The sequence below is a fragment of the Hyla sarda genome, chromosome 10 (genome assembly GCF_029499605.1).
Source record: "Hyla sarda isolate aHylSar1 chromosome 10, aHylSar1.hap1, whole genome shotgun sequence".
Taxonomy (NCBI): domain Eukaryota; kingdom Metazoa; phylum Chordata; class Amphibia; order Anura; family Hylidae; genus Hyla; species Hyla sarda.
Window position 1 is genome coordinate 512,456 of NC_079198.1, and position 66,414 is coordinate 578,869.

At 49.2% G+C, this 66,414-nt stretch overlaps 3 protein-coding genes across 4 annotated transcripts; 2 read left to right on the top strand and 1 right to left on the bottom strand.

Annotated features, from left to right (window-relative positions):
* Positions 1–18,050: 18,050 nt before the first annotated feature.
* Positions 18,051–42,518, top strand: ATP4A (ATPase H+/K+ transporting subunit alpha). 2 transcript variants are annotated; one of them, XM_056544101.1, is made up of 23 exons: positions 18,051–18,182; positions 25,974–26,108; positions 26,903–26,962; positions 27,043–27,246; positions 28,965–29,078; positions 29,191–29,325; positions 29,487–29,604; positions 29,773–30,041; positions 30,155–30,353; positions 30,435–30,544; positions 30,651–30,785; positions 34,151–34,343; positions 34,546–34,721; positions 35,133–35,269; positions 35,661–35,811; positions 36,651–36,819; positions 36,907–37,061; positions 38,207–38,330; positions 39,007–39,152; positions 39,439–39,572; positions 40,319–40,420; positions 40,540–40,631; positions 42,067–42,518. In XM_056544101.1, the coding sequence occupies exons 1-23, from the start codon at positions 18,171–18,173 to the stop codon at positions 42,093–42,095; spliced, it is 3,099 nt and encodes a 1,032-aa protein (XP_056400076.1). In that variant the 5' UTR covers positions 18,051–18,170; the 3' UTR covers positions 42,096–42,518. The 2 variants fall into 2 exon arrangements, with proteins under 2 accessions (XP_056400076.1, XP_056400075.1); XM_056544100.1 differs by lacking the exon at positions 18,051–18,182 and having other exon boundaries at positions 25,856–26,108.
* Positions 42,519–48,442: 5,924 nt separating this feature from the next.
* TMEM147 (transmembrane protein 147) lies at positions 48,443–56,672 on the bottom strand. The gene is made up of 7 exons (XM_056544110.1): positions 56,513–56,672; positions 56,363–56,432; positions 51,458–51,523; positions 49,415–49,551; positions 49,248–49,332; positions 48,944–49,065; positions 48,443–48,698 (listed from the first exon to the last, which is right to left on the bottom strand). Exons 1-7 carry the CDS (start codon positions 56,587–56,589, stop codon positions 48,578–48,580), a joined length of 678 nt encoding a protein of 225 aa, XP_056400085.1. The 5' UTR covers positions 56,590–56,672; the 3' UTR covers positions 48,443–48,577.
* Positions 56,588–58,091, top strand: LOC130294240 (cell surface glycoprotein 1-like). The gene is made up of 3 exons (XM_056543821.1): positions 56,588–56,671; positions 57,374–57,706; positions 57,753–58,091. The coding sequence occupies exons 1-3, from the start codon at positions 56,588–56,590 to the stop codon at positions 58,089–58,091; spliced, it is 756 nt and encodes a 251-aa protein (XP_056399796.1).
* The last annotated feature ends 8,323 nt before the right edge of the window (positions 58,092–66,414 follow it).

A 66,414-nucleotide genomic window follows, 5' to 3' on the forward strand; every position in this document is an offset into this window, starting at 1 on the left:
AGAGGGGAACAGAGAGGGGCACAGAGGGGAACAGAGAGGGGCACAGAGGGGAACAGAGAGGGGCACAGAGGGGAACAGAGAGGGGCACAGAGGGGAACAGAGAGGGGCACAGAGGGGAACAGAGAGGGGCACAGAGGGGAACAGAGAGGGGAACAGAGGGGAACAGAGAGGGGCACAGAGGGGGGCACAGAGAGGGGCACAGAGAGGGGAACAGAGAGGGGAACAGAGAGGAACAGAGAGGGGGACAGAGGGGAACAGAGAGGGGCACAGAGGGGAACAGAGAGGGGCACAGAGGGGGGCACAGAGAGGGGAACAGAGGGGGGCACAGAGAGGGGCACAGAGAGGGGAACAGAGAGGAACAGAGAGGGGGACAGAGGGGGGCACAGAGAGGGGAACAGAGAGGAACAGAGAGGGGCACAGAGAGGGGGACAGAGAGGAACAGAGAGGGGGACAGAGGGGGGGCACAGAGAGGGGAACAGAGAGGGGCACAGAGAGGGGCACAGAGAGGGGAACAGAGAGGGGCACAGAGAGGGGCACAGAGAGGGGCACAGAGAGGGGCACAGAGAGGGGCACAGAGAGGGGAACAGAGAGGGGAACAGAGAGGGGAACAGAGAGGGGAACAGAGAGGGGCACAGAGAGGGGCACAGAGAGGGGCACAGAGAGGGGCACAGAGAGGGGCACAGAGAGGGGAACAGAGAGGGGCACAGAGAGGGGAACAGAGAGGGGGACAGAGGGGGGCACAGAGAGGGGGACAGAGAGGGGGACAGAGGGGGGGACAGAGAGGGGGACAGAGAGGGGGACAGAGGGGGGCACAGAGAGGGGGACAGAGGGGGGCACAGAGAGGGGAACAGAGAGGGGAACAGAGAGGGGCACAGAGGGGAACAGAGTGGGGGACAGAGGGGGGCACAGAGGGGAACAGAGAGGGGCACAGAGAGGGGAACAGAGGGGAACAGAGAGGGGCACAGAGGGGAACAGAGAGGGGCACAGAGAGGGGCACAGAGAGGGGCACAGAGAGGGGCACAGAGAGGGGCACAGAGAGGGGCACAGAGGGGGGAACAGAGAGGGGCACAGAGGGGGGAACAGAGAGGGGCACAGAGGGGAACAGAGGGGGGCACAGAGGGGGGCACAGAGAGGGGAACAAAGAGGGGAACAGAGAGGGGCACAGAGAGGGGAACAGAGAGGAACAGAGAGGGGGACAGAGGGGGGCACAGAGGGGGGCACAGAGAGGGGCACAGAGGGGGGCACAGAGGGGGGCACAGAGAGGGGCACAGAGAGGGGCACAGAGAGGGGCACAGAGAGGGGCACAGAGAGGGGAACAGAGAGGGGGACAGAGAGGAACAGAGAGGGGGACAGAGGGGAACAGAGAGGGGCACAGAGGGGGGCACAGAGAGGGGAACAGAGAGGGGAACAGAGAGGGGCACAGAGAGGGGAACAGAGAGGGGAACAGAGAGGGGAACAGAGAGGGGGCACAGAGAGGGGCACAGAGAGGGGAACAGAGAGGGGAACAGAGAGGAACAGAGAGGGGCACAGAGAGGGGAACAGAGAGGAACAGAGAGGGGGACAGAGGGGGGGCACAGAGAGGGGAACAGAGAGGGGCACAGAGAGGGGCACAGAGAGGGGAACAGAGAGGGGAACAGAGAGGGGAACAGAGAGGGGAACAGAGAGGGGCACAGAGAGGGGCACAGAGAGGGGCACAGAGAGGGGCACAGAGAGGGGCACAGAGAGGGGCACAGAGAGGGGAACAGAGAGGGGGACAGAGGGGGGCACAGAGAGGGGGACAGAGGGGGGCACAGAGAGGGGAACAGAGAGGGGCACAGAGAGGGGCACAGAGAGGGGCACAGAGAGGAACAGAGTGGGGGACAGAGGGGGGCACAGAGGGGAACAGAGAGTGGAACAGAGAGGGGCACAGAGGGGAACAGAGAGGGGAACAGAGAGGGGCACAGAGAGGGGCACAGAGAGGGGCACAGAGGGGGGAACAGAGAGGGGCACAGAGAGGGGAACAGAGGGGGGAACAGAGGGGGGAACAGAGAGGGGCACAGAGGGGGGCACAGAGGGGGGCACAGAGGGGGGCACAGAGGGGGGCACAGAGAGGGGCACAGAGAGGGGAACAGAGAGGAACAGAGAGGAACAGAGAGGGGGACAGAGGGGGGCACAGAGAGGGGGACAGAGAGGGGGACAGAGGGGAACAGAGGGGAACAGAGAGGGGCACAGAGAGGGGCACAGAGGGGGGAACAGAGGGGCACAGAGGGGAACAGAGAGGGGCACAGAGGGGGGAACAGAGGGGGGAACAGAGAGGAACAGAGAGGGGCACAGAGAGGGGAACAGAGAGGGGGACAGAGAGGGGGACAGAGAGGGGGACAGAGAGGGGGACAGAGAGGGGGACAGAGAGGGGGACAGAGAGGGGGACAGAGAGGGGGACAGAGAGGGGGACAGAGAGGGGAACAGAGAGGGGAACAGAGAGGAACAGAGGGGGGCACAGAGAGGGGAACAGAGAGGGGCACAGAGAGGGGCACAGAGAGGGGCACAGAGAGGGGGACAGAGGGGGGGACAGAGAGGGGAACAGAGAGGAACAGAGAGGGGGACAGAGGGGGGCACAGAGGGGGACAGAGGGGGGGACAGAGGGGGCCACAGAGGGGAACAGAGAGGGGCACAGAGGGGAACAGAGGGGAACAGAGAGGGGCACAGAGGGGAACAGAGAGGGGCACAGAGGGGGGCACAGAGGGGGGCACAGAGGGGGCACAGAGAGGAACAGAGAGGGGGACAGAGGGGGGCACAGAGGGGGACAGAGGGGGGGACAGAGGGGGCCACAGAGGGGAACAGAGAGGGGCACAGAGGGGAACAGAGGGGAACAGAGAGGGGCACAGAGGGGAACAGAGAGGGGCACAGAGGGGAACAGAGAGGGGCACAGAGGGGAACAGAGAGGGGCACAGAGGGGAACAGAGAGGGGGGCACAGAGGGGGGCACAGAGAGGGGCACAGAGAGGGGCACAGAGAGGGGCACAGAGAGGGGAACAGAGAGGGGAACAGAGAGGGGAACAGAGAGGGGGACAAAGGGGGGCACAGAGGGGGGCACAGAGAGGAACAGAGAGGGGGACAGAGGGGGGCACAGAGGGGAACAGAGAGGGGCACAGAGGGGAACAGAGAGGGGAACAGAGAGGGGCACAGAGAGGGGCACAGAGAGGGGCACAGAGAGGGGAACAGAGAGGAACAGAGAGGGGCACAGAGAGGGGCACAGAGAGGGGAACAGAGAGGGGAACAGAGAGGGGAACAGAGAGGGGGACAGAGAGGGGGACAGAGAGGGGGACAGAGAGGGGGACAGAGAGGGGGACAGAGAGGGGGACAGAGAGGGGGACAGAGAGGGGGACAGAGAGGGGGACAGAGAGGGGGACAGAGGGGGGCACAGAGGGGGGCACAGAGGGGGGCACAGAGGGGGGCACAGAGGGGGGCACAGAGGGGGGCACAGAGGGGGGCACAGAGGGGGGCACAGAGGGGGGCACAGAGGGGAACAGAGAGGGGCACAGAGGGGAACAGAGAGGGGCACAGAGGGGAACAGAGAGGGGCACAGAGGGGAACAGAGAGGGGCACAGAGGGGAACAGAGAGGGGCACAGAGGGGAACAGAGAGGGGAACAGAGGGGAACAGAGAGGGGCACAGAGGGGGGCACAGAGAGGGGCACAGAGAGGGGAACAGAGAGGGGAACAGAGAGGAACAGAGAGGGGGACAGAGGGGAACAGAGAGGGGCACAGAGGGGGGCACAGAGAGGGGAACAGAGGGGGGCACAGAGAGGGGCACAGAGAGGGGAACAGAGAGGAACAGAGAGGGGGACAGAGGGGGGCACAGAGAGGGGAACAGAGAGGAACAGAGAGGGGCACAGAGAGGGGAACAGAGAGGAACAGAGAGGGGGACAGAGGGGGGGCACAGAGAGGGGAACAGAGAGGGGCACAGAGAGGGGCACAGAGAGGGGAACAGAGAGGGGAACAGAGAGGGGAACAGAGAGGGGAACAGAGAGGGGAACAGAGAGGGGCACAGAGAGGGGCACAGAGAGGGGCACAGAGAGGGGCACAGAGAGGGGAACAGAGAGGGGAACAGAGAGGGGCACAGAGAGGGGCACAGAGAGGGGCACAGAGAGGGGCACAGAGAGGGGCACAGAGAGGGGAACAGAGAGGGGAACAGAGAGGGGCACAGAGAGGGGCACAGAGAGGGGGACAGAGGGGGGCACAGAGAGGGGGACAGAGGGGGGGACAGAGGGGGGGACAGAGAGGGGGACAGAGAGGGGGACAGAGAGGGGGACAGAGGGGGGCACAGAGAGGGGGACAGAGGGGGGCACAGAGAGGGGAACAGAGAGGGGAACAGAGAGGGGCACAGAGAGGGGCACAGAGGGGAACAGAGTGGGGGACAGAGGGGGGCACAGAGGGGAACAGAGAGGGGCACAGAGAGGGGAACAGAGGGGAACAGAGAGGGGCACAGAGGGGAACAGAGAGGGGCACAGAGAGGGGCACAGAGAGGGGCACAGAGGGGGGAACAGAGAGGGGCACAGAGGGGGGAACAGAGGGGGGAACAGAGAGGGGCACAGAGGGGAACAGAGGGGGGCACAGAGGGGGGCACAGAGAGGGGAACAGAGAGGGGAACAGAGAGGGGCACAGAGAGGGGAACAGAGAGGAACAGAGAGGGGGACAGAGGGGGGCACAGAGGGGGGCACAGAGAGGGGCACAGAGGGGGGCACAGAGGGGGGCACAGAGAGGGGCACAGAGAGGGGCACAGAGAGGGGCACAGAGAGGGGGACAGAGAGGGGGACAGAGAGGAACAGAGAGGGGGACAGAGGGGAACAGAGAGGGGCACAGAGGGGGGCACAGAGAGGGGAACAGAGAGGGGCACAGAGAGGGGAACAGAGAGGGGAACAGAGAGGGGAACAGAGAGGGGAACAGAGAGGGGAACAGAGAGGGGGCACAGAGAGGGGGCACAGAGAGGGGAACAGAGAGGAACAGAGAGGAACAGAGAGGGGCACAGAGAGGGGAACAGAGAGGGGAACAGAGAGGGGGACAGAGGGGGGGCACAGAGAGGGGAACAGAGAGGGGCACAGAGAGGGGCACAGAGAGGGGAACAGAGAGGGGAACAGAGAGGGGAACAGAGAGGGGCACAGAGAGGGGCACAGAGAGGGGCACAGAGAGGGGCACAGAGAGGGGCACAGAGAGGGGCACAGAGAGGGGCACAGAGAGGGGGACAGAGGGGGGCACAGAGAGGGGCACAGAGAGGGGCACAGAGGGGGGAACAGAGAGGGGCACAGAGAGGGGAACAGAGGGGGGAACAGAGGGGAACAGAGAGGGGCACAGAGGGGGGCACAGAGGGGGGCACAGAGGGGGGCACAGAGGGGGGCACAGAGAGAGGAACAGAGAGGGGCACAGAGAGGGGGACAGAGGGGGGCACAGAGAGGGGGACAGAGAGGGGGACAGAGGGGAACAGAGAGGGGCACAGAGAGGGGCACAGAGGGGGGAACAGAGGGGCACAGAGGGGAACAGAGAGGGGCACAGAGGGGGGAACAGAGGGGGGAACAGAGAGGAACAGAGAGGGGCACAGAGAGGGGAACAGAGAGGGGGACAGAGAGGGGGACAGAGAGGGGGACAGAGAGGGGGACAGAGAGGGGGACAGAGAGGGGGACAGAGAGGGGGACAGAGAGGGGGACAGAGAGGGGGACAGAGAGGGGGACAGAGAGGGGGACAGAGAGGGGAACAGAGAGGGGAACAGAGAGGAACAGAGGGGGGCACAGAGAGGGGAACAGAGAGGGGCACAGAGAGGGGCACAGAGAGGGGCACAGAGAGGGGGACAGAGGGGGGGACAGAGAGGGGCACAGAGAGGGGCACAGAGAGGAGGACAGAGAGGGGGACAGAGAGGGGGACAGAGAGGGGGACAGAGAGGGGGACAGAGAGGGGGACAGAGAGGGGGACAGAGAGGAACAGAGAGGGGAACAGAGAGGGGAACAGAGAGGGGAACAGAGAGGGGAACAGGGGGGAACAGAGAGGGGAACAGAGAGGGGAACAGAGAGGGGCACTGAGGGGGGCACAGAGGGGGGCACAGAGGGGGGCACAGAGAGGGGCACAGAGAGGGGCACAGAGAGGGGCACAGAGGGGAACAGAGAGGGGAACAAAGGGGAACAGAGAGGGGCACAGAGAGGGGCACAGAGAGGGGCACAGAGAGGGGAACAGAGAGTGGAACAGAGGGGAACAGAGAGGGGCCCAGAGGGGGGAACAGAGAGGGGCCCAGAGGGGGGAACAGAGAGGGGCCCAGAGGGGGGAACAGAGAGGGGAACAGAGAGGGGAACATGGGGGAACAGAGAGGGGAACAGAGAGGGGAACAGAGAGGGGAACAGAGGGGGCACAGAGGGGGGCACAGAGGGGGCACAGAGGGGGGCACAGAGGGGAACAGAGAGGGGAACAGAGAGGGGCCCAGAGGGGGGAACAGAGAGGGGCCCAGAGGGGGGAACAGAGAGGGGCCCAGAGGGGGGAACAGAGAGGGGCCCAGAGGGGGGAACAGAGAGGGGCCCAGAGGGGGGAACAGAGAGGGGCCCAGAGGGGGGCACAGAGGGGGGAACAGAGAGGGGCACAGAGAGGGGCACAGAGGGGAACAGAGAGGGGCACAGAGGGGGGCACAGAGGGGGGAACAGAGAGGGGAACAGAGAGGGGAACAGAGAGGGGAACAGAGAGGGGAACAGAGAGGGGAACAGAGAGGGGAACAGAGAGGGGAACAGAGAGGGGAACAGAGAGGGGAACAGAGGGGGGAACAGAGGGGGGAACAGAGGGGGGAACAGAGGGGGGAACAGAGGGGGGAACAGAGGGGGGAACAGAGGGGGGGAACAGAGGGGGGGGAACAGAGAGGGGCACAGAGGGGGGAACAGAGAGGAGCACAGAGGGGAACACAGAGGGGAACAGAGAGGGGAACAGAGAGGGGCACAGAGGGGAACAGAGGGGAACACAGAGGGGAACAGGGGGGAACAGAGAGGGGAACAGAGAGGGGCACTGAGGGGGGCACAGAGGGGGGCACAGAGGGGGGCACAGAGAGGGGCACAGAGGGGAACAGAGAGGGGAACAAAGGGGAACAGAGAGGGGCACAGAGAGGGGCACAGAGAGGGGCACAGAGAGGGGCACAGAGAGGGGAACAGAGAGTGGAACAGAGGGGAACAGAGAGGGGCACATAGGGGAACAGAGAGGGGAACAGAGAGGGGCCCAGAGGGGGGAACAGAGAGGGGCCCAGAGGGGGGAACAGAGAGGGGCCCAGAGGGGGGAACAGAGAGGGGCCCAGAGGGGGGAACAGAGAGGGGAACAGAGAGGGGAACATGGGGGAACAGAGAGGGGAACAGAGAGGGGAACAGAGAGGGGAACAGAGAGGGGAACAGAGGGGGGCACAGAGAGGGGCACAGAGAGGGGCACAGAGAGGGGCACAGAGGGGGCACAGAGGGGGGCACAGAGGGGAACAGAGAGGGGAACAGAGAGGGGAACAGAGGGGGGAACAGAGGGGGGCCCAGAGGGGGGAACAGAGAGGGGCCCAGAGGGGGGAACAGAGAGGGGCCCAGAGGGGGGAACAGAGAGGGGCCCAGAGGGGGGAACAGAGAGGGGCCCAGAGGGGGGAACAGAGAGGGGCCCAGAGGGGGGAACAGAGAGGGGCCCAGAGGGGGGAACAGAGAGGGGCCCAGAGGGGGGAACCGAGAGGGGCCCAGAGAGGGGCACAGAGGGGGGAACAGAGAGGGGCACATAGAGGGGCACAGAGAGGAACAGAGAGGGGCACAGAGGGGGGAACAGAGGGGGGAACAGAGAGGGGAACAGAGAGGGGAACAGAGAGGGGAACAGAGAGGGGAACAGAGAGGGGAACAGAGAGGGGAACAGAGGGGGGAACAGAGGGGGGAACAGAGGGGGGGAACAGAGGGGGGGAACAGAGAGGGGCACAGAGGGGGGAACAGAGAGGAGCACAGAGGGGAACACAGAGGGGAACAGAGAGGGGAACAGAGAGGGGCACAGAGGGGAACAGAGAGGGGCACAGAGGGGAACACAGAGGGGAACAGAGAGGGGCACAGAGAGGAACAGAGAGGGGCACAGAGGGGAACACAGAGGGGCACAGAGAGAGGCACAGAGAAGACAACAAAGGGGAACATAGGGGAACAGAGAAGGGCACAGAGGGGAACACAGAGGGGAACAGAAAGGGGCACAGAGGGGGGAACAGAGAGGGGAACAGAGAGGGGAACAGAGAGAGGCACAGAGGGGAACAGAGAAGAGAACAGAGAGGAACAGAGAGGGGAACAGAGAGTGGAACACAGAGGGGCACAGAGGGGGGCAGAAACATGTCCAGACCTTGAATATGAGGAACAGAAGAGGACTTTGTCAAACTGTAGCCAAAAAACCCAAAACGGAGGCTAACATTTCTGACGAGTTGTTTACAACGTTATGGTCTATTCCCACGTACAGTATTTTGCGCAGATTTGATGCGCAGGATTTTCTGCTGTAGATTTCAATGTAAACTGAACACAGCTTGAAATCCTGCGCATCAAATCTGCGCAGAATACTGTACGTGTGAATAAACCCTTAGAGGGTTACTCTGGTATCAGAAAAGATATGTAACAGAAACCAATAATAAATAATATATCTTCCCCATTGTGTTATCACTGATTGTACTGGCTTCAGCATGTTTTTGTATGATTCCCCCAGACAGGAAGTTGTGTAGTCCTCTCATTGTCAGTGTGGTGTTGTTTCACCAGCTTCCCAGCTCCTCCCTATTTCCCGAGACAACCCAACATCCTCTGCTGTCTCTGAAGAGCAGACATGGAATGATTACAGCAGGTGCTGCAACCTCACTGACTGTGTGATAGTCTACTGTGAAGAGCGATGTTCTGCAGCAGCTCTGGGTGGGGAAGTGGCAGGAGTGTGGTCCAAAAAACTAATTATTTTTGGTGGTTTCAGACCTGGAGCAGACAGGTAAGGAATGTTATATGTTTCTGTTTTTTTTCTCCTGATGGTGGAGAACCCCTTTAGGGCCACAGGTATCAGTGAAAACCCCCAGGTGTGTCTCTTCTTGCCTGAAATCTGGTTCTGACTTTCTACCACAGCTACTTCTGTCTGCAGATGTTGTGCTGGTCTTTACCCGGTGGGGGTGCAGGCCACCAATGCATAGGTCAGGCCCATGGGCTCGTTTGCTAATGGGGATCCAGGACAACTGCCCCAGATCCCCAGGTGAGCGAGGACCTGCTGCACAGTGTGAGCCGCAGTACCTGCTGCCGACACTAAGAGGAGACCATGATCTCCGCCCCCCCACGCAGTGACATCATAGGTGGCAACACTTTGGAGGACAAGGGACGTGGACCGGCTCTACTGCGGCCGAGATGCTACGTGGGACATAAGGAGAGTATCATTTTTCTTCTTCCTGGCATCTTGGGGGGGGGGGGGGGGGGGGGCTATAGGCTACCTACATAGCTATCTACCTGCTATCAACCTGCATGACAAGCTACCTACCTGTCTGCATATTTACCTACTTACCTACATAGCTACCTATTTAACCCCCTCTTAACCTAGCTACCTGGCTTCCTACCAACATAACTATCTATCTGGCTACATACCTACCTAGATACCTACCTACCTACTAACGTACCTGGCAACCTACCTACATAGCGATCTATCTACTTGGCTACCTACCTACTAATCTACAAAGCTAGCTTCCTACCTGGATACCTACCAACATATTTATCTACTTAGGGTGGGGAATGATCTACCTAAGTATGTATTTACCTACCTGTCTATATACCCGCCTATGGGGGAACTAACTGCTGTGGGATATACCTGCCTACTGGGGGGTATATACCACTTAATGGGGGACCTACCCATTTTTACTGTGCAGAAATCAAAGAGGGCAATGCCAGTGATGGAGGGGTGTCGGGAACAGTACAAATTGACTATGTACAAATAGGGGGGTTCCAGTTATTTTGTCCAATCCCTGTAACAGTCTGCTATGGGCCAAAAGGCTCCTTAGGTTTCTATCACTGTAAGTGCCAAAAGTGACCACAGGGGAGCAGGGCTGGGATGTGACAACACTAAACATCAGGGCCAAAATAATGGATACCAGGGACCGGACAATAAACCCCTAAACACCAGGGACTGGACAATAAACCACCAGACAACGGGGACCGGACAATAAACCTCTAGACAAAAGGGACCGGACAATAAACCACTAAACACCAGGGACCAGACAATAAAACACTGGACACCAGGGACCAGACAATTAACCTCTAGACACCAGGGACCAGACAATAAACCAGGGACCGGACAATAAACCTCTAGACACCAGGGACCGAACAATAAACCTCTAGACACCAGGGACCTGACAATAAACCTCTAGACACCAGGGACCGGACAATAAACCTCTAGACACCAGGGACCTGACAATAAACCTCTGGACACCAGGGACCGGACAATAAACCCCTAAACACCAGGGACTGGACAATAAACCACCAGACAACGGGGACCGGACAATAAACCTCTAGACAACAGGGACTGGACAATAAACCACTAAACACCAGGGACCAGACAATAAAACACTGGACACCAGGGACCGGACAATAAACCTCTAGACACCAGGGACCGGACAATAAACCTCTAGACAAAAGGGACCGGACAATAAACCACTAAACACCAGGGACCAGACAATAAAACACTGGACACCAGGGACCAGACAATTAACCTCTAGACACCAGGGACCAGACAATAAACCAGGGACCGGACAATAAACCTCTAGACACCAGGGACCGAACAATAAACCTCTAGACACCAGGGACCTGACAATAAACCTCTAGACACCAGGGACCGGACAATAAACCTCTAGACACCAGGGACCTGACAATAAACCTCTGGACACCAGGGACCGGACAATAAACCCCTAAACACCAGGGACTGGACAATAAACCACCAGACAACGGGGACCGGACAATAAACCTCTAGACAACAGGGACTGGACAATAAACCACTAAACACCAGGGACCAGACAATAAAACACTGGACACCAGGGACCGGACAATAAACCTCTAGACACCAGGGACCGGACAATAAACCTCTAGACACCAGGGACCGGACAATAAACCTCCAGACACCAGGGACCGGACAATAAACCTGTAGACACCAGGGACCGGACAATAAACCTGTAGACACCAGGGACCGGACAATAAACCTGTAGACACCAGGGACCGGACAATAAACCTGTAGACACCAGGGACCGGACAATAAACCTCCAGACATCAGGGACCGGACAATAAACCTCCAGACATCAGGGACCGGACAATAAACCTCCAGACACCAGGGACCGGACAATAAACCTGTAGACACCAGGGACCGGACAATAAACCTGTAGACACCAGGGACCGGACAATAAACCTGTAGACACCAGGGACCGGACAATAAACCTGTAGACACCAGGGACCGGACAATAAACCTGTAGACACCAGGGACCGGACAATAAACCTGTAGACACCAGGGACCGGACAATAAACCTCCAGACATCAGGGACCGGACAATAAACCTGTAGACAACAGGGACCGGACAATAAACCTCCAGACATCAGGGACCGGACAATAAACCTGTAGACACCAGGGACCGGACAATAAACCTCCAGACATCAGGGACCGGACAATAAACCTGTAGACACCAGGGACTGGACAATAAACCTCCAGACATCAGGGACCGGACAATAAACCTGTAGACACCAGGGACCGGACAATAAACCTCCAGACATCAGGGACCGGACAATAAACCTGTAGACACCAGGGACCGGACGATAAACCTCCAGACACCAGGGACCGGACGATAAACCTGTAGACACCAGGGACCGGACAATAAACCTGTAGACACCAGGGACCGGACAATAAACCTGTAGACACCAGGGACCGGACAATAAACCTGTAGACACCAGGGACCAGACAATAAACCTCTAGACCCCAGTGACCGGACAATAAACCTCTAGACACCAGGGACCGGACAATAAACCTCTAGACACCAGGGACCGGACAATAAACCTCTAGACACCAGGGACCGGACAATAAACCTGTAGACACCAGGGACCGGACAATAAACCTGTAGACACCAGGGACCGGACAATAAACCTGTAGACACCAGGGACCGGATAATAAACCTGTAGACACCAGGGACCGGACAATAAACCTGTAGACACCAGGGACCGGACAATAAACCTGTAGACACCAGGGACCGGATAATAAACCTGTAGACACCAGGGACCGGACAATAAACCTCCAGACATCAGGGACCGGACAATAAACCTGTAGACACCAGGGACCGGACAATAAACCTCCAGATATCAGGGACCGGACAATAAACCTGTAGACACCAGGGACCGGACAATAAACCTCCAGACATCAGGGACCGGACAATAAACCTGTAGACACCAGGGACTGGACAATAAACCTCCAGACATCAGGGACCGGACAATAAACCTGTAGACACCAGGGACCGGACAATAAACCTCCAGACATCAGGGACCGGACAATAAACCTGTAGACACCAGGGACCGGACGATAAACCTCCAGACACCAGGGACCGGACGATAAACCTCCAGACACCAGGGACCGGACAATAAACCTCTAGACACCAGGGACCGCACAATAAACCTCTAGACACCAGGGACCGGACAATAAACCTGTAGACACCAGGGACCGGACAATAAACCTGTAGACACCAGGGACCGGACAATAAACCTGTAGACACCAGGGACCGGACAATAAACCTCCAGACATCAGGGACCGGACAATAAACCTGTAGACACCAGGGACCGGACAATAAACCTCCAGACATCAGGGACCGGACAATAAACCTGTAGACACCAGGGACCGGACAATAAACCTCCAGACATCAGGGACCGGACAATAAACCTGTAGACACCAGGGACCGGACAATAAACCTCCAGACATCAGGGACCGGACAATAAACCTGTAGACACCAGGGACCGGACGATAAACCTCCAGACACCAGGGACCGGACGATAAACCTGTAGACACCAGGGACCGGACAATAAACCTGTAGACACCAGGGACCGGACAATAAACCTGTAGACACCAGGGACCGGACAATAAACCTGTAGACACCAGGGACCGGACAATAAACCTGTAGACACCAGGGACCGGACAATAAACCTCCAGACATCAGGGACCGGACAATAAACCTGTAGACACCAGGGACCGGACAATAAACCTCCAGACATCAGGGACCGGACAATAAACCTGTAGACACCAGGGACCGGACAATAAACCTCCAGACATCAGGGACCGCACAATAAACCTGTAGACACCAGGGACTGGACAATAAACCTCCAGACATCAGGGACCGGACAATAAACCTGTAGACACCAGGGACCGGACAATAAACCTCCAGACATCAGGGACCGGACAATAAACCTGTAGACACCAGGGACCGGACGATAAACCTCCAGACACCAGGGACCGGACAATAAACCTCTAGACACCAGGGACCGGACAATAAACCTCTAGACACCAGGGACCGGACAATAAACCTGTAGACACCAGGGACCGGACAATAAACCTGTAGACACCAGGGACCGGACAATAAACCTGTAGACACCAGGGACCGGACAATAAACCTGTAGACACCAGGGACCGGACAATAAACCTCCAGACATCAGGGACCGGACAATAAACCTGTAGACACCAGGGACCGGACAATAAACCTCCAGACATCAGGGACCGGACAATAAACCTGTAGACACCAGGGACCGGACAATAAACCTCCAGACATCAGGGACCGGACAATAAACCTGTAGACACCAGGGACTGGACAATAAACCTCCAGACATCAGGGACCGGACAATAAACCTGTAGACACCAGGGACCGGACAATAAACCTCCAGACATCAGGGACCGGACAATAAACCTGTAGACACCAGGGACCGGACGATAAACCTCCAGACACCAGGGACCGGACGATAAACCTCCAGACACCAGGGACCGGACAATAAACCTCTAGACACCAGGGACCGCACAATAAACCTCTAGACACCAGGGACCGGACAATAAACCTGTAGACACCAGGGACCGGACAATAAACCTGTAGACACCAGGGACCGGACAATAAACCTGTAGACACCAGGGACCGGACAATAAACCTGTAGACACCAGGGACCGGACAATAAACCTCCAGACATCAGGGACCGGACAATAAACCTGTAGACACCAGGGACCGGACAATAAACCTCCAGACATCAGGGACCGGACAATAAACCTGTAGACACCAGGGACCGGACAATAAACCTCCAGACATCAGGGACCGGACAATAAACCTGTAGACACCAGGGACCGGACAATAAACCTCCAGACATCAGGGACCGGACAATAAACCTGTAGACACCAGGGACCGGACAATAAACCTCCAGACATCAGGGACCGGACAATAAACCTGTAGACACCAGGGACCGGACGATAAACCTCCAGACACCAGGGACCGGACGATAAACCTCCAGACACCAGGGACCGGACGATAAACCTCCAGACATCAGGGACCGGACAATAAACCTGTAGACACCAGGGACCGGACAATAAACCTCCAGACATCAGGGACCGGACAATAAACCTGTAGACACCAGGGACCGGACGATAAACCTCCAGACACCAGGGACCGGACGATAAACCTCCAGACACCAGGGACCGGACGATAAACCTTCAGACATCAGGGACCGGACAATAAACCTGTAGACACCAGGGACCGGACAATAAACCTCCAGACATCAGGGACCGGACAATAAACCTGTAGACACCAGGGACCGGACGATAAACCTCCAGACACCAGGGACCGGACGATAAACCTCCAGACACCAGGGACCGGACGATAAACCTCCAGACATCAGGGACCGGACAATAAACCTGTAGACACCAGGGACCGGACAATAAACCTCCAGACATCAGGGACCGGACAATAAACCTGTAGACACCAGGGACCAGACAGTAAACCTCTATATTACTAAACAAAATTCACCAGGGATTTCATGGCAAAAAATATGTACAATAACTTTATGGGGTAACCCCCCCAAAGGGGTGCACCCTAAACTAGAAATCCCCTATATAAACTCTAAAACTTCAATGTTTTATTGGTATCACTTAAAATCGTGAGTATGATCATTACTTTAAAACCACAGCATATGTTGCAATTGTGAAGTCGCTATAACCCTGTATACATGTGGTCACTGTGACCGTACAGTGGATTCAACTTCAGGGTATATGCTGACATATATTGTATCGCACATAGAGGCTGCTAATTAAAATTGTCATCCGTTAGCCATCCAACCCCGACGTTTCGTCAGTCTGCACTGACTTTATCAAGGGAGTGTGGCCAATGATTCAGTCAGCGCAGACTGATGAAACGTCGGGGTTGGATGGCTAACGGATGACAATTTTAATTAGCAGCCTCTATGTGCGATACAATATATGTCAGCATATACCCTGAAGTTGAATCCACTGTACGGTCACAGTGACCACATGTATACAGGGTTATAGCGACTTCACAATTGCAACATATGCTGTGGTTTTAAAGTAATGATCATACTCACGATTTTAAGTGATACCAATAAAACATTGAAGTTTTAGAGTTTATATAGGGGATTTCTAGTTTAGGGTGCACCCCTTTGGGGGGTTACCCCTAAAGTTGTTGTTCAAATAAACCTCTAGACACCAGGGACCGGACAATAAACCTCTAGACACCAGGGACTGGACAATAAACCTCCAGATATCAGGGACCGGACAATAAACCTCCAGACATCAGGGACCAGACAATAAACCTCTAGACACCAGGGACCGGACAATAAACCTCCAGACATCAGGGACCAGACAATAAACCTCTAGACACCAGGGACCAGACAATAAACCTCTAGACACCAGGGACCGGACAATTAACCTCTAGACACCAGGGACCAGACAAACCAGGGAGGGGGCATTAAACCTCTAGACACCAGGGACCAGACAACAAACCAGGGACCGGTCAATAAACCTCTAGACATCAGGGACCAGACATTAAACCAGGGACCGGGAATTAAACCTTATAGACACTAGCGACTGGGTGGAATTAGACTTGAGTGGTCCCTGCAGCGCCTCTACAGGGTAATTGAAGAATTACACAGTGTCCATTGATATCATTAGGATGTTGGTGTAATACAGTACAAGTCGCTCTCCCCATATATAACAATAGGATTATAGCCCGGAGGCCCTGTACACGCAGCGCCCGCGTCCCGTATGACTGCGTCACCACCTCTGTTCGCCCTCAGCTCCTCTGACGTTCTCCCTCAGTGACGTGAGGACGGATTGTAAACATTGTGCGATACACACAGAACATGCCGCAAATCCCAGATTAACAACTCACTGGTAGAAGAAAACTTGTATCTAAGCCTCATATGTGTGATACAATGTCTGAGAACCACATAGCAGTGTGATACCGTCTACTGATCCAATGTATCTAATCCTATCATGTGTGATACTGTCTACAGAGCCAATGTATATAATCCTATCATGTGTGATACTGTCTACTGATCCAATGTATCTAATCCTATCATGTGTGATACTGTCTACAGAGCCAATGTATCTAATCCTATCATGTGTGATACTGTCTGCAGAGCCAATGTATCTAATACTATCATGTGTGATACTGTCTGCAGAGCCAATGTATCTAATCCTATCATGTGTGATACTGTCTACAGAGCCAATGTATCTAATCCTATCATGTGTGATACTGTCTACAGAGCCAATGTATCTAATCCTATCATGTGTGATACTGTCTACTGAGCCAATGTATCTAATCCTATCATGTGTGATACTGTCTACTGAGCCTCTGTATCTAATCCTATCATGTGTGATACTGTCTACAGAGCCAATGTATATAATCCTATCATGTGTGATACTGTCTACTGATCCAATGTATCTAATCCTATCATGTGTGATACTGTCTACAGAGCCAATGTATCTAATCCTATCATGTGTGATACTGTCTGCAGAGCCAATGTATCTAATACTATCATGTGTGATACTGTCTGCAGAGCCAATGTATCTAATCCTATCATGTGTGATACTGTCTACAGAGCCAATGTATCTAATCCTATCATGTGTGATACTGTCTACAGAGCCAATGTATCTAATCCTATCATGTGTGATACTGTCTACTGAGCCAATGTATCTAATCCTATCATGTGTGATACTGTCTACTGATCCAATGTATCTAATCCTATCATGTGTGATACTGTCTACAGAGCCAATGTATCTAATCCTATCATATGTGATACGGTCTGCTGAGCAAGTGTATCTAATCCTATCATGTGTGATACTGTCTGCTGAGCTGCTGTATCTAATCCTATCATGTGTGATACTGTCTGCTGAGCCAATGTATCTAATCCTATCATGTGTGATACTGTCTGCTGAGCCAGTGTATCTAATCTTATCATGTGTGATACTGTCTACTGAGCCTCTGTATCTAATCCTATCATGTATGATACTATCCATTGAGCTTGTGTATCTAACCCTATGTGTGATACAGTCCGTTTAGCTGGTGTAGCTAATCCTGTTGTATGTGATACAGTCCGTTCAGCTGGTGTACCAAATCCTGTGATGTGTGATACTGTTCGTTCAGCTAGTGCATCTAATCCTATCATGTGTGATACTGTCTGTTGAGCTGTGTATCTAATCCTATGATGTGTGATACTTGATCTGTTTAGCCAGTGTATCTAATCCTGTGATGTGCGATACTGTCCAGTGAGCTGGTGTACCCCTATGATGTGTGATACTCTTGATCTGTTTAGCCAGTGTATCTAATCCTATGATGTGTGATACTTGATCTGTTTAGCCAGTGTATCTAATCCTATGAAGTGTGATACAGCCTTATTGAGTGTTTGCCCTTCCCTGCTGGGCCCCGGCTCACTGAAGGACGGTAGAAGGTTCCGTAATCTCTGTGTCCTTCTATTATCACCGCCCTGAGATTGGCTTTTACCTCCAGACGTAAAGGTGCGGGGGGGAGGGGGGCATCCATGGACTTCGTGGCCCCGGGAGGGCTCAGCCCCGGCCTTTATAAGGCGACCGCGCGTCCTCGCCAAGATTTGTTGGCAACAACCATCAGTCCCAGAACAGTCCCCGAAACACCGAACCGGCAAGATGGGGAAGAAGGTAAGAACATATACTGGGGACAGAGGTGCTGGTGAGGTATCACATGTCATGGGCTTAGATACACCAGCTCTGCACACTATATCACGTAGGATATACTTAGATACAGCAACTCATCCAACAGTATCACACAGAAAATGATTAGATACACTGGCTTAGCAGACTGTATTACACATGATAGGCTGAGATACATTGACAGACTGTATTACACATGATAGGCTGAGATACACCTGCCAATCACACATTAACACAAGTGTATTAGATACAGTGGCTCAGTAAAAAGTATCATACATGATAGGATTAGATACAGCAACTCAGTAAAAAGTATCACATGATAGGATTAGATACAGCAGCTTAGTAAAAAGTATCATACATGATAGGATTAGATACAGCATCTTAGTAAAAAGTATCATACATGATAGGATTAGATACAGCATCTTAGTAAAAAGTATCATACATGATAGGATTAGATACAGCAACTCAGTAAAAAAGTATCACATGATAGGATTAGATACCGCAGCTGAGTAAAAAGTATCACACATGATAGGATTGGATACAGCAGCTCAGTAAAAAGTATCACACGTGATAGGATTAGATACAGCAGCTCAGTAAAAAAGTATCACATGATAGGATTAGATACAGCAGCTGAGTAAAAAGTATCACACATGATAGGATTAGATACAGCATCTCAGTAAACAGTATCATACATGATAGGATTAGATACAGCAGCTCAGTAAAAAGTACCACATAATAGGATTAGATACAGCAGCTCAGCAATTAGTTACATTGTCTCATACAGTATCATGTGATAAAATGAGATACGGAGACCGTATCACACATGTTATATTTAGTAGATATAATATCCCATGATAGGATTACAGTTTAGAAGGCAGTGAGAGTAGTAGGGTTAGATACGCTTCACAGGCTTAGATACACTCACTCAGTAGATATCATACAGGACAGGCTTAGATACACATCATAATATCATACATGCCAGGCTTAGATACACAGCATAATATCATACAGGACAGGCTTAGATACACAGCATAATATCATACATGCCAGGCTTAGATACACCGCATAATATCATACAGGACAGGCTTAGATACACAGCATAATATCACACAGGACTGGCTTAGATACACAGCACAATATCACACAGGACAGGCTTGGAAACACAGAATAATATTATACATGCCAGGCTTAGATACACAGCTGCAGTGTGTAAAATGATGAGTTACAGGTGGGCGACAAAACTGATGGGGGAGGGTGTATGAAATGGGAATATATTAGGGGTTAGATACAAGTGTATCACAGAGATCCTAAGATCCAAAGATAATGAACAAGAAGGTTCCAGAATAATATTCACTGTTATCATCCGCACAGACGATATATGAGTATATATGTATACACGGGCTGTCCTGTATACTAGGATTATTATACCGCACTGTGTCCTGTATACTAGGATTATTATACTGCACAGTGTCCTGTATACTAGGATTATTATACTGCACAGTGTCCTGTATACTAGGATTATTATACTGCACAGTGTCCTGTATACTAGGATTATTATACTGCACAGTGTCCTGTATACTAGGATTATTATACCGCACACTGTCCTGTATACTAGGATTATTATACTGCACAGTGTCCTGTATACTAGGATTATTATACTGCACAGTGTCCTGTATACTAGGATTATTATACTGCACAGTGTCCTGTATACTAGGATTATTATACTGCACAGTGTCCTGTATACTAGGATTATTATACTGCACAGTGTCCTGTATACTAGGATTATTATACTGCACAGTGTCCTGTATACTAGGATTATTATACTGCACAGTGTCCTGTATACTAGGATTATTATACTGCACAGTGTCCTGTATACTAGGATTATTATACTGCACAGTGTCCTGTATACTAGGATTATTATACTGCACAGTGTCCTGTATACTAGGATTATTATACTGCACAGTGTCCTGTATACTAGGATTATTATACTGCACAGTGTCCTGTATACTAGGATTATTATACTGCACAGTGTCCTGTATACTAGGATTATTATACTGCACAGTGTCCTGTATACTAGGATTATTATACTGCACAGTGTCCTGTATACTAGGATTATTATACCGCACAGTGTCCTGTATACTAGGATTATTATACCGCACACTGTCCTGTATACTAGGATTATTATACCGCACACTGTCCTGTATACTAGGATTATTATACCGCACACTGTCCTGTATACTAGGATTATTATACCGCACACTGTCCTGTATACTAGGATTATTATACCGCACAGTGTCCTGTATACTAGGATTATTATACCGCACAGTGTCCTGTATACTAGGATTATTATACCGCACACTGTCCTGTATACTAGGATTATTATACCGCACACTGTCCTGTATACTAGGATTATTATACCGCACACTGTCCTGTATACTAGGATTATTATACCTCACACTGTCCTGTATACTAGGATTATTATACCGCACTGTGTCCTGTATACTAGGATTATTATACCGCACAGTGTCCTGTATACTAGGATTATTATACTGCACAGTGTCCTGTATACTAGGATTATTATACTGCACAGTGTCCTGTATACTAGGATTATTATACTGCACAGTGTCCTGTATACTAGGATTATTATACTGCACAGTGTCCTGTATACTAGGATTATTATACCGCACACTGTCCTGTATACTAGGATTATTATACCGCACACTGTCCTGTATACTAGGATTATTATACCGCACACTGTCCTGTATACTAGGATTATTATACCGCACACTGTCCTGTATACTAGGATTATTATACCGCACAGTGTCCTGTATACTAGGATTATTATACCGCACAGTGTCCTGTATACTAGGATTATTATACCGCACACTGTCCTGTATACTAGGATTATTATACCGCACACTGTCCTGTATACTAGGATTATTATACCGCACACTGTCCTGTATACTAGGATTATTATACCTCACACTGTCCTGTATACTAGGATTATTATACCGCACTGTGTCCTGTATACTAGGATTATTATACTGCACAGTGTCCTGTATACTAGGATTATTATACTGCACAGTGTCCTGTATACTAGGATTATTATACTGCACAGTGTCCTGTATACTAGGATTATTATACTGCACAGTGTCCTGTATACTAGGATTATTATACTGCACAGTGTCCTGTATACTAGGATTATTATACTGCACAGTGTCCTGTATACTAGGATTATTATACTGCACAGTGTCCTGTATACTAGGATTATTATACCGCACAGTGTCCTGTATACTAGGATTATTATACCGCACACTGTCCTGTATACTAGGATTATTATACCGCACACTGTCCTGTATACTAGGATTATTATACCGCACACTGTCCTGTATACTAGGATTATTATACCGCACACTGTCCTGTATACTAGGATTATTATACTGCACAGTGTCCTGTATACTAGGATTATTATACCGCACAGTGTCCTGTATACTAGGATTATTATACCGCACACTGTCCTGTATACTAGGATTATTATACCGCACACTGTCCTGTATACTAGGATTATTATACCGCACACTGTCCTGTATACTAGGATTATTATACCTCACACTGTCCTGTATACTAGGATTATTATACCGCACTGTGTCCTGTATACTAGGATTATTATACTGCACAGAGTCCTGTATACTAGGATTATTATACCGCACAGTGTCCTGTATACTAGGATTATTATACTGCACAGTGTCCTGTATACTAGGATTATTATACCGCACACTGTCCTGTATACTAGGATTATTATACCGCACACTGTCCTGTATACTAGGATTATTATACCGCACACTGTCCTGTATACTAGGATTATTATACCGCACACTGTCCTGTATACTAGGATTATTATACCGCACTGAGCCCTGTCACTCTGCAGGACTAATAATTTTATGTACAATTGTCCGCTGCTGATATTATATCGCACTCTTATCGTGTCCGCCTGGAATTCGTTTTACTCCGTATAACAGAGATTACATAGAGAGATGTTTACCCAGTGCATTATATAAAAGATAAGGGATTGTAAGAGGTTATTACCAAAAAAGTCAAGATAAAAGAGCACAGAAAGTTCTGAGATATCAGCGGAAAACACCACGAAAATCACTATACTAATATAACTACCATCACAATACCTGATCTTATCACAGCCATAGCAGAAAAGGATAAAATGGTTATATCAAGAGCAAAATGAATCCACATATGAGGAATAACTACTATAATACTGCCTCCTATATACAAGAATATAACTACTATAATACTGCTCCTTTATACAAGAATATATCTACTATAATACTGCTCCTATATATACAAGAATATAACTACTATAATACCACTACTATATACAAGAATATAACTACTATAATACTGTCTCCTATATACAAGAATATAACTACTATAATACTGTCTCCTATATACAAGAATATAACTACTATAATACTGCCCCTATATACAAGAATATAACTACTATAATACTGCCCCTATATACAAGAATATAACTACTATAATACTGCCTCCTATATACAAGAATATAACTACTATAATACTGCTCCTATATACAAGAATATAACTACTACAATACTGCTCCTATATACAAGAATATAACTACTACAATACTGCTCCCTATATACAAGAATATAACTACTATATTACTGCTCCTATATACAAGAATATAACTACTATAATACTGCCCCTATATACAAGAATATAACTACTATAATACTGCCCCTATATACAAGAATATAACTACTATAATACTGCCTCCTATATACAAGAATATAACTACTATAATACTGCTCCTATATACAAGAATATAACTACTACAATACTGCTCCCTATATACAAGAATATAACTACTATATTACTGCTCCTATATACAAGAATATAACTACTATAATACTGCTCCTTTATACAAGAATATAACTACTATAATACTGTCTCCTATATACAAGAATATAAGTACTATAATACTGCTCCTATATACAAGAATATAACTACTATAATACTGCTCCTTTATACAAGAATATAACTACTATAATACTGTCTCCTATATACAAGAATATAAGTACTATAATACTGCTCCTATATACAAGAATATAACTACTATAATACTGCTCCTTTATACAAGAATATAACTACTATAATACTGCTCCTATATACAAGAATATATCTACTACAATACTGCCTCCTATATACAAGAATATAACTACTATAATACTGCTCCTATATACAAGAATATAACTGCTATAATACTGCTCCCTATATACAAGAATATAACTACTATAATACTGCCTCCTATATACAAGAATATAACTACTATAATACTGCCTCCTATATACAAGAATATAACTACTATAATACTGCTCCTATATACAAGAATATAACTACTATAATACTGCCTCCTATGTACAAGAATATAACTACTATAATACTGCTCCTATATACAAGAATATAACAACTATAATACTGCTCCTATATACAAGAATATAACAACTATAATACTGCTCCTATATACAAGAATATAACTACTATAATACTGCTCCTATATACAAAAATATAACTACTATAATACTGCCTCCTATGTACAAGAATATAACTACTATAATACTGCTCCTATATACAAAAATATAACTACTATAATACTGTCTCCTATATACAAGTATATAACTACTATAATACTGCCCCTATATACAAGTATATAACTACTATAATACTGCCTCCTATGTACAAGAATATAACTACTATAATACTGCTCCTATATACAAAAATATAACTACTATAATACTGTCTCCTATATACAAGTATATAACTACTATAATACTGCCCCTATATACAAGTATATAACTACTATAATACTGCCCCTATATACAAGAATATAACTACTATAATACTGCTCCTATATACAAGAATATAACTACTATAATACTGCACCTATATACAAGAATATAACTACTATAATACTGCTCCTATATACAAGAATATAACTACTATAATACTGCTCCTATATACAAGAATACAACTACTATAATACTGCCTCCTATATACAAGAATATAACTACTATAATACTGCTCCTATATACAAGAATATAACTACTATAATACTGCTCCTATATACAAGAATATAACTACTATAATACTGCCTCCTATATACAAGAATATAACTACTATAATACTGCTCATATATACAAGACTATATCTACTATAATACTGCTCCTATATACAAGAATATAACTACTATAATACTGCTCCTATATACAAGAATATAACTACTATAATACTGCCTCCTATATACAAGAATATAACTACTATAATACTGCTCCTATATACAAGAATATAACTACTATAATACTGCCTCCTATATACAAGAATATAACTACTATAATACTGCCCCTATATACAAGAATATAACTACTATAATACTGCCTCCTATATACAAGAATATAACTACTATAATACTGCCCCTATATACAAGAATATAACTACTATAATACTGCTCCTATATACAAGAATATAACTACTATAATACTGCCTCCTATATACAAGAATATAACTACTATAATACTGTCTCCTATATACAAGAATATAACTACTATAATACTGCTCCTATATACAAGAATATAACTACTATAATACTGCCTCCTATATACAAGAATATAACTACTATAATACTGTCTCCTATATACAAGAATATAACTACTATAATACTGCTCCTATATACAAGAATATAACTACTATAATACTGCTCCTATATACAAAATATAACTACTATAATACTGTCTCCTATATACAAGTATATAACTACTATAATACTGCCCCTATATACAAGTATATAACTACTATAATACTGCCCCTATATACAAGTATATAACTACTATAATACTGCCCCTATATACAAGAATATAACTACTATAATACTGCTCCTATATACAAGAATATAACTACTATAATACTGCTCCTATATACAAGAATATAACTACTATAATACTGCTCCTATATACAAGAATATAACTACTATAATACTGCCTCCTATATACAAGAATATAACTACTATAATACTGTCTCCTATATACAAGAATATAACTACTATAATACTGCTCCTATATACAAGAATATAACTACTATAATACTGCCTCCTATATACAAGAATATAACTACTATAATACTGCTCCTATATACAAGAATATAACTACTATAATACTGCCCCTATATACAAGAATATAACTACTATAATACTGCTCCTATATACAAGAATATAACTACTATAATACTGCTCCTATATACAAGAATATAACTACTATAATACTGCCCCTATATACAGGAATATAACTACTATAATACTGCTCCTATATACAAGAATATAACTACTATAATACTGCCTCCTATATACAAGAATATAACTACTATAATACTGCCCCTATATACAGGAATATAACTACTATAATACTGCTCCTATATACAAGAATATAACTACTATAATACTGCCACTCCCAGGTCACATGTCTTGGGTCCTGTGGATCAGTGTTTGTTCTCTGTGGTTGACCTTGTGGTGATACTATAGGACAGGATATTTATCATGTGTTAGAGACAAATACAGTCCTAGAGGAGATGTAGGAGACTGTATGGCGGCACGCTCCTCACTGGGGGGCAGCACACTGTACCAGTAGATGGCTGTTCCTTTGGATAATGGATAATAATCTGCAGAATGATACCGATTCCTTGTCTCTTCCCATACAGGAGAATTATGATATGTACTCGGTGGAGGCCGGGATGGGGCAGCAGGGGGAGATGGACGTGAAAATCAAGAAGAAGGAAGGAAAAGGAGTAAAGAAAAAGGAGAAGCTGGAAAGCATGAAGAAGGAAATGGACATTGTAAGGACTCCTGGGGGTTGTATTAAAAGCTTTCTCATGACCTCTCTGCTGGCAGGATATCTGCTGTCCTTCCTATACTGTTGTCCTTGGTGGGATTTAAACCCAGGACCTTAGATGTTGTCCTTGGTGGGATTTGAACCCAGGACCTCAGATATTGTCCTTGGTGAGATTTAAGCCCAGGACCTCAGATGTTGTCCTTGGTGGGATTTGAACCCAGGACCTCACATGTTGTCTTTGATGGGATTTGAACCCAGGACCTCAGATGTTGTCCTTGGTGGGATTTGAACCCAGGACCTCAGATGTTGTCCTTGGTGGGATTTGAACCCAGGACCTCAGATGTTGTCCTTGTTAGGATTTGAACCCAGAACCTCAGATGTTGTCCTCATATTTTCCCATAGATTAGTGCTTGCCAACCAGTGTGCCTCCAGCTGTTGCAAAACTACAACTCCCAGCATGCTCGGACAGCCAATGGCTGTCCGGGCATGCTGGGAGTTGTAGTTTTGCAACAGCTGGAGGCGCCATGGTTGGAAAACGGCTTCACCTTTTCGGTAAAATGCCCCTTTAAGTAAAAGTGATAAATTTTGAAGTTATTAGAACCTTCTATAAGGAGGAAGATACCAAAACCGCCAAGTCTACGGCAAAACCATGAGGCCATATCTGCCATTAGACACAACAGTTATCAGCCATGTCAGACTAGGAAGTCCCCCGACCCAAGGACAGGGTGGATGCAATGTTTCGGCAGACATGTCTTCAGGTATATGGACCTTCTCACCATCTGTGTCTTCTTCTTCTAGAATGACCATGAGCTGACCATCGAGGAGCTGGAGCTGAAGTACCAGACAAGCATCTCTAGGGTAAGTCAGACCCCAGCATTGCGGAAATATAATCGTATACCGTAAAGTGCAGATAGACTCACCAAATTATGAACCCACAGGGTATGAAGACCAGTTACGCTGGGGAGATCCTAATCCGGGATGGACCCAATGAGCTGAAGCCCCCTAAGGGAACGCCGGAGTATGTGAAGTTCGCCCGTCAGCTGGCGGGAGGGCTGCAGTGCCTGATGTGGGTGGCCGCCGTCATCTGCCTCATCGCCTTCGGGATCCAGTGTTCGCAGGGGGACCTGACCAGCGCCGATAATGTGAGTCCAGCCAGGTTCTATTGGTGCCCCCCCCCCCTTTGTGGTATACCACCATATGGTATACACAAAGTCCTACCGTATGTCAGAGGTGGAGCTAGCCGTAGACCAACGTCACCCATGGGCCCTGTGGGGTGGCACATGTTCACCGATGCCATTCGGAAGTGCTGTACATTTCCAAATACCCCTTCATACAGTTGTCTAAATAACACCACTATACAGTGCCAGCCTCACTATACAATGCAAAATAATACAACCAATGGTGCTAGGTAACTGTGTCACACAATACCTCCATGCCATGCTGAAACAATACCGCCATACAGTGACCAAATTATACAACTATACAGTGACCAAATAATACAGCTATACAGTGACCAAATTATACAGCTATACAAAGACCAAATAATACTGCCATAAAGTAACCAAATAATACTGTATACCGTAAAGTGCAAATGGACTCACCAAATAATACTGACATACAGTGACCAAATAATACAGCTATACAGTGACCAAATAATACAACTATACAGGGATCTAATAATACAGAGATTAATCAGCTTCCCTTGGATAGTCTCAGTGATGTTTCTGACCAATAGATCAGGTCACCTCAGATAGTCTCGGTGGTATTTTTGACCAATAGATCAGGTCCTCTTGGATAGTCTCTGTGATGTTTCTGACCAATCAGGTCCCCTTGGATAGGCTCAGTGATGTTTCTGACCAATAGATCAGGTCCCCTTGGATATTCTCAGTGATGTTTCTGACCAACAGATCAGGTCACCTCAGATAGTCTCGGTGGTATTTCTGACCAATAGATAAGGTCCCCTTGGATGGTCTCTGTGATTTTTCTGACCAATGGATCAGGTCCCCTTGGATAGTCTCAGTGATGTTTCTGACAATAGATCAGGTCCCCTTGGATAGTCTCGGTTATGTTTCTGACCAATGGATCAGGTCCCCTTGGATATTCTTGGTGATGTTTCTGACCAATGGATCAGGTCCCCTTGGATAGTCTCGGTGATGTTTCTGACCAATGGATCAGGTCCCCTTGGATAGTCTCGGTGATGTTTCTGACCAATAGATCAGGTCCCCTTGGATATTCTCAGTGATGTTTCTGACCAACAGATCAGGTCACCTCAGATAGTCTCGGTGGTATTTCTGACCAATAGATAAGGTCCCCTTGGATGGTCTCTGTGATTTTTCTGACCAATGGATCAGGTCCCCTTGGATAGTCTCAGTGATGTTTCTGACAATAGATCAGGTCCCCTTGGATAGTCTCGGTTATGTTTCTGACCAATGGATCAGGTCCCCTTGGATATTGTTGGTGATGTTTCTGACCAATGGATCAGGTCCCCTTGGATAGTCTCGGTGATGTTTCTGACCAATGGATCAGGTCCCCTTGGATAGTCTCGGTGATGTTTCTGACCAATAGATCAGAACCCTTGGAAAGTCTCGGTGATGTTTCTGACCAATGGACCAGGACCCCTTGGATAGTCTCGGTGATGTCCGTGCAGATTTGAGCCCCAGAAGATCCTCTGCTGTAGGAGACATTGTAGGGTGGAGGAGGCAGAGGGTCCCATCAACCTTTACTAGAGTAGGAAGAACTATGGTGTCCACCATTACTTTATTGTCTGGACAAGTTGTGGACAGGGTAGTGGACGTGGTGGTACTTCATGCGAGAAACAAGTTCCATTGCCATTTATTAATCTGCCAAATGTCTTTCTCAGTTGTATTTGGCCGTCACCCTCATAGCTGTCGTGGTTGTCACCGGTTGCTTTGGCTATTACCAAGAATTCAAGAGCACCAACATCATTGCCAGCTTCAAGAACCTCGTGCCACAGGTATCACATGTGACATGAGATATGGCATCCAGTGGTTTCCACCGGTTGCGTCATTCATAGTATAATGGAGAATATTTACACTCCATGTTGACATCCATATTTTCGGTTTCAGCAAGCCACCGTCATACGAGACGGGGAAAAGTTTCAGGTCAATGCCAACCAGCTGGTGGTGGGTGACCTGGTGGAGATTAAAGGTGGTGACCGTGTGCCGGCGGACATCAGAATTATCACCGCACAGGGGTGTAAGGTAAGGACCCCAGTCTCCTAGTTATGTAGACTCTACCGAACCAGTGTATGACCAATGAAGAGTCCAGGCTGTCTGACTAATCATCAATGACTGACTGAAGTGTAGTAGCTTGGACATAGAATGTCATGTGACTCCTGCTCATGGCCGCCATCATGTTTTAGGTGGATAACTCTTCCCTAACTGGTGAATCGGAACCCCAGACCCGATCTCCGGAATATACTCACGAGAGTCCCCTGGAAACAAGAAACATCGCCTTCTTCTCTACCATGTGTCTGGAAGGTAAGCCACCCTACAGAATATCTAGTCACTGACCACGTCTTAGAGTAGAGTCTACCGTCATGGGGGTCTTCTTCTGTAGATGGGGGAGGGGCACTGTAGTTTTGAAGGATAGTGGACATGTTATCCTAATCCTGTACAGACCAATAACCTCTCATATCTGCCCCACAGGAACTGCCACAGGAATAATCATCAACACCGGAGACCGCACCATCATTGGGCGCATTGCCAGCTTGGCTTCAGGCGTGGGGAACGAGAAAACACCAATCGCCATTGAAATTGAGCACTTTGTGGACATCATCGCTGGTCTGGCCATCTTCTTCGGGGCTACATTCTTTGTGGTTGCCATGGTGATCGGCTATCCCTTCCTCCGGGCCATGGTCTTCTTCATGGCTATAGTGGTAGCCTATGTTCCTGAGGGTCTTCTGGCCACTGTTACGGTGAGAAACGTTGACGATAACTCTAAAGATCGGTGTAGCCAGTGGACCCTGAGACCATGAATAGACCTGTTCTAGAATCTTCTAGGATTCTAATATGTCTTATCTTTCGGCAGGTTTGTCTCTCTCTCACCGCCAAACGTCTGGCCCGAAAAAATTGTGTAGTCAAAAACCTTGAAGCTGTAGAGACCCTGGGATCTACCTCAGTCATCTGTTCAGACAAGACCGGAACCTTAACCCAGAACCGGATGACCGTGTCTCACTTGTGGTTTGACAACCAGATCCATTCAGCCGACACCACTGAGGACCAGTCAGGTGACTCTTATGCCCCGCCCCCCCTGTCCCCATCATCATTGAATGATTGCTTCATAGTCACTTAAATGTTCACAATTTTAGGACAAAGCTTTGACCAGACATCGGACACTTGGAGGGCTCTGAGTAGAGTGGTCAGTCTCTGTAATCGAGCGGCCTTCAAGGGCGGACAGGACGGAGTACCAGTACCCAAGGTGAGGACCAGTAAGATATAGATGCTTCATAGAACAAAACGTAAAGTAGACCCCCCACCTGAAAGAGGAGACCAGTCTGATCCTAACCAGATGTCTCACCCTACAGCGCATCGTCATCGGAGACGCCTCGGAGACGGCTTTACTGAAGTTCTCTGAGTTGACAGTCGGGAACGTCATTGAGTACAGAGAACGCTTCAAGAAAGTGACAGAAGTTCCCTTCAACTCAACCAACAAGTTTCAGGTGAGAAGAGTGGACTCTGATGAGTCAAATGAGAAGGACTAAATTTTAAATAGAAGAAGTAAGAGTAACTATAGCAGTACTTGTAGTGGTAGGAGCAGTAGTTGAAGTACTTGTAGTATTAGGCGTAGTAGCCATAGTACTTGTAGTATTAGGCTTAGTGGATGTAGTACTTGTAGTGGTAGAAGCAGTAGATGAAGTACTTGTAGTGGTAGGAGTAGTAGCCATAGTACTTGTAGTGGTAAGAACAGTAGAAGTAGTACTTGTAGTGGAAGGAGCAGTAGTTGTAGTACTTTTAGTGGTAGAAGTAGTAGATCAAGTACTTGTAGTGGTAGGAGTAGTAGTAGTACTTGTGGTAGGAGTAGTAGATGTTGTACTTGTAGTGGAAGGAGCAGTAGTTGTAGTACTTGTAGTGGTAGGAGCAGTAGTCATAGTACTTGTGGTAGGAGTAGTAGATGTAATACATTTGGTAGGAGTAGTAGATGTAGTACTTTTGGTAGGAGTAGTAGATGTAGTACTTTTAGTAGGAGTAGTAGATGTAGTACTTTTGGTAGGAGTAGTAGATGTTGTACTTGTAGTGGAAGGAGCAGTAGTCTTAGTACTTGTAGTGGTAGGAGTAGTAGATGTAGTACTTGTAGTGGTAGGAGTACTAGTCGTAGTACTTGTGGTAGGAGTAGTAGATGTAATACTTTTGGTAGGAGTAGTAGATGTAGTACTTTTGGTAGGAGTAGTAGATGTAGTACTTGTAGTGGAAGGAGCAGTAGTTGTAGTAGTACTTGTAGTGGTAGAAGTAGTAGATCAAGTACTTGTAGTGGTAGGAGTAGTAGTCGTAGTACTTCTGGTAGGAGTAGTAGATGTACTTGTAGTGGTAGGAGTAGTAGTTGTAGTACTTGTAGTGGTAGGAGTAGTAGATGTAGTACTTGTAGTGGTAGGAGCAGTAGTCATAGTACTTACAGTGGTAGGAGTAGTAGATGTAGTACTTGTAGTGGTAGGAGTAGTAGTCGTAGTACTTGTGGTAGGAGTAGTAGATGTAATACTTTTGGTAGGAGTAGTAGATGTAGTACTTTTGGTAGGAGTAGTAGATGTAGTACTTGTAGTGGAAGGAGCAGTAGTTGTAGTACTTGTAGTGGTAGAAGTAGTAGATCAAGTACTTGTAGTGGTAGGAGTAGTAATCATAGTACTTGTGGTAGGAGTAGTAGATGTTGTACTTGTAGTGGTAGTAGTAGTACTTGTAGTGGTAGGAGTAGTAGTCGTAGTACTTCTGGTAGGAGTAGTAGATGTAGTACTTGTAGTGGTAGGAGTAGTAGATGTAGTACTTTTAGTAGTAGTAGATGTAGTACTTGTAGTATTAGGCATAGTAGATGTAGTACTTGTAGTAGTAGTCATAGTACTTCTGGTAGGAGTAGTAGATGTAGTACTTGTAGTGGTAGGAGTAGTAGATGTAGTACTTGTAGTAGTAGTAGATGTAGTACTTGTAGTATTAGGCATAGTAGATGTAGTACTTGGAGTAGTAGTCATAGTACTTCTGGTAGGAGTAGTAGATGTAGTACTTGTAGTAGGTGGGGGAAGTAGATGACGTAGTACTTTAGTGGTAGGAGTAGTAGATGCAGTACTGGTAGTATTAGGCATAGTAGATGTAGTACTTGTAGTGATAGGAGTAGCAGACTTAGTACGTGTAGTATTAGGCGTAGTACTTGCAGTATTAGATGCAGTAATCATTATAGTCTTCTCCAGTCTTCCTCTCATCTTCTACCATCATTGTCTTTCCTAAATACCATGAAGCGTTGGTTTGGCCATTTTTCTCACCAGACAGAGAAGACATTTGGCTTTGGTCTAAGATTTTCTGGGTCTTCTCCAAGGTTTTCTCATCAATGCAGAAGACCACCATACCTACTCCTGTCCTGCTCCCATACTTCTCCTGTCCTGCTCCCATACTCCTCCTGTCCTGCTCCCATACTCCTCCTGTCCTGCTCCCATACTCCTCCTGTCCTGCTCCCATACTCCTCCTGTCCTGCTCCCATACTCCTCCTGTCCTGCTCCCATACTCCTCCTGTCCTGCTCCCATACTCCTCCTGTCCTGCTCCCATACTCCTCCTGTCCTGCTCCCATACTCCTCCTGTCCTGCTCCCATACTCCTCCTGTCCTGCTCCCATACTCCTCCTGTCCTTCTCCCATACTCCTCCTGTCCTTCTCCCATACTCCTCCTGTCCTTCTCCCATACTTCTCCTGTTCTGCTCCCATACTCCTCCTCCTGTTCTGCTCCCATACTCCTCCTCCTGTCCTGCTCCCATACTCCTCCTCCTGTCCTGCTCCCATACTCCTCCTCCTGTCCTGCTCCTATCCTTCTCCCATACTCCTCCTGTCCTGCTCCCATACTCCTCCTCCTGTCCTGCTCCCATACTCCTCCTCCTGTCCTGCTCCCATACTCCTCCTCCTGTCCTGCTCCCATACTCCTCCTCCTGTCCTGCTCCCATACTCCTCCTCCTGTCCTGCTCCCATACTCCTCCTCCTGTCCTGCTCCCATACTCCTCCTCCTGTCCTGCTCCCATACTCCTCCTCCTGTCCTGCTCCCATACTCCTCCTCCTGTCCTGCTCCCATACTCCTCCTCCTGTCCTGCTCCCATACTCCTCCTCCTGTCCTGCTCCCATACTCCTCCTCCTGTCCTTCTCCCATACTCCTCCTGTCCTGCTCCCATACTCCTCCTGTCCTGCTCCCATACTCCTCCTGTCCTGCTCCCATACGCCTCCTGTCCTGCTCCCATACGCCTCCTGTCCTGCTCCCATACGCCTCCTGTCCTGCTCCCATACGCCTCCTGTCCTGCTCCCATACTCCTCCTGTCCTGCTCCCATACTCCTCCTGTCCTGCTCCCATACTCCTCCTGTCCTGCTCCCATACTCCTCCTGTCCTGCTCCCATACTCCTCCTGTCCTGCTCCCATACTCCTCCTGTCCTGCTCCCATACTCCTCCTGTCCTGCTCCCATACTCCTCCTGTCCTGCTCCCATTCTCCTCCTGTCCTTCTCCCATTCTCCTCCTGTCCTTCTCCCATTCTCCTCCTGTCCTTCTCCCATTCTCCTCCTGTCCTTCTCCCATACACCTCCTGTCCTTCTCCCATACTCCTCCTGTCCTGCTCCCATACTTCTCCTGTCCTGCTCCCATACTCCTCCTGTCCTGCTCCCATTCTCCTCCTGTCCTTCTCCCATTCTCCTCCTGTCCTTCTCCCATTCTCCTCCTGTCCTTCTCCCATACTCCTCCTGTCCTGCTCCCATACTTCTCCTGTCCTGCTCCCATACTCCCAGCATCCATATATTTATACCATCATTACAATTACTGGGGGCATCGTAGAAACAATGATGTTTCCCTCTCCAGTTGTCCATCCACGAGCTGCAAGACCCCCTGGACCTGCGCTACCTGCTGGTGATGAAGGGGGCGCCAGAGCGTATCCTGGAGAGATGCTCCACAATCATGATCAAAGGGCAGGAGATTCCTCTGGACGCTCAGTGGCAAGAAGCCTTCCAGACGGCCTACATGGACCTAGGAGGCCTTGGAGAAAGAGTCTTGGGTAGGTGAAAGGGTCCGTGTAGACCTCATAACATTCCTCACCCATTCCTATGGGGCATTGATAACCAACAGAACATGCACTGTGTCCTGAGAACCGAAGGCTGTTAGAGAACTACAACTCCCAGTAGGCACTAACAGCTGAAGGGCCAAAGGTTAAAGGTCACTGCCATAGGGTCTTCACTAAAAATCCATTGCCCCATCAGGTTTCTGTCATCTCTACCTCAACGAGAAGGAGTACCCCCGAGGATTTAACTTCGACACCGAAGACTTCAACTTCCCCACCAGTAACTTGTGCTTTGCCGGATTAATCTCCATGATTGACCCCCCCAGGGCCACTGTCCCGGACGCCGTCATGAAGTGCAGAACGGCTGGAATCCGAGTGAGTGAACGGGAGGTTGTGAGACTCTAGGGCGCCACCTAGAGGTGGAGGTTATACCTTGAAAAAAAATGGGATGGGTTTGACTTCATGTATTCAGTAAAATAAGAATCTATACAGACTCATTTAGAACAATTTATCCATTTTGCTTGCAATACCAAGTCTGGCCTCACGGAGTGCTGTGTAATAGAAACTTATCTACAAATAACACAAAGCATCATCGACAGCAGTGGTTTCAAAACTACTGACCCCCAACTATTGCAGAACTACAACTCCCAGCACACTCAGACAGCCGAAGGCGTGCTGGGGTTTGTAGTTCTGCAACAGGTGGTGATCCCCAGTTTGGAGACCACCAATCTAGTGTAATAAATGTGTTTTGTAATTTTATATTGTCTCCCCCCCTCTTACCCGCAGGTCATCATGGTCACAGGAGATCATCCAATCACAGCCAAGGCCATCGCGGCCAGTGTCGGCATCATCTCCGAAGGTAGCGAGACGGTGGAGGACATTGCAGCTCGCCTGCGGATTCCTGTAGAACAAGTGAACAAACGGTAAGTTTTTTTTATACATGAACAGCGCCACCCCTGTCCTCAGGTTGTTTGTGGTATAACAGCTCAGTTCCAATAAAGTGAATGCAGCCAAGTTGTAATACCACGGAGGACCTGAGCATCTCCGACTCTGGAGGATCCGTCCTGTATTACCAAACAACACATTGATACGAATGGACACCTTGTAATGCTTCATTTCCCCTGTGGTGGTGCTATAGGTAAATTAAATACTTACTGTCAGGTTTCTCCTTAAGTCACAACTGACCATTGGTGGTGGGGTTTCAGCAGAAGCACACTGTACGATCAGTTTATAGTGAAAGACTTTAAGCTTTAAGTGGAGGACCCCTTTAATGTAGAATTCTTGAGATTAATATTTACACATGTGACTCCTCAGAGATGCCCGGGCCTGTGTCATCAATGGTGGACAGCTGAAAGACATGACCAGTGAGGAGTTGGTGGAGGCGCTGAGGATGCACCCAGAGATGGTGTTCGCCCGGACGTCCCCCCAACAGAAGCTGATCATCGTGGAAAGTTGTCAGAAACTGGTAATAATAATAGTAGTTCCTTTATTTATAGATGATGAGGAGAACATACAAACTCCTTGAAGATGTTGTCCTTGGTGGGATATGAACACAGGATCCTAGATGTTGCGCTTGGTGTAATTTGCGCTTGTAATTTGAACCCAGGACCTTAGATGTTGTCCTTGGTGTAATTTGAACCCAGGACCTCACATGTTGCCCTTGGTGGGATTTGAACCCAGGACATCAACTGTTGTCCTTTAATGGGATTTGAACCCAGGACCTCAGATGTTGTCCTTGATGGGATTTGAACCCACGACCTCAGATGTTGTCCTTGATGGGATTTGGACCCAGGACTTCAGATGTTGTCCTTGATGGGATTTGAACCCAGGACTTCAGATTTTGTCCTTGATGGGATTTGAACCCAGGACCTCAGATGTTGTCCTGGGAGGGATTTGAACCCAGGACCTCAGATGTTGTCCTGGGAGGGATTTGAACCCAGGACCTCAGATGTTTTCCTTGGAGGGATTTGAGCCCAGGACCTCAGATGTTGACCTTGGTGGGATTTGAACCCAACCAATGAGCGGTGTTCCAGTAACATGATTATCTGAACCTATCACTGTACAAAGTTACATTGTTACATAGTTTATTAGGTTGAAGAAACTGTCCCTAGATCAGTGTTTTTCAACCAGTATGCCTTCAGTTGTTGCAAAACTACTTTTTTTTTTAAACAACTGGAGCCACAATGGGTGGCAAACAGTGTCCTAAATGTTCTATCGCCATAAATCAGTCATGCACGTAATAATCTAATGTAGTGCAGAGGTCCCACCTATCGGCACTGACTGCCGCCCTTCCTTCTCATACAGGGAGCCATTGTGGCTGTGACCGGTGACGGTGTGAACGACTCTCCGGCTCTGAAGAAGGCCGATATCGGAGTCGCCATGGGGATCGCTGGGTCTGACGCTGCCAAGAACGCGGCCGACATGATCCTGTTGGATGATAACTTTGCATCCATTGTCACAGGAGTGGAGCAGGGTAAGGCTGGTGGTATCTGCGGCACAGGATGGTCCTCTTCTGCCCCTTGTGGCCCATAACACATGGCTCTGTTGTCTTCTCTCTCAGGGCGTCTGATTTTTGACAATCTGAAAAAGTCCATTGCCTACACCCTGACCAAGAACATCCCCGAGCTGGCGCCATATCTCATCTACATCACCGCCAGCGTCCCCCTGCCCCTGGGCTGTATCACCATCCTCTTCATCGAGCTGTGTACTGACATTGTGAGTATCGAACCCGGAGCCACATCGCACCACTCAGCTTGTATTATACTCCAGAGCTGCATTCTCCTCCAACCCCTTCCCTACATGTGATCCCGAACAGGTTTGTAAATCAAAAGTGACCGCCCGAAAGTCTTACCCACTAGGTGTCTCACTTCATTAAAATCTTCTGTCCACTGCCTGTAGTCAGGGGATTTCTGTCTCTAGTAACAGAGAAACAAGGACAAAACAAGAGGAGGGCAGGGCTTATCATGAGCAGGAAAGACAATTAGCCAATGTACCTGCTGATCCACAAAGGTAAATCAAGACTCTGAATCAGTAATGTATGTACACAGTGACCTCACCAGCAGAATAGTGAGTACAGCTCTGGGGTATAATAGAGGATATAACTCAGGATCAGTACAGGATAAGTAATGTAATGTATATACACAGTGATCTCACCAGCAGAATAGTGAGTACAGCTCTGGAGTATAATACATGATATAACTCAGGATCAGTACAGGATAAGTAATTTAATGTATATACAGTGACCTCACCAGCAGAATAGTGAGTACAGCTCTGGGGTATAATACAGAATATAACTCAGGATCAGTACAGGATAAGTAATGTAATGTATGTACACAGTGACCTCACCAGCAGAATAGTGAGTACAGCTCTGGGGTATAATGCAGGATATGACTCAGGATCAGTACAGGATAAGTAATGTAATGCGTGTACACAGTGACCTCACCAGCAGAATAGTGAGTACAGCTCTGGGGTATAATACAGGATATAACTCAGGATCAGTACAGGATAAGTAATGTAATGTATATACACAGTGATCTCACCAGCAGAATAGTGAGTACAGCTCTGGAGTATAATACATGATATAACTCAGGATCAGTACAGGATAAGTAATGTAATGTATGTACACAGTGACCTTACCAGCAGAATAGTGAGTACAGCTCTGGGGTATAATACAGGATATAACTCAGGATCAGTAGAGGATAAGTAATGTAATGTATGTACACAGTGACCTTACCAGCAGAATAGTGAGTACAGCTCTGGGGTATAATACAGGATACAACTCAGGATCAGAACAGGATGAATTGATGCTGATCATATATTGTAATGAGAACATTATAACGCTTTGTCTTGAATATTCTTAGTTCCCATCTGTGTCTCTGGCCTATGAAAAAGCAGAAAGTGACATCATGCACCTGAAGCCCAGAAACCCTCGCCGCGACCGTCTGGTGAATGAAGCTCTGGCTGTCTATTCTTACTTCCAAATAGGTAAATGAAGAGGAGATAAGTAATAATTAATAACAATAATAATTAATAAGTGAGTGATAATAATAATAATAATAATAATGAATAGAGATGAGCGAACTTACAGTAAATTCGATTCGTCACGAACTTCTCGGCTCGGCAGTTGATGAATTATCCTGCATAAATTAGTTCAGCTTTCAGGTGCTCCGGTGGGCTGGAAAAGGTGGATACAGTCCTAGGAGACTCTTTCCTAGGAATGTATCCACCTTTTCCAGCCCACCGGAGCACCTGAAGGCTGAACTAATTTATGCAGGATAAGTCATCAACTGCCGAGCTGAGAAGTTCGTGACGAATCGAATTTACTGTAAGTTCGCTCATCTCTAATAATAAGTAATAATAAGTAAAAACAGTAATAATAATAAGTTATAACAGTTATTAGTAATAATAAGTAATAACAGTTATAAGTAATAATAATAAGTAATAACAGTAATAATAGTAATAATTAATAATAATAAGTAATAACAGTTATAAGTAATAATTAATAACAATAATAAGTAATAATAGAAATAATAATAAATAATAAGAGTAATAACAGTTCTAAGTAATAATAATACTGTAAGTAATAAGTAATGACCTGGGAGGTGATACATTGGTCCAGATCCGCATCAATTTCTCCTCATTCCGTCTCCTCTGCTCGCAGGTGTCATCCAGTCATTCGCCGGATTCGTGGATTACTTTACGGTGATGGCGCAGGAGGGCTGGTTCCCGGCCTATTGTCTGGGGCTCCGCGCAAATTGGGAGAACCAACACTTACAGGATCTGCAGGACAGCTATGGCCAGGAATGGGTAATGCAAGATGGGTGACTTCTAATATTCAGGGTGCCTCCAGCTGTGGCAAAACTACAACTCCCTGCATGCCCGGACAGCTTTCGGCTGTCCGGGCATGCTGGGAGTTGTAGTTTTGCAACAGCTTAAGACACCCCCGTTGAGAACTACTACTCCCTACTGTTGTCGGTTTCATATTCGCCTATAGGTAAACTTTAGGTGCAGTACTCTCTAGCATCCTGCAGGGGTCACTATATTACCTCAGGGTGTAGATTCTATAGGCTGACCTAATCCTTCTGTCCTCCAGACGTTCAGCCAGCGCCTCTACCAGCAATACAACTGCTACACCTGCTTCTTCATCAGTATCGAAATCTGCCAAATATCCGACGTGCTCATCAGGAAGACCCGGCGCCTCTCCGTCTTCCAGCAGGGGTTCTTCAGGTGCGTAAAAGGGGCACTCTACAGGGGCTATAACGTTAGTGTAGACCATAATATAGTGTCCGTACCTGACGGTGGTCTCTCCCAATTCTTCTCTAAATTTCGCACATTTATTTTTAAGAGCATAAAAAATTACCCAGGTTTTCCCAGGTTGCAGTGCCGAGACATTACATCACTAGTCAGGAGTGCAAAGGGAGCTTGACTGTGCTTCAATGGGTGGAGTGACCGCTGGCCTCAGGTTTTCCCAGGTTGCAGTCCCGAGACTTGACATCACTAGTCAGGAGTGCAAAGGGAGCTTGTCTGTGCTTCAATGGGTGGAGCAACCGCTGGGTGGGAGGGAGATCATTCTGTAACTAATTGTATTTTTGCAACAGCTGGAGGCACGTTGATTAGAAAACACTGAATAGTTTTTAATTTTGAATGGAATTCAGCTCATTTGTGCTTCAATGGGTGGGGTGTCTGATGGGTGGGAGGGCGGAAAGTGACCTCACACTGACAAACAAGGAACTATGGGATTTGGTGTTTAAGAGAACGAACTCCAACAGGAAATAGCCTCAGCGTTATGGTAATCTCCCAACATAGCCATTTAGCCCCAAGACAAGCGCGGATTCTTGCTAAGCATGTCCATTACTGTTTGGCAGATAAGTACTAAAATCACCTAATGGTGGAGAACCCCTTTAAGCTGCGCACTCTGCAGGATAGGATTAAACTATATACAGGTGTGCGCTGATGTTTTCTTCCTCCCCCAGGAACAAAGTCTTGGTGATCGCCATCGTCTTCCAGTTGTGTCTCGGTAACTTCCTGTGTTACTGCCCCGGGATGCCCAACGTCTTCAACTTCATGCCCATCCGGTAAGAAGATCTGTAGGACGTTTCCCATAAGATCCACATGTCCTGGACCCCCACTCTTCACACAGATGGGTCATCTCTCACCATATGGGCCTCTCATCTCCTTGTCTCTATCTTCTCAGGTTCCAGTGGTGGCTCGTCCCAGTCCCGTTCGGTATCTTGATTTTTGTCTACGATGAGATCCGTAAGCTTGGAGTCCGCAGACACCCAGGAAGTGAGTACACGTACCCTAAATGTGTCATAGGGAACTCACTTCTTAAAGAAGCACTCCCGATTTAGTTTATCATGCATAATCATTAGTCCTACAGCTCCATCATTCCAGCACAGATGCATGAGTTTCAGTACTGTAACTGAGTCATGCGATCGCATCTCCGACAAACAGAAAATCAGCGTTCAATGGGTCAGAGGAAGCCGTCCGTCCTGGGTCAGATGACATCCTGTGAACTACAGGATGACATCATTACTTATCCTCCCAGCTCTATCTGTATACTGCTGCTATCTCTATGGGATCAGAATATATAGTAGTTATATACCTCCCATCTAGCTCTCTCTCTATGGGATCTGAATATATATAGTAGTCAAAACCATCCCCTCCAGCTCTATCTGTATACTGCTGCTATCTCTATGGGATCAGGATATATAGTAGTTATACACCTCCCCTCCAGCTCTATAGGATCAGGATATATAGTAGTTATACACCTCCCCTCCAGCTCTATCTGTATACTGTTGCTAGCTCTATGGATCAGGTTATATAGTAGTTATACACCTCCCCCATCCAGCTATGTCTGTATACTGCTGCTATCTCTATGGGATCAGAATATATAGTAGTTATACTCCTCCCATCCAGCTCTCTCTCTATAGGATCTAGATATATAGTAGTTAAAACCCTCCCCTCCAGCTCTATCTGTATACTGCTGCTCTCTCTATGGGATCAGGATATATAGTAGTTAGTTATACACCTCCCTCCAGCTCTATCTGTATACTGTTGCTAGCTCTATGGATCAGGATATATGGTAGTCATAAACCTTCCCTACAGCTATCTATATACTGCTACTTCTATGCGATCAGAATATATAGTAGTTATATCTCTCCCATCCAGCTCTATCTGTATACTGCTGCTATCTCTATGTGATCAAGATATAGAGTAGTCATAAACCTTCCCTACACTTATCTATACACTGCTACTGCGATTTCTATGGGATCAGAATATATAGTAGTTATACCTCTCCCATCCAGCTCTATCTGTATACTGCTGCTGCTATCTCTATGTGATCAGGATATATAGTAGCCATAAACCTTCCCTACACTTATCTATATACTGCTACTGCGATTTCTATGGGATCAGGTTATATAGTAGTTATACACCTCCCATCCAGCTCTATCTGTATACTGTTGCTATCTCTATGTGATCAGGATATATAGTAGTTATACACCTCTCCCATCCAGCTTTCTCTGTATACTGCTGCTATCGCTATGGGATCAGTATTTTACACCTCCCATAAAGTTTTGTTCACACACAAGTTATTTTTTTCAGTTTTTGCTGATTTTCCCAAAATTGCCTTCAGTCTCAACTGACCCCAACCGCACCAAGCAATGCGACTCTTCCTGTCCAGACTGTTCCCTCTTATTAACCGTTTGTTCTCCTGCAGGCTGGTGGGACAAGGAGCTTTACTATTAGACGCCCCGGACCCCGTCACATACCCCCCCTCCCCCTCCGCAGCTGAAGACACAGGAAGTCAGAGACCTCACTTACTCACAAGGAGCCCGTTCTGGATTTTCTCAGTTAATGACATAAGACGAATCAGAGAATCTGCTGTATATATATATATATATATGAAATACGGAAAAGTTGATCTCAGAAATGGCGCAGTCTGTGAGCAGCTCCGGGTGCAGCTGCAGTGTCGCTCCACAGTGTCAGGGGGATACGCAGTCTGAGGGGCAGGAGCTTTTCTTACTCTCTATTTCTGTTGTAACTCCGCCCATTACGCCCCTAGAACGGGGTGGATGTGGTTGTAGATGGCTTGTGATGTCACCGCTCTATACGATGGGAGATCACCGAGTTATACTAATAAATTTATAATGGAGTAATGCGTTTTGTGTCGTCTCCTATAACGGTGTCAGTCTTCACTCTCTAGATGTAATGGGTAAAAAAAAAAGGCGATATTTTCTGCCGCGCCGATCCAAGTGGATTAAAAGAGACTAAGCTCTAATAGGTGAATAAAATGGCGTTTCTGGCCCGAAATGGGCTTTTCGCTAGGACAAGGTGCTGATCTTCACTCTCTGGTGTTCTATTAGTGAACCAGGAGGCACTGTATGAACATCGCTATAAATGACCAAACATTAGTCACAGCTGAAGGTTTGTCACAACTGTATCCAGTTTAGAGAATCACAAGATGATCACTACATGAGAGCAGAATGAGGAATGCAGCTCTGGAGGTGACCAGAGTATAAAACTGGATAAAGCTTGAGGTCAGAAGAGGACAAATAAACCAATGGCAGTGCCCACAGCAGGCGAAAGGCTCACGCAAACTTCCAGCAATAGACTCAGCGTAGACCTGTGTTTTCCAACCAGGGTGCCTCCAGTTGTTGCAAACTACAACTCCCAGAATGCCCGGACAGCCAACGGCTGTCCGGGCATGCTGGGAGTAGTAGTTTTGCAACAGCTGGAGGCACCCCTAGTTGGAAAACACTGACCTATACTATACACTACTATATAGTCCAACATGCTGGGAGTTGTAGTTTTGCAACAGCTGGAGGCACCCATAGTTAGGAAACACTGACCTATACTATATACTACTATATAGTCCAACATGCTGGGAGTTGTAGTTTTGCAACAGCTGGAGGCTGTAGGGTTGTTTGTTACATCTATTTAAAAGGGTACTCCATTGCCCCAGTGTTCAGATCATTTAGTTCCGCTACGACACCTCAATGCAAGTCTCAATGTAAAAAATAAAAAAAATACCGTGATACTTTAGAAAAATACTGTGACACTCATTTTTGGTCATAGCACTACCGGACAGTCAACGGCCACAGCTGGAGGAACCCTAGTTGGGAACCACTGGGTAGACAATTAAGATCTCATACTGTGCTATACTTTGCTGCGTAGCATTGTGGATTGTGTCTCCCACAATGCACCTCAGCATCATAAGATTTCTATGAGAGCTAGTGACACAATGTATCCAGAAAGTCTTCACCCCGGTCACTATATACAATGTATCCAGAAAGTCTTCACCCCCGGTCACTATATACAATGTATCCAGAAAGTCTTCACCCCCGGTCACTATATACAATGTATCCAGAAAGTCTTCACCCCCGGTCACTATATACAATGTATCCAGAAAGTCTTCACCCCCGATCACTATATACAATGTATCCAGAAAGTCTTCACCCCCGGTCACTATACACAATGTATCCAGAAAGTCTTCACCCCGATCACTATACACAATGTATCCAGAAAGTCTTCACCCCCGGTCACTATACACAATGTATCCAGAAAGTCTTCACCCCGATCACTATATACAATGTATCAAGAAAGTCTTCACCCCCGGTCACTATATACAATGTATCCAGAAAGTCTTCACCCCCGGTCACTATATACAATGTATCCAGAAAGTCTTCATACCCCGGTCACTATATACAATGTATCCAGAAAGTCTTCACCCCCCCCCGGTCACTATATACAATGTATCCAGAAAGTCTTCACCCCCGGTCACTATATACAATGTATCCAGAAAGTCTTCACCCCCGGTCACTATATACAATGTATCCAGAAAGTCTTCACCCCCGGTCACTATATACAATGTATCCAGAAAGTCTTCACCCCCGGTCACTATACACAATGTATCCAGAAAGTCTTCACCCCGATCACTATACACAATGTATCCAGAAAGTCTTCACCCCCGGTCACTATACACAATGTATCCAGAAAGTCTTCACCCCGATCACTATATACAATGTATCCAGAAAGTCTTCACCCCCGGTCACTATATACAATGTATCCAGAAAGTCTTCACCCCCGGTCACTATATACAATGTATCCAGAAAGTCTTCACCCCCGGTCACTATATACAATGTATCCAGAAAGTCTTCACCCCCCCGTCACTATATACAATGTATCCAGAAAGTCTTCACCCCCCGTCACTATATACAATGTATCCAGAAAGTCTTCACCCCCCGATCACTATATACAATGTATCCAGAAAGTCTTCACCCCCCGTCACTATATGCAATGTATCCAGAAAGTCTTCACCCCCCGTCACTATATGCAATGTATCCAGAAAGTCTTCACCCCCAGTCACTATATACAATGTATCCAGAAAGTCTTCACCCCCAGTCACTATATGCAATGTATCCAGAAAGTCTTCACCCCCAGTCACTATATGCAATGTATCCAGAAAGTCTTCACCCCCAGTCACTATATGCAATGTATCCAGAAAGTCTTCACCCCCAGTCACTATATGCAATGTATCCAGAAAGTCTTCACCCCCAGTCACTATATGCAATGTATCCAGAAAGTCTTCACCCCCGGTCACTATATACAATGTATCCAGAAAGTCTTCACCCCACACTATATACAATGGATACATTGTATATAGTGACGGGGGGTGAAGACTTTCTGGATACATTGTATGATATTGCTCTTGTTGTGACAGGTAAGGTCAGTGTTCTTCTTTACCATGAGGGGTAGTTACATGATAAGAAAGTTAAATGGGCACTGTCATGAAGTAATAAAATTGATATGTTGTAGTACTTAAGCACTGCTGCGCTAACAAAGCTATTGTTTTCACCACAGGGTGCCTCCAGCGGTTTCACCACTACAACTCCCAGAATGCCCTGACAGCCAGTAGATGTCAGGGCAAGCTGGGAGTTGTAGTGGTGAAACAGCTGGAGGCACCCTGTATAGTGAACTAAGGGCAAAAGTGTCGGCCCCAGCAGGCATCAGTGACGTGGTGCCTGCTGGGGAAGTCTGCCTGGTAGTGAGCACACTACCAGGCAGACAAAAAGCCATTTTAATATAGTAAAAAAAAATTAAAAAATTTAAAGGCAGGGAGGGGGTTAGGGATAGATGGGCAATAGGCAAGGACAGAAAGAAAAAAAATGGATGGTGGGATCTACCCTTTAAAGAGTACCTGTCATTAAACCTAACTAAAAAAAACTAAGCTCTATAGACATTCCTACCTACAGCTATCACCCCCCCCTGAGGCCGTGCTGGGGATCGCTTCCACCCGCTCATCTATGCAGTGCTCCCAGGGATCCCCTCCTCTCTGGTCATCAGCGCATGTGGTATACAGAGAGGAGGGATAGGAGCCGAGACCTGCCGGGCCCTGCTGCCTATACAGGATTTATTACAGACAGTGCGAGCGGAGAGGGAGGGGGAGACCTGCCGGCCCTGCTGCCTATACAGGATTTATTACAGACAGTGCGAGCGGAGAGGGAGGGGGAGACCTGCCGGCCCTGCTGCCTATACAGGATTTATTACAGACAGTGCGAGCGGAGAGGGAGACCTGCCGGGCCCTGCTGCCTATACAGGATTTATTACAGACAGTGCGAGCGGAGAGGGAGACCTGCCGAGCCCTGCTGCCTATACAGGATTTATTACAGACAGTGCGAGCGGAGAGGGAGGGGGAGACCTGCCGGGCCCTGCTGCCTATACAGGATTTATTACAGACAGTGCGAGCGGAGAGGGAGACCTGCCGGGCCCTGCTGCCTATACAGGATTTATTACAGACAGTGCGAGCAGAGAGGGAGACCTGCCGGGCCCTGCTGCCTATACAGGATTTATTACAGACAGTGCGAGCGGAGAGGGAGACCTGCCAGGCCCTGCTGCCTATACAGGATTTATTACAGACAGTGCGAGCGGAGAGGGAGACCTGCCGGGCCCTGCTGCCTATACAGGATTTATTACAGACAGTGCGAGCGGAGAGGGAGACCTGCCGGGCCCTGCTGCCTATACAGGATTTATTACAGACAGTGCGAGCGGAGAGGGAGACCTGCCGGGCCCTGCTGCCTATACAGGATTTATTACAGACAGTGCGAGCGGAGAGGGAGGGGGAGACCTGCCAGGCCCTGCTGCCTATACAGGATTTATTACAGACAGTGCGAGCGGAGAGGGAGGGGGAGACCTGCCGGCCCTGCTGCCTATACAGGATTTATTACAGACAGTGCGAGCGGAGAGGGAGACCTGCCGGCCCTGCTGCCTATACAGGATTTATTACAGACAGTGCGAGCGGAGAGGGAGACCTGCCGGCCCTGCTGCCTATACAGGATTTATTACAGACAGTGCGAGCGGAGAGGGAGGGGGAGACCTGCCGGGCCCTGCTGCCTATACAGGATTTATTACAGACAGTGCGAGCGGAGAGGGAGACCTGCCGGGCCCTGCTGCCTATACAGGATTTATTACAGACAGTGCGAGCGGAGAGGGAGACCTGCCAGGCCCTGCTGCCTATACAGGATTTATTACAGACAGTGCGAGCGGAGAGGGAGACCTGCCGGGCCCTGCTGCCTATACAGGATTTATTACAGACAGTGCGAGCGGAGAGGGAGACCTGCCGGGCCCTGCTGCCTATACAGGATTTATTACAGACAGTGCGAGCGGAGAGGGAGACCTGCCGGGCCCTGCTGCCTATACAGGATTTATTACAGACAGTGCGAGCGGAGAGGGAGGGGGAGACCTGCCAGGCCCTGCTGCCTATACAGGATTTATTACAGACAGTGCGAGCGGAGAGGGAGACCTGCCGGCCCTGCTGCCTATACAGGATTTATTACAGACAGTGCGAGCGGAGAGGGAGGGGGAGACCTGCCGGGCCCTGCTGCCTATACAGGATTTATTACAGACAGTGCGAGTGGAGAGGGAGACCTGCCGGCCCTGCTGCCTATACAGGATTTATTACAGACAGTGCGAGCGGAGAGGGAGACCTGCCGGGCCCTGCTGCCTATACAGGATTTATTACAGACAGTGCGAGCGGAGAGGGAGACCTGCCGGCCCTGCTGCCTATACAGGATTTATTACAGACAGTGCGAGCGGAGAGGGAGACCTGCCGGCCCTGCTGCCTATACAGGATTTATTACAGACAGTGCGAGCGGAGAGGGAGACCTGCCGGCCCTGCTGCCTATACAGGATTTATTACAGACAGTGCGAGCGGAGAGGGAGACCTGCCGGCCCTGCTGCCTATACAGGATTTATTACAGACAGTGCGAGCGGAGAGGGAGACCTGCCAGGCCCTGCTGCCTATACAGGATTTATTACAGACAGTGCGAGCGGAGAGGGAGACCTGCCGGGCCCTGCTGCCTATACAGGATTTATTACAGACAGTGCGAGCGGAGAGGGAGACCTGCCGGGCCCTGCTGCCTATACAGGATTTATTACAGACAGTGCGAGCGGAGAGGGAGACCTGCCGGGCCCTGCTGCCTATACAGGATTTATTACAGACAGTGCGAGCGGAGAGGGAGGGGGAGACCTGCCAGGCCCTGCTGCCTATACAGGATTTATTACAGACAGTGCGAGCGGAGAGGGAGACCTGCCGGCCCTGCTGCCTATACAGGATTTATTACAGACAGTGCGAGCGGAGAGGGAGACCTGCCGGCCCTGCTGCCTATACAGGATTTATTACAGACAGTGCGAGCGGAGAGGGAGGGGGAGACCTGCCGGGCCCTGCTGCCTATACAGGATTTATTACAGACAGTGCGAGTGGAGAGGGAGACCTGCCGGCCCTGCTGCCTATACAGGATTTATTACAGACAGTGCGAGTGGAGAGGGAGACCTGCCGGCCCTGCTGCCTATACAGGATTTATTACAGACAGTGTTTAATACACAGGCAGAGAACTATGCACTGCCTATGGCCAGATCGCAGTTCTGCATTTTGGTCTTCTGCCAGTAAAGTAGAAGACCAAAGTTTGCGCTTTTTAGCAGACTGAATGTGGTCTGGCAATGGAGACCCCTAGTGGCCATTTATATATTTTACAGGGTGTAAATTAGAAAGGTGATTTATTTCACCTAAGGAATTAAATGAGAAAAACAAATTTAATGACAGTGGCCATTTAAAGGTCTAAGTATTTTATTATAAAGTATTTAGGAAATTAATTTAAAGCAAAACACATAGAAAGTTCTCCCGCCCGTCCGATCACATCATCTTCTAGAATAAAGAGTCCGCAGGAAGCCGCTCAGTTCCCATGAACAAGACTTACGAAGAGGGTGAGGCAGCCGAGGGACAGGACGCCCGTGGTCACCGCCTTCAGGAGCAGCGCCGTCCAGCTGCCCAGCAGGAAGATGTGCACAAAGCAGCTGCAGAGAGAGCAAAACCAGTGTGAACGCCATCCAAACACCGAGACCAGACTCAAAGGGCAACTCCAGTCACATGACCAGCAATTCCCTATTATTTCCAGTGCTGCTATAATGCTGCACACAGGGTTATAGGAGCAACACAAATCCCTCTCAGGACCCCGTCTGGTGACTCGTCTACTTTACATAAGACCCTTTAAGCTGCTCACAAGGTTTTAGCAGCAGCAGGACCCTCGCCTGATACTCACTCCATGAGGAAGGCCTTGTACATGCTGAGCCCCAGGAGGACCGTGACGGGCAGACGGAAGTGGGCAGGGAGGTCGTAGCGCGTCCACATCCAGACCAGGGCCGCCACCGCCATGTAGTGTACCTGCAGGCACCAAGGAATGCAGGTTAGGGGGTACACCGGGCATTTAGCTGGTCACTGAGGCAGGATGGGGGGGGGGGGGGGGATCCTTACCAGGACAGGGGGGATCCTTACCAGGACAGGGGGGATCCTTACCAGGACAGGGGGGATCCTTACCAGGACAGGGGGGGGGGGGGGGTCCTTACCAGGCTGATGTTGGAGTCGATGCTCATCTGGATGTATTTCCAGTCAAATTCAATCCCGCGGGCACCGACCCAAAGAGGAAGACACCTGGCACCGAACAAGACGTGGCATCGGGTTAAGGTCATCTGCAAGGCCAGTTATCACACACTATGGAGGCCGCAACTCTTACCTGGACATGACCAGTTCTGCAGTCGCCCATCCCATCGCTGCCACCATTATCTTGTACTCGCCCTTCCCTGCGTTGCGAGACATCACCAAATGCAAACCCAACAGGTCGGCCAGATCAACCGTGGCCTTCATGAATTCCTGAAAGATCGCAACGTCCCCATCATAAATAACATAACATGCTGCTACATGCTATATGCCAGTCACCTCCAGAGCTGAACTCACTATTCTGCTGTTAAACCAAACCACCATTCCCTGGTTGGACTTGATAGACGTATGTCTTTTTTCAACCATACTAACTATGTAAATATGTTGCACTCACTATTCTGCTGTTACATCATGTCTTATCCTCCAGAGCTGCACTCTCTATTCTGCGGTTACATGTCTTATCCTCCAGAGCTGCACTCACTATTCTGCTGTTACATCCTGTCTTATCCTCCAGAGCTGCACTCACTATTCTGCTGTTACATCCTGTCTTATCCTCCAGAGCTGCACTCACTATTCTGCTGTTACATCATGTCTTATCCTCCAGAGCTGCACTCACTATTCTGCTGTTACATCCTGTCTTATCCTCCAGAGCTGCACTCACTATTCTGCTGTTACATCATGTCTTATCCTCCAGAGCTGCACTCACTATTCTGCTGTTACATCACGTCTTATCCTCCAGAGCTGCATTCACTATTCTGCTGTTACATCCTGTCTTACCCTCCAGAGCTGCGCTCACTATTCTGCTGTTACATCCTGTCTTACCCTCCAGAGCTGCGCTCACTATTTTGCAGTTAGCAGTGACACAGCCTCAGTATCTTAGCTCAGCTCCATAATACATTGCAGAACTCTTTTTCCCACAATACATTACTGCACTAACTCCCAACAGTTCTGCCACAGGGGGTCCCTAACAATAATAGAGGCTTCCCAAGGACCCCAATAACTACCCCATGCCTACTGTTAAAGGGGCCGCTCTTAGTATCGTTGTCTCCTCATGAACATCAGCACCTGGTATGAATACAACATCTCCCACAATCAGCTGCCAAAAAAATGGGAGATGCTGCAAACCCAGAGAGTCCAATCATTTCCCCAGGACGGGGATCTGTAACCCTCCACTCAGCCATTACTGAGGCCCGTCTGCCTGAGGGATAGTTACCCCAACACCGCACTAGGGCTGGGCACCAAACATGTGTATCACGGCATTTTTGTAACTTATGGCGGTTCCACGGTATATAACAGTATTCTCCCCCCAAAATTAATTATCAGCCCAGCGCTGTGCTGTCCCCATTGGGGTAAATACTCACATATCACCAACAAGCGCTGCCCTGTTTGTTGCGGCCGCCGGCGCTGACACTATACTGTACGCGGTATCCCTATGCCCGGGCTGCAAAAGGTAAACAAAATAAACTTTACCGCACCTTCCTACGTCGGCCTTACGCTCTTCCTGGGGACAGGAACGTCGGAGAGCCGTCAGCCTATCACCGGCCGCAGCGATGTTCCGGCCTCTTACATGACAGTGGGCTCAACCTATCACTGGCCAAGGCGGAACATCGCTGCGGCCGGTGATAGGCTGACGGCTGTCCGACGTTCCCGTCCCCAGGAGGAAGGTCCAGACCGACAAAGAAGGTGAGTTAATGTTTATTTTGTTTACCTTTTGCAGCCCGGGCATAGAGATACAGCGTACAGTATAATGTCAGCGCCGGCGGCCGCAACAAGCAGGAGGACGAGGAGGGCAGCGCTTGTGGGTGATGTGTGAGTATTTACCCCGATGGGGACAGCGCAGCGCTGGGCTGATAATTCATTGGGGGGGGGGGGGGGGGGGGGCAGAACAGCGCTCGCGGGTCACATATGATTACTTGGGGACAGCGCAGCGCTGGGTTGATAACTCATTCATTCCCAAGGGGGAGGGGCCAAACCGGTATTGCGGTGTGGGGAAAAATTCATATTGTGCAGCACAAAAATTTCGGTATTCCATATGAACCGGTATATAACGCCCAGCCCTACACAAGAATATATGAGACACCGGGCCCCACAATGACCCACCAGCTGGAGCGTCTCTCACCCCAATAAAGTCGAAGGCTCCGACCGCTCCTTCCCAGGTCGGGAAAAATGTTGCCAGGAAAAGCATCTGGAGAAGGAAGAAGAAAATCATTACCGGGAAATATCCCTGAATTACCCCTCTATATTACCCCTGGTGCCCCCTCCCTTATCCCTGAATTACCCCCCCGGTGCCCCCCTCCCTTATCCCTGAATTACCCCTCTATATTACCCCTGGTGCCCCCTCCCTTATCCCTGAATTACCCCCCCGGTGCCCCCTCCCTTATCCCTGAATTACCCCTCTATATTACCCCTGGTGCCCCCTCCCTTATCCCTGAATTATCCCTCTATATTACCCCCCCCTGTACCCCTGTATCTCCCCCCGTACCCCTGTATCTCCCCCCTTGTTACCCCCCCCGTACCCCTGTATCTCCCCCCTTGTTACCCCCCCCGTACCCCTGTATCTCCCCCCTTGTTACCCCCCCCCGTACCCCTGTATCTCCCCCCCTTGTTACCCCCCCCCGTACCCCTGTATCTCCCCCCCTTGTTACCCCCCCCCGTACCCCTGTATCTCCCCCCCTTGTTACCCCCCCCCCGTACCCCTGTATCTCCCCCCCTTGTTACCCCCCCCCCCCGTAACCCTGTATCTCCCCCCCTTGTTACCCCCCCCTGTAACCCTGTATCTCCCCCCCTTGTTACCCCCCCCTGTAACCCTGTATCTCCCCCCCTTGTTACCCCCCCGTAACCCTGTATCTCCCCCCCTTGTTACCCCCCCGTAACCCTGTATCTCCCCCCCTTGTTACCCCCCCCCCGTAACCCTGTATCTCCCCCCCCCGTAACCCTGTATCTCCCCCCCTTGTTACCCCCCCCCCCGTAACCCTGTATCTCCCCCCCTTGTTACCCCCCCCCCCGTAACCCTGTATCTCCCCCCCTTGTTACCCCCCCCCCCCCCGTAACCCTGTATCTCCCCCCCTTGTTACCCCCCCCCCCCCCGTAACCCTGTATCTCCCCCCCTTGTTACCCCCCCCCCCCGTAACCCTGTATCTCCCCCCCTTGTTACCCCCCCCCCCCGTAACCCTGTATCTCCCCCCCTTGTTACCCCCCCCCCCCGTAACCCTGTATCTCCCCCCCTTGTTACCCCCCCCCCCGTAACCCTGTATCTCCCCCCCTTGTTACCCCCCCCCCCCGTAACCCTGTATCTCCCCCCCTTGTTACCCCCCCCCCGTAACCCTGTATCTCCCCCCCCCGTAACCCTGTATCTCCCCCCCTTGTTACCCCCCCCCCGTAACCCTGTATCTCCCCCCCTTGTTACCCCCCCCCCCCGTAACCCTGTATCTCCCCCCCTTGTTACCCCCCCCCCCCCCGTAACCCTGTATCTCCCCCCCTTGTTACCCCCCCCCCCCCCGTAACCCTGTATCTCCCCCCCTTGTTACCCCCCCCCCCCGTAACCCTGTATCTCCCCCCCTTGTTACCCCCCCCCCCGTAACCCTGTATCTCCCCCCCTTGTTACCCCCCCCCCCCGTAACCCTGTATCTCCCCCCCTTGTTACCCCCCCCCCCCGTAACCCTGTATCTCCCCCCCTTGTTACCCCCCCCCCCCGTAACCCTGTATCTCCCCCCCTTGTTACCCCCCCCCCCGTAACCCTGTATCTCCCCCCCTTGTTACCCCCCCCCCGTAACCCTGTATCTCCCCCCCTTGTTACCCCCCCCCCCGTAACCCTGTATCTCCCCCCCTTGTTACCCCCCCCCCCGTAACCCTGTATCTCCCCCCCTTGTTACCCCCCCCCCCGTAACCCTGTATCTCCCCCCCTTGTTACCCCCCCCCCCCGTAACCCTGTATCTCCCCCCCTTGTTACCCCCCCCCCCGTAACCCTGTATCTCCCCCCCTTGTTACCCCCCCCCCCGTAACCCTGTATCTCCCCCCCTTGTTACCCCCCCCCCCGTAACCCTGTATCTCCCCCCCTTGTTACCCCCCCCCCGTAACCCTGTATCTCCCCCCCTTGTTACCCCCCCCCCGTAACCCTGTATCTCCCCCCCTTGTTACCCCCCCCCCCGTAACCCTGTATCTCCCCCCCTTGTTACCCCCCCCCCCCGTAACCCTGTATCTCCCCCCCTTGTTACCCCCCCCCCCGTAACCCTGTATCTCCCCCCCTTGTTACCCCCCCCCCCCGTAACCCTGTATCTCCCCCCCTTGTTACCCCCCCCCCCCGTAACCCTGTATCTCCCCCCTTGTTACCCCCCCCCCCCGTAACCCTGTATCTCCCCCCCTTGTTACCCCCCCCCCCGTAACCCTGTATCTCCCCCCCTTGTTACCCCCCCCCCCCGTAACCCTGTATCTCCCCCCCTTGTTACCCCCCCCCCGTAACCCTGTATCTCCCCCCCTTGTTACCCCCCCCCCCCCCCGTAACCCTGTATCTCCCCCCCTTGTTACCCCCCCCCCCCCGTAACCCTGTATCTCCCCCCTTGTTACCCCCCCCCCCCCCGTAACCCTGTATCTCCCCCCTTGTTACCCCCCCCCCCCGTAACCCTGTATCTCCCCCCCCTTGTTACCCCCCCCCCGTAACCCTGTATCTCCCCCCCCTTGTTACCCCCCCCCCGTAACCCTGTATCTCCCCCCCCTTGTTACCCCCCCCCCGTAACCCTGTATCTCCCCCCCTTGTTACCCCCCCCCCCGTAACCCTGTATCTCCCCCCCTTGTTACCCCCCCCGTAACCCTGTATCTCCCCCCCTTGTTACCCCCCCCCCCGTAACCCTGTATCTCCCCCCCTTGTTACCCCCCCCCCCCCCCGTAACCCTGTATCTCCCCCCCTTGTTACCCCCCCCCCCCCCCCGTAACCCTGTATCTCCCCCCCTTGTTACCCCCCCCCCCCCCGTAACCCTGTATCTCCCCCCCTTGTTACCCCCCCCCGTAACCCTGTATCTCCCCCCCTTGTTACCCCCCCCCCCCCCCGTAACCCTGTATCTCCCCCCCTTGTTACCCCCCCCCCGTAACCCTGTATCTCCCCCCCTTGTTACCCCCCCCCCCGTACCCCTGTATCTCCCCCCCTTGTTACCCCCCCCCCCGTACCCCTGTATCTCCCCCCCTTGTTACCCCCCCCGTACCCCTGTATCTCCCACCCCTTGTTACCCCCCCCGTACCCCTGTATCTCCCACCCCTTGTTACCCCCCCCGTACCCCTGTATCTCCCACCCCTTGTTACCCCCCCCGTACCCCTGTATCTCCCACCCCTTGTTACCCCCCCCCGTACCCCTGTATCTCCCACCCCTTGTTACCCCCCCCCGTACCCCTGTATCTCCCACCCCTTGTTACCCCCCCCCGTACCCCTGTATCTCCCACCCCTTGTTACCCCCCCCCGTACCCCTGTATCTCCCACCCCTTGTTACCCCCCCCGTACCCCTGTATCTCCCACCCCTTGTTACCCCCCCCCGTACCCCTGTATCTCCCACCCCTTGTTACCCCCCCGTACCCCTGTATCTCCCACCCCTTGTTACCCCCCCGTACCCCTGTATCTCCCACCCCTTGTTACCCCCCCCGTACCCCTGTATCTCCCACCCCTTGTTACCCCCCCGTACCCCTGTATCTCCCACCCCTTGTTACCCCCCCGTACCCCTGTATCTCCCACCCCCTGTTACCCCCCCGTACCCCTGTATCTCCCACCCCCTGTTACCCCCCCGTACCCCTGTATCTCCCACCCCCTGTTACCCCCCCGTACCCCTGTATCTCCCACCCCCTGTTACCCCCCCGTACCCCTGTATCTCCCACCCCCTGTTACCCCCCCGTACCCCTGTATCTCCCACCCCTTGTTACCCCCCCCGTACCCCTGTATCTCCCACCCCTTGTTACCCCCCCGTACCCCTGTATCTCCCACCCCTTGTTACCCCCCCGTACCCCTGTATCTCCCACCCCTTGTTACCCCCCCGTACCCCTGTATCTCCCACCCCTTGTTACCCCCCCGTACCCCTGTATCTCCCACCCCCTGTTATCTCCCCCCTTGTTACCCCCCGTACCTCCCCCCCTGTTATCTCCCCCCTTGTTACCCCCCGTACCTCCCCCCCTGTTATCTCCCCCCTTGTTCCCCCCCCGTACCCCCCCCCGTTATCTCCCCCCTTGTTACCCCCCGTACCTCCCCCCCTGTTATCTCCCCCTTGTTCCCCCCCCGTACCCCTATATCTCCCCCCCTTGTTACCCCCGTACCCCTGTATCCCCCCTCCCTTGTTCCCCCCCGTACCCCTGTATCCCCCCTCCCTTGTTCCCCCCCCGTACCCCTGTATCCCCCCTCCCTTGTTCCCCCCCGTACCCCTGTATCTCCCCCCCGTACCCCTGTATCTCCCCCTTGTTACCCCCGTACCCCTGTATCTCCCCCCCCATACCCCTGTATCTCCCCCTTGTTACCCCCGTACCCCTGTATCCCCCCTCCCGTGCCCTCCTTTCCCCTGTATCTCCCCCCGTACCCCTGTATTCCCCCCCTTGTTACCCCCGTACCCCTATATCTCCCCCCTTGTTACCCCCGTATCCCCCCTCCCCCCCCTTGTTACCCCCGTATCCCCCCTCCCCCCCCTTGTTACCCCCGTATCCCCCCTCCCTTGTTCCCCCCCCCGTACCCCTGTATCTCCCCCTTGTTACCCCCGTACCCCTGTATCTCCCCCCCGTACCCCTGTATCTCCCCCTTGTTACCCCCGTACCCCCCCTCCCGTGCCCTCCTTTCCCCTGTATCTCCCCCCCGTACCCCTGTATTCCCCCCCCCTTGTTACCCCCGTACCCCTATATCTCCCCCCCTTGTTACCCCCGTACCCCTGTATTCCCCCCCCCTTGTTACCCCCGTACCCCTATATCTCCCCCCCTTGTTACCCCCGTACCCCTGTATCCCCCCTCCCGTGCCCTCCTTTCCCCTGTATCCCCCCCAGTGCCCCCCTTACCCCCGGTCCCCTCACCTTGCACAGCTGTACACACAGGTAGGTGGCTCCGGCCTGGACACATCTCCAGAAGGCGCTGTACTCCGAGCTGTAAGGCAGACACACGGTCAGGACCCCGATCCCTCTCCCGGTCCCTCTCCCCTCCCTCTCCCGGTCCCCGGTACTCACAGGCCGCTGCACTTGTACGTGATAAAGTACGGGAAATAAGCCAAAGCGAAACAATTCCCGAAATGAAAGAGCGTCATGGCGACCAGCGGCCCCGGCCCGGTCACCTCACAGGGGCCAATCAGAACCGGGACAGCGCGCCTGCGCACTCCAGTACAGCAGGTCAGAGCATGCGCGCTAAGTGACAGGAGGACGAGGCTGAACTCTCAGGGAGCATGCGCAGTGTGGTGATTGTTATGAGGTAACTGTGTTATGTCGGGATCCAGGCTTAGAGTGAGGTGATTCCTGTGGTGTCATGTACTGGGCTATGGGGGTCTGAGGGCCCCTCCATCACATATACATCATATTACACAATGCAGTGGGCCCAGTAGGGTGCAGGTGATAGGACCGGTCTCTAAGTGGCGCCTGGTCCTATAACCCACGGCCTCTGAAGCGTCACTGTGTCTGCCCCTCCCATCTAGGGCCTAATGCCAACCACCCTGAGGAGGCCTGACCCCACCCCCTACAGACTCTGACCCCACCCCTGCAGACTCACCCACCCCCTACAGACTTTGACCCCACCCCTGCAGACTCTGACCCTACCCCCTACAGACTCTGACCCTACCCCTACGGACTCTGACTCCACCCCTGCAGACTCTGACCCCACCCCTACAGACTCTGACCCTACCCCTGTAGACTCTGACCCCACCCCTAGAAACTCTTACTCCAACCCTGCAGACTGACCCACCCCCTGCGGACTCTGACCCCACCCCTGCGGACTCTGACCCCACCCCCTACAGACTCTGACCCTACACCTACAGACTCTGATTCCACCCCTTCAGACTCTGACCCCACCCCTACAGACTCTGACCCCACCTCCTACAGACTCTGACCCCACCTCCTACAGACTCTGACCCCACCCCCTACAGACTAACCCCACCCCCTACAGACTCTGACCCCACCACTGCAGACTCTGACCCCACCCTTGCAGACTCTGACCCCATCCCTGCAGACTCTGACTCCACCCCTGCAGACTCTGACTTCACCCCTGCAGACTCTGACCCCACCCTTGCAGACTCTGACCCCACCCTTGCAGACTCTGACCCCACCCTTGCAGACTCTGACCCCACCCCTGCAGACTCTGACTCCACCCCTTCAGACTCTGACTCCACCCCTGCTGACTATGACCCCACCCCTGCAGACTCTTACTCCACCCCTGTAGATTCTTACTCCACCCTTGCAGATTCTTACTCCACCCTTGCAGACTCTGACTTCACCCCTGCAAACTCTGACCCCACCCCTGCAGACTCTGACCCCACCCTTGCAGACTCTGACCCTACCCCTGCAGACTCTGACTCCACCCCTGCTGACTATGACCCCCACCCCTGAAGACTCTTACTCCACCCCAGCAGACTCTGATCCCACCCCTGCAGACTCTGATCCCACCCCTGCAGACTCTGATCCCACCCCTGCAGACTCTGACTCCACCCCTGCAGACTATGAACCCACACCTGCAGACTCTGACTCCACCCCTGCAGACTCTAACCCCACCCCTGCAGACTTTGACTCCACCCCTACAGACTCTAACCCCACCCCTGCATAGCCTGGCTCCACCCCCCACAGACTGCTTTCTCACACAAAGATGGGTAAAGAATGGGGGTAACTATAGCCGCAGCATCATCTCAGCTCTTATACAGGTCGCGGGGCCCCACTAGGTGCAGGGACACATGACACATTGGGGGTCTCGTCTTCTGTGTGAGATCCTATAAGGGTGGTTACAGATGGCATTAATCGCCCCCTGTATGAAGTGGTGTTCCGGTCTGAGGGGTAGGCACCTCTGGGGGCAGCTCCGGAGCTCACACTTATTGGGTGACGTCACTTTGTTCCAGCGCGTTTCTCTTCTTTCATTGAACTCTATGGGGGGTTTGGTTTGCGCAGTGACATAATAGTAATAATAATAATAATAAACTGCCTGTAGGAATTGTTGGGATTGTTGTGTTGTCAGTCAGTGGACGGACGGCTCCTTTGGTCGAATTCTGTTTTGACGCCCATCCTCTGCTTACAGCTCACACTCTGCACTACTCCTGTGGTGATGATATACTGTACTCCTGTGGTGGTGATATACTGTACTCCTGTGGTGGTGATATACTGTACCCCTGTGGTGGTGATATATTGTACTCCTGTGGTGGTGATATACTGTACTCCTGTGGTGATGATATACTGTACTCCTGTGGTGATATACTGTACTCCTGTGGTGGTGATATACTGTACTCCTGTGGTGATGATATACTGTACTCCTGTGGTGGTGATATACTGTACTCCTGTGGTGGTGATATACTGTACTCCTGTGGTGGTGATATACTGTACTCCTGTGATGATGATATACTGTACTCCTGTGGTGATGATATACTGTACTCCTGTGGTGATGATATACTGTACTCCTGTGGTGATGATATACTGTACTCCTGTGGTGATGATATACTGTACCCCTGTGGTGGTGATATACTGTACTCCTGTGGTGATGATATACTGTACTCCTGTGGTGATGATATACTGTACTCCTGTGGTGATGATATACTGTACTCCTGTGATGATGATATACTGTACTCCTGTGATGATGATATACTGTACTCCTGTGGTGGTGATATACTGTACTCCTGTGGTGGTGATATACTGTACTCCTGTGGTGGTGATATACTGTACTCCTGTGGTGATGATATACTGTACTCCTGTGGTGATGATATACTGTACTCCTGTGGTGGTGATATACTGTACTCCTGTGGTGGTGATATACTGTACTCCTGTGGTGGTGATATACTGTACCCCTGTGGTGATGATATACTGTACTCCTGTGGTGATGATATACTGTACTCCTGTGGTGATATACTGTACTCCTGTGGTGGTGATATACTGTACTCCTGTGGTGGTGATATACTGTACTCCTGTGATGATGATATACTGTACTCCTGTGGTGATGATATACTGTACTCCTGTGGTGATGATATACTGTACTCCTGTGGTGATGATATACTGTACTCCTGTGGTGATGATATACTGTACTCCTGTGATGATGATATACTGTACTCCTGTGGTGATGATATACTGTACTCCTGTGGTGATGATATACTGTACTCCTGTGGTGATGATATACTGTACTCCTGTGGTGATGATATACTGTACTCCTGTGGTGATGTACTCCTGTGGTGGTGATATACTGTACTCCTGTGGTGATGATATACTGTACTCCTGTGGTGGTGATATACTGTACTCCTGTGGTGATATACTGTACCCCTGTGGTGATGATATACTGTACTCCTGTGGTGATGTACTCCTGTGGTGGTGATATACTGTACTCCTGTGGTGATGATATACTGTACTCCTGTGGTGGTGATATACTGTACTCCTGTGGTGATGATATACTGTACTCCTGTGGTGATATACTGTACCCCTGTGGTGATGATATACTGTACTCCTGTGGTGGTGATATACTGTACTCCTGTGGTGATGATATACTGTACTCCTGTGGTGATGATATACTGTACTCCTGTGGTGATGATATACTGTACTCCTGTGGTGATGATATACTGTACTCCTGTGGTGATGATATACTGTACTCCTGTGGTGATGATATACTGTACTCCTGTGGTGATATACTGTACTCCTGTGGTGATGATATACTGTACTCCTGTGGTGATATACTGTACTCCTGTGGTGATGATATACTGTACTCCTGTGGTGATATACTGTACTCCTGTGGTGATGATATACTGTACTCCTGTGGTGATGATATACTGTACTCCTGTGGTGATATACTGTACTCCTGTGGTGATGATATACTGTACTCCTGTGGTGATATAACTGTACTCCTGTGGTGATGATATACTGTACTCCTGTGGTGATATACTGTACTCCTGTGGTGATGATATACTGTACTCCTGTGGTGATGATATACTGTACTCCTGTGGTGATGATATACTGTACTCCTGTGGTGATGATATACTGTACTCCTGTGGTGATGATATATTGTACTCCTGTGGTGGTAATATAATGTACTCCTGTGGTGATGATATACTGTACTCCTGTGGTGATATACTGTACTCCTGTGGTGGTGATATACTGTACTCCTGTGGTGATGATATACTGTACTCCTGTGGTGATGATATACTGTACTCCTGTGGTGATGATATACTGTACTCCTGTGGTGATGATATACTGTACTCCTGTAGTGATGATATACTGTACTCCTGTGGTGATGATATACTGTACTCCTGTGGTGATGATATACTGTACTCCTGTGGTGGTGATATACTGTACTCCTGTGGTGATGATATACTGTACTCCTGTGGTGATATACTGTACTCCTGTGGTGATGATATACTGTACTCCTGTGGTGATATACTGTACTCCTGTGGTGGTGATATACTGTACTTCTGTGGTGATATACTGTACTCCTGTGGTGGTGATATACTGTACTCCTGTGGTGATGATATACTGTACTCCTGTGGTGATGATATACTGTACTCCTGTGGTGATGATATACTGTACTCCTGTGGTGGTGATATACTGTACTCCTGTGGTGATGATATACTGTACTCCTGTGGTGATATACTGTACTCCTGTGGTGGTGATATACTGTACTCCTGTGGTGATGATATACTGTACTCCTGTGGTGGTGATATACTGTACTCCTGTGGTGGTGATATACTGTACTCCTGTGGTGGTGATATACTGTACCCCTGTGGTGATGATATACTGTACTCCTGTGGTGGTGATATACTGTACTCCTGTGGTGATGATATACTGTACTCCTGTGATGATGATATACTGTACTCCTGTGGTGATGATATACTGTACTCCTGTGGTGGTGATATACTGTACTCCTGTGGTGATGATATACTGTACTCCTGTGGTGATGATATACTGTACTCCTGTGGTGATGATATACTGTACTTCTGTGGTGATATACTGTACTCCTGTGGTGGTGATATACTGTACTCCTGTGGTGATGATATACTGTACTCCTGTGGTGATATACTGTACTCCTGTGGTGATGATATACTGTACTCCTGTGGTGATATACTGTACTCCTGTGGTGATGATATACTGTACTCCTGTGATGATATACTGTACTCCTGTGATGATATACTGTACTCCTGTGGTGGTGATATACTGTACTCCTGTGGTGATGATATACTGTACTCCTGTGGTGATGATATACTGTACTCCTGTGGTGGTGATATACTGTACTCCTGTGGTGATGATATACTGTACTCCTGTGGTGATGATATACTGTACTCCTGTGGTGATGATATACTGTACTCCTGTGATGATGATATACTGTACTCCTGTGGTGGTGATATACTGTACTCCTGTGGTGATGATATACTGTACTCCTGTGGTGATGATATACTGTACTCCTGTGGTGGTGATATACTGTACTCCTGTGGTGGTGATATACTGTACTCCTGTGGTGATGATATACTGTACTCCTGTGGTGATGATATACTGTACTCCTGTGGTGGTGATATACTGTACTCCTGTGGTGATGATATACTGTACCCCTGTGGTGATGATATACTGTACTCCTGTGGTGATGATATACTGTACTCCTGTGGTGATGATATACTGTACTCCTGTGGTGGTGATATACTGTACTCCTGTGGTGATGATATACTGTACTCCTGTGGTGGTGATATACTGTACTCCTGTGGTGATGATATACTGTACTCCTGTGGTGGTGATATACTGTACTCCTGTGGTGATGATATACTGTACTCCTGTGGTGATGATATACTGTACTCCTGTGGTGATGATATACTGTACTCCTGTGGTGATGATATACTGTACTCCTGTGGTGATGATATACTGTACTCCTGTGGTGGTGATATACTGTACTCCTGTGGTGATGATATACTGTACTTCTGTGGTGATATACTGTACTCCTGTGGTGGTGATATACTGTACTCCTGTGGTGATGATATACTGTACTCCTGTGGTGATATACTGTACTCCTGTGGTGATGATATACTGTACTCCTGTGGTGATGATATACTGTACTCCTGTGGTGGTGATATACTGTACTCCTGTGGTGATGATATACTGTACTCCTGTGGTGATATACTGTACTCCTGTGGTGATATACTGTACTCCTGTGGTGATGATATACTGTACTCCTGTGGTGATATACTGTACTCCTGTGGTGATATACTGTACTCCTGTGGTGGTGATATACTGTACTCCTGTGGTGATGATATACTGTACTCCTGTGGTGATGATATACTGTACTCCTGTGGTGATGATATACTGTACTCCTGTGGTGATGATATACTGTACTCCTGTGGTGGTGATATACTGTACTCCTGTGGTGATGATATACTGTACTCCTGTGGTGATGATATACTGTACTCCTGTGGTGATGATATACTGTACTCCTGTGATTGATGATATACTGTACTCCTGTGGTGATGATATACTGTACTCCTGTGGTGGTGATATACTGTACTCCTGTGGTGATGATATACTGTACTCCTGTGGTGATGATATACTGTACTCCTATGGTGATAATATACTGTACTCCTATGGTGATGATATACTGTACTCCTGTGGTGGTGATATACTGTACTCCTGTGGTGGTGATATACTGTACTCCTGTGGTGATGATATACTGTACTCCTGTGGTGATGATATACTGTACTCCTGTGGTGATGATATACTGTACTCCTGTGGTGATGTACTCCTGTGGTGATGATATACTGTACTCCTGTGATGATGATATACTGTACTCCTGTGGTGATGATATACTGTACCCCTGTGGTGATGATATACTGTACTCCTGTGGTGGTGATATACTGTACTCCTGTGGTGATGATATACTGTACTCCTGTGGTGGTGATATACTGTACTCCTGTGGTGATGATATACTGTACTCCTGTGGTGATATACTGTACTCCTGTAGTGATGATATACTGTACGCCTGTGGTGGTGATATACTGTACTCCTGTGGTGATGATATACTGTACTCCTGTGGTGGTGATATACTGTACTCCTGTGGTGATGATATACTGTACTCCTGTGGTGATGATATACTGTACTCCTGTGGTGGTGATATACTGTACCCCTGTGGTGATGATATACTGTACTTCTGTGGTGATGATATACTGTACTCCTGTGGTGATGATATACTGTACTCCTGTGGTGATGATATACTGTACTCCTGTGGTGATGATATACTGTACTCCTGTGGTGGTGATATACTGTACTCCTGTGGTGGTGATATACTGTACTCCTGTGATGATGATATACTGTACTCCTGTGATGATGATATACTGTACTCCTGTGATGATGATATACTGTACCCCTGTGGTGATGATATACTGTACTCCTGTGGTGATGATATACTGTACTCCTGTGGTGGTGATATACTGTACTCCTGTGGTGATGATATACTGTACTCCTGTGGTGGTGATATACTGTACTCCTGTGGTGATGATATACTGTACTCCTGTGGTGATGATATACTGTACTCCTATGGTGATAATATACTGTACTCCCTGTGGTGATATACTGTACTCCTGTGGTGATGATATACTGTACTCCTGTGGTGATGATATACTGTACTCCTGTGGTGATGATATACTGTACTCCTGTGGTGATGATATACTGTACTCCTGTGGTGATGTACTCCTGTGGTGATGATATACTGTACTCCTGTGATGATGATATACTGTACTCCTGTGGTGGTGATATACTGTACTCCTGTGGTGATGATATACTGTACTCCTGTGGTGTGATATACTGTACTCCTGTGGTGATGATATACTGTACGCCTGTGGTGGTGATATACTGTACTCCTGTGGTGATGATATACTGTACTCCTGTGGTGATATACTGTACTCCTGTGGTGATGATATACTGTACTCCTGTGGTGATATACTGTACTCCTGTGGTGGTGATATACTGTACTCCTGTGGTGATGATATACTGTACTCCTGTGGTGGTGATATACTGTACTCCTGTGGTGATGATATACTGTACTCCTGTGGTGATGATATACTGTACTCCTGTGGTGGTGATATACTGTACCCCTGTGGTGATGATATACTGTACTCCTGTGGTGATGATATACTGTACTCCTGTGGTGATGATATACTGTACTCCTGTGGTGATGATATACTGTACTCCTGTGGTGGTGATATACTGTACTCCTGTGGTGGTGATATACTGTACTCCTGTGGTGGTGATATACTGTACTCCTGTGGTGATGATATACTGTACTCCTGTGGTGATTGGATATACTGTACTCCTGTGGTGGTGATATACTGTACTCCCTGTGGTGATGATATACTGTACTCCTGTGGTGATGATATACTGTACTCCTGTGGTGATGATATACTGTACTCCTGTGGTGATGATATACTGTACTCCTGTGGTGATGATATACTGTACTCCTGTGGTGGTGATATACTGTACTCCTGTGGTGATGATATACTGTACTCCTGTGGTGGTGATATACTGTACTCCTGTGGTGGTGATATACTGTACTCCTGTGGTGGTGATATACTGTACTCCTGTGGTGATGATATACTGTACTCCTGTGGTGGTGATATACTGTACTCCTGTGGTGGTGATATACTGTACTCCTGTGGTGATGATATACTGTACTCCTGTGGTGATGATATACTGTACTCCTGTGGTGGATGATATACTGTACTCCTGTGGTGATGATATACTGTACTCCTGTGGTGATGATATACTGTACTCCTGTGGTGATGATATACTGTACTCCTGTGGTGATGATATACTGTACTCCTGTGGTGATGATATACTGTACTCCTGTGGTGATGATATACTGTACTCCTGTGGTGTGATATACTGTACTCCTGTGGTGATGATATACTGTACTCCTGTGGTGATGATATACTGTACTCCTGTGGTGATGATATACTGTACTCCTGTGGTGATGATATACTGTACTCCTGTGGTGATGATATACTGTACTCCTGTGGTGGTGATATACTGTACTCCTGTGGTGATGATATACTGTACTCCTGTGGTGATGATATACTGTACTCCTGTGGTGATGATATACTGTACTCCTGTGGTGGTGATATACTGTACTCCTGTGGTGATGATATACTGTACTCCTGTGGTGATGATATACTGTACTCCTGTGGTGATGATATACTGTACTCCTGTGGTGATGATATACTGTACTCCTGTGGTGATGATATACTGTACTCCTGTGGTGATGATATACTGTACTCCTGTGGTGGTGATATACTGTACTCCTGTGGTGATGATATACTGTACTCCTGTGGTGATGATATACTGTACTCCTGTGGTGATGATATACTGTACTCCTGTGGTGGTGATATACTGTACTCCTGTGGTGATGATATACTGTACTCCTGTGGTGATGATATACTGTACTCCTGTGGTGATGATATACTGTACTCCTGTGGTGGTGATATACTGTACTCCTGTGGTGATGATATACTGTACTCCTGTGGTGATGATATACTGTACTCCTGTGGTGATGATATACTGTACTCCTGTGGTGGTGATATACTGTACTCCTGTGGTGGTGATATACTGTACTCCTGTGGTGATGATATACTGTACTCCTGTGGTGATGATATACTGTACTCCTGTGGTGATGATATACTGTACTCCTGTGGTGGTGATATACTGTACTCCTGTGGTGATGATATACTGTACTCCTGTGGTGATGATATACTGTACTCCTGTGGTGATGATATACTGTACTCCTGTGGTGGTGATATACTGTACTCCCTGTGGTGATGATATACTGTACTCCTGTGGTGATGATATACTGTACTCCTGTGGTGGTGATATACTGTACTCCTGTGGTGGTGATATACTGTACTCCTGTGGTGGTGATATACTGTACCCCTGTGGTGATGATA

What these genes read in the sequence shown, in the direction of transcription:
- TMEM147 (XM_056544110.1), bottom strand. Translation starts at nt 56,589, where the DNA reads ATGACGCTCTTTCATTTCGGGAATTGTTTCGCTTTGGCTTATTTCCCG. An exon ending in GAGCCTTCGACTTTATTGGG is followed by an intron (nt 49,552 to 51,457) that starts GTGAGAGACGCT and finishes GCGATCTTTCAG; the next exon opens with GAATTCATGAAGGCCACGGT. An exon ending in TCGACTCCAACATCAGCCTG is followed by an intron (nt 49,066 to 49,247) that starts GTAAGGACCCCC and finishes TGGTGCCTGCAG; the next exon opens with GTACACTACATGGCGGTGGC.
- LOC130294240 (XM_056543821.1), top strand. Translation starts at nt 56,588, where the DNA reads ATGGCGACCAGCGGCCCCGGCCCGGTCACCTCACAGGGGCCAATCAGA. An exon ending in TGCGCACTCCAGTACAGCAG is followed by an intron (nt 56,672 to 57,373) that starts GTCAGAGCATGC and finishes CACCTCCTACAG; the next exon opens with ACTCTGACCCCACCTCCTAC. An exon ending in CAGACTCTTACTCCACCCCT is followed by an intron (nt 57,707 to 57,752) that starts GTAGATTCTTAC and finishes CCACCCTTGCAG; the next exon opens with ACTCTGACTTCACCCCTGCA.
- ATP4A (XM_056544100.1), top strand. Translation starts at nt 25,923, where the DNA reads ATGGATAATAATCTGCAGAATGATACCGATTCCTTGTCTCTTCCCATA. An exon ending in TGAAGAAGGAAATGGACATT is followed by an intron (nt 26,109 to 26,902) that starts GTAAGGACTCCT and finishes TTCTTCTTCTAG; the next exon opens with AATGACCATGAGCTGACCAT. An exon ending in TTCAACTTCATGCCCATCCG is followed by an intron (nt 40,421 to 40,539) that starts GTAAGAAGATCT and finishes CTATCTTCTCAG; the next exon opens with GTTCCAGTGGTGGCTCGTCC.